Source organism: Centroberyx affinis, unplaced genomic scaffold, assembly GCF_046629955.1.
Source record: "Centroberyx affinis isolate AG114_WGS23_722 - 3 ecotype Tasmania unplaced genomic scaffold, CSIRO-AGI_Caff_v1 ptg004772l_1, whole genome shotgun sequence".
Taxonomy (NCBI): Eukaryota; Metazoa; Chordata; class Actinopteri; order Beryciformes; family Berycidae; genus Centroberyx; species Centroberyx affinis.
The window spans coordinates 224,188-285,135 of NW_027282316.1; the positions used below are offsets into that span (position 1 = coordinate 224,188).

Sequence of the window (60,948 nt, forward strand, 5' to 3'; positions counted from 1 at the left end):
TAGGGTCGGGTGTGGTAGGGCGTGCGGGGGGTGGGTGGGTGGGTGGATACATTTACCTTCAACTCCGAACCAGGGTTCAATTCCCAACTCATGTGAATAAGTTCTCTACTGTGCTTAAAATTTTCGCTTTTAGCAAATGTAACCATGACCAAAACATTACCCCAACCTTAACCAAGGTTTTAGTTGACTAAACCCAACCCTAACCCCAATCAAAGATGTTGTAGTTACCAAACCTTAACCCTAACCATAACCAAAGTTGTTTACTTGCCTAAACGGAACCGTTAGCTAACCTTTTCACATGACAAACGGGTAACTAGAAGGGCACTCAGAGAGCGCAGACCTCCGCCAAGGTTCGTGCTATTATTTCTTGTTCGTGAGTCGGATCCGGATCCGCTCCAAAATTTTATGGGTTCTTCCTTGGCCCATGCTACACCCTTCCACCAAGTTTCATGAAAATCAGGCCAGTAGTTTTTCCGTAATCCTGCTAACAGGCAAACAAACAAACAGCACCGAAAACATAACCTCCTTGGCGGAGGTAAAAATAGCGTATCGAGGTGGAGGAATGTAATGTTTACTAAATTGAGTGTGAATGTCATTATTTCCCACTCTATTACGTTACGATATGTTATGTTACATTACCTTACCATACCTTACAGTATGTTACCCCTCATACTGCTCCCATTCTTTCCTCCAGGAGAGTTCTCTGGCTTCTCTAGAGTCTTCTATCCGTTGGGCCGATGGTTTCCTGCTGCTCTACTCCATCACACAACGCCTCAGCTTCATGGAGGTCCCACAACTCAAGAAACTCATAGACCAAACCAAACAAAGCCTGGGTAACTAAGTAACTAACTAACATCTGTAGAAACACATAGACCAAACCATAAACCGATAACTACCGACCATGCGCCGGTCATTCTTTACAGTCCAATTTACAACTTTAGACACAAGAGTTGAACGTTTCTCCACACAATACACAAACATTGATACTTATTGTAGGTGTTTTAGGTCCAGACGACATTTCGGCTAATCTCTATAAACAGATATCCGCATATGAGACGTCGTCTCTCAACTCCATCCTCGCATCTCAAGTTGCTAATCGGACTGTAAACAATGACCGGCGCACGGAAGAGGAAGTCTTGGCCCGGATGTCCACTGGCTACACCGGAAACCCCGAAATATTGGCCATCGCCCCCAGAGTCTAATCATCGTCAGACCAATAGGTGATGGGTTCCGAGATTGATATGCAAGTGATCCACCAAATTTCAACTTTTGCAACTGGTTCCCCCGTTATTCCCACTGTCTTCTTCCACCACTTAAGGGCGGAACCCAACGGTTTGGAAGAGGTCTTACATGTACCTTTGCCAACGATCAAGGACACATTCAATTGGCAGATTTCTGCATAGAAAAAAACAGCATGTATGGGGATTATACTAGCTAGAACTAGGGTACACCAGATGGTTACCAGGCATTTCTCCGTCTTACACAGATCAAACAGTGGGTCAGGTCGGGCTTAGGGTAGTGAAGTGGGTCCGATTATTTTTACCCTGCCTTTGGCTTGACATTTTTACACAAAAAACCCCACCATAACTACAGATGTAAAGACTGTGTAAAGATGGCTTAAGATGAAACAGAATCCAGGTGACTAATTAACTTGCCAGTTAAGTAACTGACTGACTGACTGACTAAAAACTACTGATCTACATCCAACAGATAGTATTATCTCTCAAGAGGAACACTGTGTTCAGTATTTGTGCTGTTAGGTTCAGTCTGTCTCTGTTCTAACTCAGTCTGACTTCTGTCTACTGTCACTTTCACTCACACACACACACACACACACACACACACACACACACACACACACACACGCACGCACGCACGCACACACTCCATGTTTGTTAGGCCATCCTATGTATTGTAGGTAGTCTGTTAACAGCTCTGCCACAAAATTCACAGCTCTCCTAGATCATCCTGTCACTTTGTTATCACTTCATCGCTCTCTCACTCTCTCTCTCTCTCCCTCTGTCTCTCTGTGTGTGTGTGTGTGTGTGTGTGTGTGTGTGTGTGTGTGTGTGTGTGCCAGTTGTTCCCACAGTGCTGGTAGCCAACAAGGCAGACATGGAGATCGGTAGGGAGGTGACAACAGAGGAAGGACAGGAACTGGCCAAGGATCTAAGGTGTGTGTGTGTGTGTGTGTGTGTGTGTGTGTGTGTGTGTGTGTGCGTGCGTGCGTATGTGTGTGTGTGTTGTCAGTAGTACTGTCATGCCTGGTGAAGAAGTACTCCTTGCTCCCACTGTATCTAGTAGTATAACAAACACTATTCATTAATTTATACCAGTAATAACACAATAATGTAAACAGAATGATTGTTTATTTCTCATTTTAAAAACTGTATTTCTTTTTTTTATTCACTAATCTTCCCCTTGGCTGTTATTTATCTATTTATTTATTTAACATTTTTGTCATCTTGTTACTTTTACTTTTCATAATCAATATCATTTTATTTTACTACTGTATTATTTAAATTGTATTTGCAATTGGTGTCTATGTTGTCACTACTTACACATAATACTGAATAATTATCAATCAGTGGTGTGTGTGTGTGTGTGTGTGTGTATGCGTGTGTGTGTGTGTGTGTGTGTGTGTGTGTGTGTGTGTGTGTAGGTGTGGTTTCAGGGAGCTGTCAGTAGCGGAGGCTGTGCTAGCTGTGGAAACAGCAGTGTTTCAGCTTATTAGGTTTGGTTGGGCTATTTTATATCTGACTTCACACAGTTAGCGGTGGTCAGTTTATCTGTTCACACACACACACACACACACGCACCTTAAAATTTGTAGTGTAGCTCTCTGTTGCTTTTATGAGTATTTATGTCTTTTATTGAACTTTTTATATTACAGTATTGGATTATATTAGATTAGAATGCATTAGATTAGATTAGATCAGATTAGATTAGATTAGATTCATTAGATTACATTAGATTATATTATATTACATTAGATTACATTAGATTAGGTTAGATTCGATTCGATTCGATTACATTAGATTAGATTACATTACATTACATTACATTACATTAGATTAGGTTAGATTACATTAGATTACATTAGATTTGATTAGGTTAGGTTAGATTAGATTAGATTACATTAGATTAGGTTAGATTAGATTAGATTAGGTTAGATTAGATTACATTATATTACATTAGATTAGATTAAATTAGATTAGATTACATTACATTACATTACATTACATTACATTACATTACATTACATTAGATCAGATTACATTACATTAGATTAGATTAGATTAGACTAGACTGATCAGGTGTCCAGGTGAAACCTCTGATCTCGTATTGACTTCCCCTGTTGAATCCACTTTGGTAATGAAGGAGACAAGAGAAGGAATGACATAACTGAGTTTTTGGCAGTCGTCTCTGCGGCGTACGTTCTTCCTCCAGGTTGGTGTTGGACCAACAGCGCCCCCTGCTGCCTGACCGCCGCTCCTACATGCTGAGCGTTCGCCACGCTCTGACCAGGAAACTGACCCGATCCAAAACCATGCAGTGGTGACCAGAGCCACCACATGGGACATTGTATTCTTGTCCCATTTTACCATCTATTTCTTTCTCATTGAATTCACCATTACATGATGATCTGAGCAGTTTATGTGTTCCTCAGCACTAATTCTTTGGCCATCAAAACACAGTTGTAGACATAATTTATCAGTTCAGCAGATATGGAGGAAAATCAATTCGCTGCTTTATGGAGGAAAGAAGAACCATTTTTATGATGGCTCCGCGTCAAACTGTACATGTAGACCAATTTTGGTGCTTTTAGGCAAGTCTGAATGATTTGGTGGATTTCTCCATATTTCACTACAGCTACAGTTTTTCTGGTTATTAACAGGATTCATGGTAATAATATTTTCAGTTGCTATTTCTTTTGTTTTGTGTATCAGTCAATAAATCAGTTTCCAGACATTTCTAGACTTCAAACCTTTGGCTCCATTGAAACGTTTGTACTCTTCCTTCCTCTTTGAAAATTAAAATATAAATTTTCCTGAGTGCGGAAACCCATGGATGAAAGAGTCTAAACACTCATGTTTGAAGTGTTGTCATTTTTTATTTCTCCTTCATTTAGTCTCATTGAGATCAAGATGAGTGAGTATTGTATTGTATAATCATAGCTCTGATTGAATGTCCTTGCTTTCATATGTGTCCCACTTGTGAAGGTTGGAGTGCTTATTTGAAGACAATATTATGATAAAAGTGCTAATTCTAGGCCTAAATGTTGCCCTGTTAATTTTTGAGAGGAATAAATTATAGTATGTTATTAGAATTTGCTATGATCTGGTTTGTTATGTGTTTCACCCCCCAGTAGAGGGCAGTAGAGTCATGTTATCTGAGGCATGAACATCTGAGAAAGAACATTAAAACTGTATTGACTTGTTTCATATAAATGCTGTGTTACATTATCTGTGACAAGTTCATTTATGTCATTTGACTTCAAACATTTCCAGTCAGCCAGTAAACTAGTCAACGAACCAGTAAGTAAACCAGTCAGTCAGTAAGTAAATCAGCCAGCCAGTCAGCAAACCAGTTATTAAACCATCAAGTCAACCAGTCAGTTGTCAGTAAAACAGTCAGTCAGTAAACCAGTCAGTCAGTCAGTGAGTAAACCAGTCAGTGCAGTAGGAGTATGTACTGTAGATGATGTAACAGTGTGTAAGGAATCAGGTTGGCTTTGATTACAGTCTTGGCTTCACTCTACTCATTCTCTCTCTCTCTCTCTCTCTCTCTCTCTCCCTGTGTCTCTCTCTCTCTTGCTCGCTCTCCATCTCTCACTCTGTCATTTCTTTGTGAACTTCTGAACTTTCTGATCGGCTAAAAACATCTGGGAAGAGAGAGAGAGAGAGAGAGAGCGCGAAAGGACGAGACAGAAAGGAAAAGAAAGAAAAAGAAAGAAAGACAGAAAAGTCAGAAGGAAAGAAATAGAGACAGAGACGGAGGACATGGTTTCAGTTTGGCAGTTTAGGTTTTATTTGTCTTTGAGAGACAAAAAAAAAGAAGAAGAGAGATTACAGCATCATCAGATATAATGAGCTGTTAAAGTTCTGCTGCTCTGTTTCAGCCACATGCCTGATGACACACACACACACACACACACACACACACACACACACACACACACACACACTTACTACACTGTATATCTCCAGCCACTTGTAAAGGCACTATGGGAAAAGTGACTGTGTACTTACCCCCCAACCCCCTCAACCACACACATACACACACATGAACTACTCCACCCAACATACACCCCCCCCCCCCACTGCCCAAACCACAGACACCCCCTCCCTCTTTAATTTGCTCCCGCACACACACACCATACCCCCCCACCCCCACACCCCACACCCCCAGCAGTCGCACACAAACAGACCAGACCAACCAGTCCACCCTCAGCCTCCTCCCAGTCTAAACCAGCAGACCAGCAGCCGCATTGTTCCCGTTTAACCCTTTCAGCTCCTCCTGCATGCTAGACAGATGGAGACTCATATGCTTTATCCACACTGGGGGCCACATTTGATTTATGTTATACTCGGGGCTGGGAAACCCTACCTGGAAGACAGCGGTGCAGATGAAAATAGCTAGCTAAATTTCTGAGAAAAAATATAAATCTACACCAAAATCATCCTTGGATATGGTAGAGAGACGAGTAGAGCTGGACAAGATCCAAATCAAAGACTACAGTAACTGGTTTGTTGTTGATCTATAATCCACAGTCCCCGTCTTTACGTGACCCCTGTCAGTCGGGGAGGGTGTAGACCGGTGATTCCCCATCTTTTTTATATCAAGGACCCCTAATTTAGTACACTTTAGGGCCACATGTGATGAGATTTTGTCTCTCGGACCCAAATGTGAGAATGTTTTTATTGTTAGATAGGATTTTGTCCAGAATTCCATGACTATCTGTATTGTAGGTAGAGAGAAATCAGTGATACTATGATCAAAATAGTTATTCTTCTACATTCTCTAATTGTGTTCTTGTGAATGAAATAATGGTGAAGTTTAAGAATTTATCAGGGGACCGTTTGGAACCCCCTCTAGGACCCCTGGTGGTCCCCGGACCCCATGTTGAGAACCACTGGTGTAGATCCACGTGTATCCTCGGATACACGTGGATTCGCCAGCCACTTCTTTTCACTTGACAGTGAGGAGTTTTTCCAGGAGAGCATGATCTGAGAACAAATCTACCTGCTTCAAATCACCCGCATTTGCTAGCTAAAATTAGCGTTAGATGACTTTAGTTATGACCTATGTTATATATTTTTTTGAGTTGTGTACTTACATTATCCCAAATGTTTCCAACAATGTTCAAACCCAGAGAAATCCGTAATTTTATTCAAGGTAACGGTGCGTTTCATTTGGTCGCCTGTCATGGCGTCATATCCCCTTTACCCCCTAACTTCCTGTCATGGCGTCATATCCCCTTTACCCCCTAACTTCCTGTCATGGCGTCATATCCCCTTTACCCCCTAACTTCCTGTCATGGCGTCATATCCCCTTTACCCCCTAACTTCCTGTCATGGCGTCATATCCCCTTTACCCCCTAACTTCCTGTCATGATGTCATATCCCCTTTACCCCCTAACTTCCTGTCATGATGTCATATCCCCTTTACCCCCTAACTTCCGGGGAAACACGGGAAACACCAGATGATCCGTCAGAGAGTGAGGAAGGAAGTCGGCCAACTAGCTAGCTAGCCGCTCTGTCGTTTTTTTTCATTCTATTGTTTTTATCGCTCACTGTGACGGATCACGATTATTCATTCCCGTTTGCTGCGCGTTCTGTCGCCGAAGCTGTCCCCGTAAAAAAACTCCCATGATCCCACGCTACTTCACGACGTCATCAAACTACGTCTTTTGTTATTGTTTTGATTGAGAGAGCCCTAGCGACAGAAATTACATACTTGAATCCGCTCACCAGCGAGTTGACTGATTCTGGTCTGGCATCGTGACATGAAACAGCGGTTTCTCAGTTGAAAAATGATCGGTCCAATGAGCGCCGGGGGGGACTAACGATTAGCCAATCAGCGCCACGGGCGGGACTAACGCCGTTGTCAAGCTGTGCGCCGGAACCAAGGAGGAGTAATAACAACAGAGGCTGTTCTAAATAGATTAGTAGTAGTAGTACCAATTACTTTGAAATCCGAAATACTTTGTTTTTACTTCGCTCCGTGTTGTCAAAGATGCTCTATACTTTCTGAACCGTCTCTGGTGTTGTCATGGCTACGCATCAGCGTCGACTTACAATGACATTAGATTCAAGCGGATATGTTGGTCTCTAGTGATTGGTTAGGGAAAATCTAATCCCCCTCCCCCATGGAAGTCGGTTAGAGTGGAGGCAACGTCAGACTGAAGATGGAAATGGAGTGTAACGAGTTGACAATTCTGTCTGATATCAGGCAAATCCAGAACATGAGTTTCAGAGAATGTTAGTATAACCTCCGTGTTAACAAATCACGCCGCTGCCGCTGTTGCTCAACTTTTAGAGGAAATCATTTTATCAGTATTGGCCATTTTCCTACCTTTCCTACCGCGTCAAATCTGGCCAAGTGCGACATTGGCGAGCGGTGTGACTCCACTCCTTGCTTCAAAAAGTTCAAAATATTTGAACTTTAATGCACACCTAAAACTGCCAGAAAAACACACAGCACGTCACAAGAGAGAAGCACACCCCCAGGCGCACTGTACCATAGGAAAACAATGGTTTTGCAGGCATTGTGTTTCTAGCGACGCTTCTCTGTGTGATCGCCCCCCTTAGACGGTGTTAACACCTAACATGTTCATGAGTGGTTTATTTGAACTCTGGATTTACTCCTTTAGTTCGGTTCACTTGGCCAGGTGAGGACTCAGGTGGCACCACATAACCGCACAGAGACGCCTGAAAACGCGAGCCTCAGAACTGCGGTGCGGTTTGTTAGGATGTTGACATCTGATAGCCAGAAGTTCCTCATGCTTGGAAAGCCTAGCATAACAAAAAAGAAGTCTGGACTGATGCTCATATCCAGCTATTCGTCCATGTGTTCTTAACTGGTATGAACACCAGAGAAGGGAAATTACAACAAAGAGCACAGACGAGTCCATTATGCTTCGCTAAAGTTACAGGGACTGGAGTCAGATTTGTTTTGACTCTCCTGCTGCCAAAATATCTAACCTGGCAGGATGACAAGTTACCAAAACTCTGTCCAAAAAACGAGTTATTGTGAGTCCATGTGACTTTAGTTTACAAGCCCTGGTTCTCTTGTAAGGGGACAGTGTGAACCTAAATGAACCAAATAAAAAAACTTCAACAAAGTCAACTTTTACACTATGGTTCGGACCAAAGAAAATGAACTGTTGGTGTGACCGCACCCTAAGTCTTTGAGCCTCTGAGTCTTTTAGTCTTTTATTCTGACCATTAACACCAAGTCTGTGTGTGTTTTATGTTCCTATTCTAACAACAATAGTTGCCATTCTGCTGTTATCTACTGATCTCCCTCTCCTCGACAATCTCTTTCTCTCTTCCCACCACAACTTCTTCCCTTTCTCTTCCCGTCTTCTCTTTTTCTGGTGTCTCTGATCTCTTTTCGTCCTTGTTTCTACCTATCCCTCTGTTTTCTCCGTCTCCTGTCTCTTTTTTGATATCAGTTTACAGTGGACTCCTACGCCAGGGGACAGGCTAACACACGCACAGACACACACACACACACACACACACACACACACACACACACACACATACAAACACACACATGTGTTGGTGTTGGTGTTACTATACCTGTGATGACCTTCCATTGACTGCAATCACTCCCTAACCCAAACCCAAGCCTGGTATTTATGGCAGGGCTCTCATTCAGAAACCACTTGTATCAAAGAGTCATAACCTGGTGTAAGGAGCACAAAACCTTAAGCCCTGAGAAATGGAAAAAAGTGTCATTTTTCCATCTTTTTCCTCCATCCAGCCGGGTTTACATCAGGAGAAAGACAAATGAAGCCTTCAACCCGCATCTCTTCCCAACAGTTAATGGTGGTGGACCTGTAACAGTATAGCGCCATCTACTGGGAGCCATTACGTCTGATGATTGTTCTTCATATAACGGCCAACACTGTTCATATAACTTCATATAACTGCTAACACTGTTTCTCCATTATGTTCCCATATCCCAAAGATGATAATGCCCCAATATGAACAGCAGGATGAAATGTAATTCCTTCCATGGCATGAAATATTCATATATTCTTGGGTGTTTCCCTCATTTTGTCCACCCCCTGTATACCGCTAATCCTGTAATAAGACCTGGACCAGAATTTGAGCTATAACCCGGAATCATTTGTGTGTGTAATGTAAAAATTCTCATTTATAATAGAACATCCTGAGAATCCTAAAGCTTGAGTTTTTGTCCGTGTCTCTGACTGGTTGTTCGTCTGTTGATGCAGGTTATGACTAGGAGCTCAACGATTGGCTGCTGGCGTGATGATGCAGTTTATGACTCATATTCTATTCTGAGCCAAAGAACTGACTGGGGGGGTCGTGACCTTTCATCTCCTTGGTGACCGCTGTGATGTCATCAGCTCTCCATTCATCACTGTCATTATCCATCTCTCTCTCTCCATCTTTCTCTCAATCTCTCTGTCTTTCCCTCTGCTTGTCTCTTTCTCTCTGTCTCTCTCAGTCTCTTTCCGTCTACCTGTTTCTTCCTCTCTCTCTCTCTCTCTTTCCATATTAACCAGCTTGAGCTCATTCTCTGTAGCACCAACTCATGATGATGAATATGAATTTATACTTTGATTTTAATGATTTGGTTTATTTAGCTGCTATAGACGTCTATGGGATGTGTTGATTAGCAGTTTCAGTGGAATTAAACTAGTACTTCAACTAAATTCAGATTTGGATAGTGGTTTTAGTAGGTTACTTATTTGTTTTTTTGTACTACTGCAACTATCGACAATTTTTGGATATAAAAAAAATCAAAGTATTGCTGAGTGTAGCTTCTGGCAGGCAGCTGTCAGAGTATGGCCATTAGAAACACAGTCAACATTCCTTCCACTTTATTTCAAATAAAACAAGATTTGTTAACCCAATCAGTGGTATTTTTGCAGTTATGTGATTTTGTATTATATCACATTGTAGATGTAGACATGATCTTTTTTTTTTTTTTTTCTTTTTTTTTAACAAATTAGCCTGAACTACTTTTTAACCTTAGTTAACAGAACTAGATTTCTCTTGAGGGAAGCTTTGCTGTAGTTCAACTTCAACTGGTAGCTTGTAAAACTAGACTTTGAAAGTAGCTTCCATAACACATAACACTGTCAGTGGGAAAGAACAAGGTAGCCTGTAAACATTGTTCTGGGTCTATAAGATTGAATGAAACTGTAATGATGGTGACACTTGGATAGTCCAATGTTGATGCTCAACTATCAGGTGACAAAAAGTAGATGTTCAACAAGGTGTCACTTGCCTATTGGATGCATCTCCAAAGACTATGTAAACCCAAACCTAACCCTAAATCTAACATTAAACCCAACCCTAAGATTAACCCTAGCCCATCCATTGAATATCTATAGACTGCTTCACACACGATTATGAGTATCACTTGAAACTCAGTAGACTTTTTAGTGACACATTATAGTCACTTGATAGGAAGTTGAGGATCAACATTGGACTTTCCAAATAAAGTGTGACTGCAAATGGTATTATGAGGATGAGCAAAATGAAATATGTGCAGTATGGAATAAGTGAAAAGAATATAAATATACCAATATATATGAAAATGAAATTTAGAAGAATATTAAAATATGAAGAGACAGAAGTTAGTCCCTGTCCTCCACCTAGAGCATGCTGGGATAGGCTCCAGCCCAGAATGACCCTGAATAGGAATAAGTGGGTAAAGAAAAAGAATGAATCAGGTCTATAAAGCACATACATACATATGTACAGTAGGCATGTAGACTTATCAATATATTCAATTTACAGATGTACAGAACACACCAATTTCCATGTGTGAATTACTAGCTGCCTCCTACCAGATGGAGGAACCACATGTACAGAAAAAGAGATAATGCGCATGGCCGCATGTGCATGGATGTCTGTTCTCATTATCACTATCATTATAGAGAATATATTTATACATGGAGCTAGCTTACGTACAGTGCTCTGTGTTTCACCTTGGGGTGCTGAGGTGGAGGCTGAAGGTGCTCTGTGACATCAGCTCACCAGAGAGAGGATGATTGCTATGGTTTGTTTTACCGGTGTACAACACACCCAGCCTTTTAACCAGTTTGTTTTACCAGTCTACAACAGAGCCAGCCTTTTAAAAGGCATACTGAGCAAGATTTGCCCCTTAGAAATAGCACAAACTCATCCAAAACATATCCTACTCCATCATTACATATCATATCATGCGCCATTGGTAGTGTGTGACAGTGTTTGTGTCTGCAGAGAGCCTGCTGCCTTCTGCCTGTATTCTTATTTCTGAATGTTTAGGACATTTCTGGGAGTCAACCGTTTGGCAGTGGGTGTGTCCACCTGCAACCAAAACCACTGCTGAATTGTTTTATATCGAAAAGCCACGCTGGCTACGGTAGTAGTCCCGAACTCATAGAGTAACTGGAGTTCTGGTCAGAGATGTGTCATGGGCTGCATCTAGCTACCGTTAGCGTAGCTTCGTTGCAGTAGAAAAGCTGATACCTAGCTAGCTAGCTAGCTAAGCTAACCGGCACCTACCTGTCCAACAGAAAACAGGCCAACTCTGTGTCGCTCTTCATCCTCATGCTCTCCTTCAATACCAATTTATTCTCATTTTAGAATGAGCCCAATCTCGGAACCCATCATCTATCGGTCTGACGACGATTAGACTCTGGGGGCGACGGCCAATATTTGGGGGTTTCCGGTGTAGCCAGCGGACATCCGGGCCAAGACTTCCTCTTCCGTGCGCCGGTCATTGTTTACAGTCCGATTAGCAACTTGAGACACGAGAATGGAGTTGGAGTTGAGAGACGACATCACATATGCAGATATCTGTTTATAGAGATTAGCCGAAATCGGCTGGACCTAAAACACCTACAAAAAGTATCGATGTTTGTATATTGTGTGGAGAAATGTTAGACTCTCGCGTCTCAAGTTGCTAATCGGACTGTAAACAATGACCGGCGCACGGAAGAGGAAGTCTTGGCCCGGATGTCCGTTGGCTACACCGGAAACCCCCAAATATTGGCCGTCGCCCCCAGAGTCTAATCGTCATCAGACCGATAGACGATGGGTTCAGAGATTGGAATGAGCCTTGTCTGCTTGGCGTTTCGACTCACTGTACCTGTCTTTTGCATTGTTCTGGCAACCGCGTTCAGGGGGGCGTGCGCTTCTCGGGAGGAGTAGTCAACCATGAAAGTTGTGTTTACAAGCCACAGCTGGCAAAATCCTTACCCAGTATGCCTTTAAGCAGTTTGTTTTACCAGTCTACAACACAGCCAGCCTTTTAACCAGTTGTGCTAATCCTGCCTGCGTCCCCAGCTGCAAGATCTCATAAGTCGAATGACGTCAGCCTTGCCCAAGTATGGCTCACGGTTCCATAGCGATTTCTCCGTAGGGAAAATGAACGGGGTTTCACATAATCGTCTCTGTCACAGTCTACGTTTAATGCAGGATTTTCAAAGTCGGTCAATTTTTACCTATGTATATTTATGTCTCTAATGACGTTGATTTCTGTAACCGTTTTATAGTCCAAGAAGTATTTTTGCTAGCAACAAGCTAAACATTCCACACGTTTCGCTAGCTAGCAAAAAATACTTGATTGACTAGAATTGAAGAAACTAACAACAAACAACAATTAACAACAATGATATATATATACAACTACAATTTAATAGAAGTATTTACAGTATAAAACGTGGAAATCAAAGATATGCGATCGATTTAGCAAAGGTGGCGGTGTAGGTGCTCAGATGAGACCGACAGAGAGAGTAGAGAGAGAGGGAGAAGGTCTGCCAGGGGGAGACCTACGCTACCGCCTCCAGCGGGTGATGCAAATTATATGTGCTGAAGTGTTTAGCTTGTTGCTAGCAAAAATACTACTTGGACTAGAAAACGGTTACAGAAATAAACGGACCCAGTTCCATTAGAGACATAAATATACAAAAACAGACCGGCTTTGAAAATCCTGCATTAATCGTAGACTGTGAGAGAGACAATTATGTGAAACCCCATTCATGTTCCCTACGGAGAAATCACTATGGAACCATGAGCCAGACTTACGAGGTCTATCTGCACTTTTGGCTAAAGATATTATTGCACTTCCCAACAGAATTCCTTTTCTGAATGACGTTCTGTTGTAACAATCAGAAACCCATCTCTCTTTCTCCGTATCCTCCTCCTCCCATCTCCTCTTCCTTCCCTCCTCCCCTCTTCGTCTTTCACACCCTCATTTCCAGCCCTGCAATTACATAATAATGACATAACAGGCAGTCGGACAGACACAAATAAAAGCAGGGCAGGTGAACGGAAATACAGATAGACAGATAAGCACACGGACAGGCAGACTGATCTGAAGTGGATTGACTGAGCATAAAGCTTTGTCATTAGTTCACAAACTGCTGTTTTAGCTGACATTTTGCACAGGGAGAACAGGGATCATTTGCTGCAGTAGGCCTACTTTGTAAACTTCCAGCGTATATGGCTCTGGGTGAGATTAGAGAGCTCCACTGTTTATGGCCCAACTCCAGATGGCTCTGGTCTCACTTTACTGACCTGACATGTTTTCAATGAGTGTGTGTGTGTGTGTATGTGTGTGTGTGTGTGTGTGTGTGTTGTATATGTGTGCTGGCCACCAGGTGTCCTAGTTACCATAGCAACATGTTTTAACGATGTCCAGTAAAGAGGAAAAGGTGGAGGGGAGACAGACTTTCGGCCTATTGGCTCATTCTAATCATTTGCTGTTTATTGGCCTGGTTCTTTGTTTTTATATGCATTTTTCAATGTTTTTTTTAAATAAATAAAATAAAATGTTATTATAATATTATAATATTCCAGAAATACACATAGAATATTCCTCCTTCACACCCTGCATCCCAGTCCACTCAAAGCTTACAGCCTATTCTACAAAGAGATAACTACTAAAAAAAATAGCTACATACATATATTACATATATTATTATAAACATGTGGAGTTTAACATGTGGAGTTAAGTTAAACTTGATCAACAAATCTCTGTTAAATTAACTAATACTTTTTTATTTGTAATTCAGCTAAATAAATCTTTATCCAACAAATGATCAGGTTAATTAAACAAAATAAATCAATGCAATCAAGTAATTTGAACTAATTATGGCAAGTGGGTGAAACCAGATCAGTTGAGCTCAAGCCTTTAACAACATACACACATTTACTAAATTGTGAGCATATGTTAATTATTTTGTTTGAGGGTATATGAACCAAAACAAGGGAACAATAATAGAATTTGAATTCAGAAAACACATCTGCCAGAAAAATGATGGATTAGTATTGATTAGTATTAGGCAAGTTGTTATTGTTATTTACTGTCAGCTAATGTTGATCATATTTAATTCTTCATCTGAAGACAAAAACAATGAAATGCACTTGGGAATATTTTAATGTACCAACTAACAGTCATACAACCACAGTAGAGACGTGTTGACATCTCAGAACATCCAAAAGCCATTTTTGAATTATGAGACTGAACCCTTTGTTGAGCCAGTGTCGTTATTCATTCATGACAAATGTGTTTCTATCGCTATTTATTGCATAGTTTCTCTATCAAAAGAAAGAAAAGAAATCAGAGGAGGCGCAAAAAGTGTTTGAGGAAATTTCATTGAATTTTGCCATTTCTATTCAGCTTTTCGAATTCAATACGTTATGATTTTTTTTTTTAAAAAGCAAACAAAACAATAGTTGGATGGAAACCAAAGTAGAAAAACCAGAAAGTGCAGCCATATCCTTGTAAAAATCCCCCTGGTTAGAGGCCTTTTTGATTGAAATCTACCCAGATTATGTAACAGGTCAGAGTTACAGCACACACACACACACACACACACACACACTCACACACGTGTGATATCCATGTTACACAGTACTGGGACACAATGGACAGGGTTTCTCTCGCCCTCTGTCTTTCAATCTCTTCCTCTTCCTGTCTCTCCCTCCTTTATCTGTCTATCTGCTTGTCTCTCTCTCTCTCTCTCTCTCTCACTCTCCCTCTCTCTCCGCATGACAGAGGAGAAAGTAGGACGCCCTGACACCCTGGGGTGGGGAGGGCAGGGGAGATGGGTGGGTGAGCCTGAGCGATTGTGGAAGAGAAAGCGATACCTATTGCACTCCTTGCGCGCTTCCTATGTGTGTGTGTGTGTGTGTGTGTGTGTGAGTGTGTGTGTGTGTGTGTGTGAGTGTGTGTGTGTGTGTTGCAGCCCCAGGCAGTATCTCTGGGTGTCAAAGCAGTCACAACTCGGCTCGCCAAAGTCATTTCTCTCTTTCTATGCTTAGTCATTCCCAAACACACACACACACAAACACACACCTCAGTATTGATACACAACTTAGTTCCGCCATGACCCACCTTTAGGTGCTGGGAAGATTAAAATGGGTGCCCCATTATTCTGGAAAGTTTCAAAAGTTAAACGTTTTTTGATTTATTTATTATTTAACTGATAAATATGAATGGTCAGTTTGGTTGAACTGTAAGCGCTGAATCCGTTTTTGGCATTAAATCACTAATCATAATAATAACTAGTAGTTAACGTGAATGTGAAGTTAGTTGTAAATAGGGTTGGGCGATGTGGTTGAAATCAATATCATGATAATCATAAGGATTTTTCTCGATATCAATATATATCACAATAGTTGATAATAACATATTGTTCATGTATACAAAATCACGTTAAATAATCAAATTAATGTTCATCTCATTGAATCGAATGGTAATGTTAGGTGTGATGTCAAACAAAACAAAAATATTCAAATAATATTCCTACCATACCTCATTTTATGAGAGTTTTTAAGTAAAATTTGCTTGTCATCATCAATTCAGACAGCAGAAATGTGTGTCACGATATTAAAATATCTTCATATCATCACGATATGATTCCACTGAAAGACGATAAACGATAATATTGAATTATCACCCAGCCCTAGTTGTAAACTACTTTGTAAAAATGACTGCATCTGTATCTGCAATGTGATATAATACAAAAATCACTTGACTGCAAAAAATACCACTGATTCGGATGCTATCAAAATTAGTATTTTATTAGAAATAATGTGAAGTAATGTTGACTGTGCTTCTAATGGCCATGAACTTTATTAGTAATACAGTTGAATGGTAGTAACCATGAGTTCTGCCACACAATATCTATTAAAATTCCAAATTGAATTCCAAAAGAGTTTCCCTCTGGGCGATAAGGCAATATCTCTGATGTGTTTGTTTGCCTACTACATTTCAAATCTCTACCAATCCCATTAATTATGAAAGGACTACTCTGACTTTTTGGGAGTTTAGCTCATTGGTCATCTTACCCACTATGTGATGAGAAGACTGACACCAAAATCATCTCTGTGTCTTCGGTAGGTAGCTCTGTCAGGTGCACATGCTAACGCTTTAGCCCTATGCGGAGTAGCATATGACCAAAAAATCACAATCAATTACCAATATATTTCATCCTGTACTGTTTTCATTTAAGTTTCTCATAAATGAACCATCCTCCATCTGTCTTTTTTCAAGTTTAATATCGCTTTTACCTTAACTTGTAATTGATTTTCTCCCAGCAAATGGATGATAGTGCACCTATTTGTGAGATTCAAAATTCATATCCAATTCCGGACACTTCAGTCCGTGTCGTGTCAATATTAATCCAATTCCGGACACTTACTTATAATCATATACTCGATATTAACCCTTCCTGTACCTTCACAATGTTACAGATACATGTAAGAAGTGCAGGCTATGTACTCAAAGCTCTTATTTTTCCATTTATCAGCCAATACAGATTCTCTACATGAAGTAGGCTAACCGTCGTCCGCTTCTTATTCGTGACTAAGTTCGTAATTTAATGTTTTATATGCTTAAATGTGTATAGATAATTATGAAATTTGATACCTAGCTTCTGCAATATGTATGAATTTACGTCACTTACGTTTTGGATAGGAACTCTGTATAAAAACGGCGAGTAAACACCAGAAATTACGCGAGTGTCTGGAATTAGATACAGTTACGTTAATCATTGGCGACTAGCAAATTCGACAAAAAGGTGGTTGAACCCTCAGGAGTTGCTTTCATTACCAAGTTACATTAGTCTAACAGGGAAAGACTAGGAGGTTAAAACGCATTTATAACTTAGCTTCTGGCCCTGTATCAAACATAAAGTGGAAAATAAATAGTTTTTATCCCTCTGATGGTGGAGATAGGTTTGCATTCCTGATAACCTCCGACTGTTTTTTTTTTTCCAATCTTTATTGAAAAAAAACATTCAAATATACAAACAGTGCAGACATGTGCTCAGCATAGTATGCAAAGACACAAGAATATGAATTTAAAGAAACAAATAAAAGTAATAATTATTATTATTTACCCTAAAAAACAAACAAACAGAGTTGGGATAAATAAACTTCATTAATATAAAATTATGATAAAAAAAAACAAACGTTATTTTTCTTTAAAGAGTTCACCGTACAGTTTGGCAGTTTTATTACTTTTTTTAGTGTTTATAAGTTTGAGAGTCTTAATATATTCATTAAATTCACATAAAAATCTAGTGAACTTGGGGGTAACTTTTGTTATTTAGCATTTATGGATGTGAAATTTACCATGTAGAATCGATAACCTCCGACTGTTGTGTTTGGGCTGGTCGTCATTTGACGTCACGACTGAGAGGCGCGGTTACATTGAATATTCATAAGCTCCTGGGAGCGCGAGCGAGTGAGAGAGAGAGGGTGTTTAACAGCCTTTAAAAACGAATTAGTAACAATTTCCAAATCTCTAAAATGTATGAAAAGCATGAATGCCCACAAATTACACTTTGTATTTGCGCAGTATAACGTAATTTAACCCCTGGCCCTGTTTATCAAACATAAAGTTGAAAATAAATAGTTTTTTATCCCTCTGATGCTGGAGATAGGTTTGTATTCCTGATAATCTCCTATTGTGTTTGGGCGTGGTCGTCATTTGACGTCACGACCGAGAGGCGCGGTTACATTGAATATTCACGAGCTCATGGAAGCGCGAGCGAGTGAGAGAGAGAGAGAGAGAGAGGGGTGCGCGAGAGCGAGAGTCTGAGCCCTGAACAGCTGGATATCAACGGTCTCCGCAGCGGCAGGGGAATAATGTGCATTTTCAACTTTATCATAGCAGGAAAGCAGCAGCTGGACTCGGCCCGCATTGAATAAGAGCAACCGGGCTTAAAGACAAACCTGTCGGCGACTACGACCAAGGCTGAATACAAACCCAGCACGGCATTTGGAAACGAGCGGCTTCATTTTTAATGAGTTGTTATCTGAGTTTTGGACCTGTGTGCTTTCTACCAGTCAGTCCATCCGTCTAGGAAGCTGAAGACAGGCAGGCAGGCAGGCAGGCGGATAGACAGGCAGACAGACAATAATGATGGAGTCCATCCTAGACAGTTTAACAGCAGAGAAACTCTATCCGCCCGGAGGCACCAACCTGTTGGACCTGGAGGAACTCAGCGACGGAGATTTCCTCACTAATGTGGTGAGTGCTCGCATTTAGGCTGCTTCTATTTTTTTATTCGGCGTGTCTTTCTTTTGGAAGTCACTTTCCTCACTCATGTGGTGTGATATTGTTGCTGTTATTGTGTTTATTCGCGCTGTCTTGCTGTTGGAAGTCAGCTGTCGGTGTTTCTGTACTGACGGCTCTCGTGCGTTATAATCTAACGCACCTTTACTCCCTGTTCCGCCCGGAGCCGGACCTCAGGAGGGCGGTGTTAGTTATTCAGATCCTGACTGACATCCGGGGGGAGTTCATAGCCTACTCTCTCTCTCTCTCTGTGTGTGTGTGTGTGTTGATATATTCCAGTCCAGTGGGTAAACTACTATGTGAGACTGAGAACACTGGAAACAGACTAGGGGTAACTGAACTTAACCTGGTGTGTGTGTGTGTGTGTGTGTGTGTGTGTTCAGCTGGCAGGTGTTGAGTTCTCACCAGCACACCTGGCTCTTTGGAGTGTGTGTGTGTGTGTGTGTGTGTGTGTGTGTGTGTGTGAGGAGATTGAGTGATAGAGTGCGACTGGGCATGTCTTGAACGCTGTCTAACATAATCTGGCTTGTGCACAGCTGGTGTGTGTGTGTGTGTGTGTGTGTGTGTGTGTGTGTGTGTGTGTGTGTGTGTGTGTGTGTGTGTGTGTGTGTGTGTGTAGCCAGCCGGTAGCATTGACTATATGGTGACTAATGAGCAGTGACTATATTGGCTTTATTGGACCACTAGATTGGCTCTTAATTAACTCTTAACATGTATGTCTTAATTTCGTTATTGTTTTAATTAACTATTAAAGTGTCTCTTAACTCTTAAGACTTAAGGTGTATGTCTTACATCTTAATTAGCTCTTAAGCTATAGCCTACATCTTAACGAACATTTAACTCACTTCTCATTAACTCTTAAGGTTTATATCTGAATTAACTCTTAATGAACTCTTAAAGTTCATTAAGAACTGTTAATATTCATGTATTAATTAACTAAATTAAGACATAAGCCTTAAGAGTCAACTAACTCCTAGTTAAATTTTAAAGTGTATGTCTCAATTCTTAAGGTTTATGTCTTAATTGACTCTTCAGTTCTTCAGTCTAATTAACAATTAATTACATCTTTAGGTGAAGTTATTGATTATTTCTCAAGGTATATCTCTCAGCTAACCCTTAATTAACTGTTAAAGTGCATGTTTTAATTAAATAGCTAATAAATAATAATAAAGGAGTTGCTGTCTAATTACCTGTAACTAGCTATAATTACCAATTATTTCCTAAGGTGTAGGACACCCTTCAAGTAGAGGACTGGGGTTCAAATCCTCACCCTGCTGAAGTGTCACTGAATCCCTATCTCCATAATAATAATCATCATAATCATCATCATCATAATATTATCAGTGCTAGAAAAAAATATTCTGTCTTTCCTTCACTCTCTGTGTCTCTTTCCACTCTGTCTCACACTTTCTTACTCTTTTCAAGCAGTGCAGATTTTCAGCAGCAGCCATCAGTGCATGTGCGCGTACACACACACACACACACACACACACACACACTCACACACACACACTAAGCAGACCTCTATTCTAGTCAGTGAGTCAGTCCAGCAGTCTGCTTGTGGTTTCTACTCCCCCCCCCTCTATGTTCTAAATAAATTTAGTCCAGTCTGCTGTGAAGCCACTAGGCTGGGTTGTACCACTGGAGGACATGGGGGAGAGGAGCTGTACCACTGGAAGACATGGGGGAGAATAGCCAGTACCAGTGAACCACTAGAGGACATAGGGCAGGATGGCTGATGGGACGTACCACCGGAGGACATGAGGGCGTGATCGGATTTTCCAAAACTTAAGAGAATGATGCATCTCATTACACCGCATAATTTGTCCGCTCATGGACACACTGCCAGAATTTGGTAGTGACAGCCGAATTTATGAATGAGAGTGAATGCACATATGTCTGGTACACATTGGAGTAAAATGACTAGACTGTGTATGTACGGGTAACAGGAGTCACTCCACTCCTCTCGCGATGGCTGTAAATAATGTCTGTAACCATAGTAATGTTTACTTCAGTACTACCATTGCCTGTATTTACAGTTTACTTGACACCTGTAACACCAGTAACCAGAGGCATCAGTTTATCCATAAGTTGCGTCATGTTCTCTTTTTCCACCGCATGGACTTGATACTTTAAACCGCAACATTTGGGCCCGAGACCGCAGAACTGGTAGGAGCAACCGCAATGTTGTGAGAGTGGAACGTTTCTCCACACAATACACAAACATCGATACTTTTTGTAGGTGTTTTAGGTCCGGACGACATTTCGGCTAATCTCTATAAACAGATATCTGCATATGAGACGTCGTCTCTCGACTCCGACTCCATTCTCGCGTCTCAAGTTGCTAATCGGACTGTAAACAATGACCAGCGCACGGAAGAGGAAGTCTTGGCTCGGATGTCCGCTGGCTACACCGGAAACCCCGAAATATTGGCCGTCGCCCCCAGAGTCTAATTGTCATCAGACCGATAGACGATGGGTTCTGAGATTGCACAACACTTACCTCCATGATGATAATGTCACATAACGTAACGAGTGCTGGGCCTTAACAACCAGTTGTCCAGTCCAGTTCTGGTACACACTACTCGGACTAGCCGAAGCCGCTCTCAAATTCGATCGTCAAGACCTGCATTTTTCAGGTAGTGAGTTCGGTTGGAGAATGCGGTTGTCACTCTCCTTAAAGAGTAACTAAACCCCACCCAAATCTTTAGTGAAGCCTGACACCTAATGGTGAAAAGTAGGGTACTGCACTGGCCGTCTGCTGTTGGCTGGTGTTTGCGCCAGGTGATGTCACCTTCCATAGAGTGCAACAGGTGGTGACGTCACATGGCACAAAGACCAGCCAATAACAGATGAGCAGTGCAGTACCCTACTTTTCACCATTAGGCGTAAAGGCTTCACCAAAGATTTGGGTTTGGAGTTTAGTTACTCTTTAATAACTGAACTGTGTATGAAAAAAAAATCACAGACACCACTGATCTGATTTTGGCAAAACGTGGGGAAATGATGATGCATCTCATCCCTGTATCCCAGCATTCACAATTCCACATTACTTCAAGGGGGAAGATCACTTGTAGCACTGTGACGTCTTCTTCCTTGGATTTTCTGTCAATGCAGTTTGAGTTTCTGTAGGTGGCGCTAACTTCTTCTGTTTATTCCAAACAAATAGGAAATGTAAAACGCATCACTTGTGCAGCAGAAGATTTTTTTTTTTTGCAGGAAAGACCTACCAGACACCGGGTGTTCAGAACAGCAAATGTAAAAGATTTCATGAACTTGATATAGGTTATATCACCATTGTGTTATAGCAATCGGTAGAGAGTAGAGAACGGCCATTGATGACTGACACGGGCTGAAAAGACAAGTAGACAGACCGACTGACCGTACCGCCAACAACCTGGAAACATTTTATCACAAAATGACCATAACATATCTGTGGGAGGTTGATAGGGATGCTGATGAATACCGATGACTCAGAGATTGCTTGTCCAGGTGCTTTGATTTCTGGCTTTCAAAACTCACTTGGAACAGAAACTCCCTACCCACTGGACTTTCAAGACACACCGCCCCGAAGGCTAAAAAGCCTCGCTCTCAAGCCAAAAAAGCAAAAGGCCAAAGCGGTATTATTATTCCAGTATCGAGCATGGTGATATATTACCTCTTCTCTGGACGCTTCTGTTGGATCTCAGTTTACTCCTCTCTACTGTGACAATATGACTGTTTTGTGTCAGTTACAGGCCACCATAAGCTGTGCCAGAAACCTGTTGATGTTGCATTTTCCTTGGTCCAATAAAAGTCATAGATTACTTTATGAGTGCCGATAAAAGATACACTGGATCAAGATATTTGGAGGCTAGGTCTCCCAAAACACATTTAAATCCAGGTGCAAAATCTACCTAGACTGAATCTACCAGGAAATATGTCAGCTCACAGTGTCTATAGCAACATATCTAAGTTTCAACAGGTTGAGTAAAATGTATGAGTGGGAAGTATAGGGTGAAAATTTCAGATTATAGCATTATTATGGTGTGCAAAATGGAAGTAGTAGAACTTTAAGATGAAAATAGTGCAGAGTAATTATGATATGAAAAATAGACCAAAATGTGAAACATATGCTACAGATATAAACATAAGTAAATATAACATTACAAAAATATGAATGTGTATGCAGTATGTAATAGTTGGGACATTCTAAAAGTATCAGTATATTCAATATATTTAGATTAGTAGACACACACACACACACACAAAGTGAGGTCAGTGAAGGCCAGTGTAGTAACTTAATGCTGTGAAGTGGTGAGTCTGACGCAGTTTATGTAATAAGAATTTAATTTTCACAATGCTATTCTATTCTATTGTATTCTATTCTATTCTGTCATATTCTGTTATGTTCTCTTCTATTCTATTCTATTCTATTCTATTCTATCCTTTACATTTTTTGGGAAACCCAATTCTGCTGAAATTCATTCTCTGTTGATACTATCTTTCGAACAACTTTACACTGACCACACACACACACACACACACATATATACACATACACTCACACACACACATATACATCTATACACATTGTATACACACAAGAACACATATACTGATTGTATAAACACACTTTCTCTTCTCCTATTTCCTATATCTCTTCAACTATTTTCTTTCTCTTTTTTCTATCCTTCCTATTCTGTACTCTCTACTGTATTCTCTCTCTCCTCCATCCATATTGTATTGTATTCTATTTTGTTCTATTCTATTCTATTCTATTCTATTCTATTCTATTCTATTCTCTCCTCCATTCAGACCCTGCACTCCAGCTTTAGAAAGACACACCCACCTTATTTGCATACTCATCGCTGATTGGCTGCTGTGCGGCTAAATGGAATGTGAGCAGGCATGCAGCAGTGTGTGTGTATGTGTGTGTGAGAGAGAGAGAGAGAGAGAGAGAGATACTCTTCCTCTGTTTTACTCTGAACTGTAGCTCACTCTTCACCTCTATCTGCAACACACACACACACACACACACACACACACTACCTCAGCTCCCTCCTTTCTCCCTCCGTCTCTCAAATCCAGACCGTAGTTCACATAAAACCAAATACTATTTCAACCCACTACAGCCATGTACAACCAAATAAAGGGGAGACCGGGGTAAAAACTAATGTGTATTTATTTTAAACAATAATTGCTGTTTATACTTAAGGGTGTTGGCCATTCATGGAAATAAAAAAAAAAATTCAGAGCCATTTAAAAAGTTGGTCTTTTTGCATAACTTACCCCAGGGCTAGGGGCAGGTCAGCTTATTACCTGACATTGTACGACCTTATAAAGCCTTACATATCTATTTCCATAATCATGACTCATGACATCATTACCATGATTAAATGACTGCAAAAATCTTTTTTTTTTTTCCACTTTCTCCATGTGCATCACAGATTCAGGGAAATGCATCATTCTTCCTAAATCTGTCATCACATTCTTTTTGATTATGGTTGTCTAGATCAGTGATTCTCAACCTTTTTCATATCAAGCCATAATTTAATCCACATTAGAGCCACCATTTGATGAGATTTTGTCTCTCAGACCCAAATCTGAGAATATTTTTATTGCTAGATATGATTTTATCCAGAATTCCATGACTATCTGTATTGTAGGTAGAGAGATAACAGAAAAACTATGATCAAAACAGTCATTCTTCTACATTCTCTAATTGTGTTAACTTCTTGTAAATGAAATAATGGTGAAGGTTAACAATTCATCGATTTGCCGGGGACCCCCTGGAACCCCCTCAAGGACCCCTGGTGGTCCCCGGACCCACGTTGAGAACCACTGGTCTAGATACAAGAGATGGCTCATTTTACCTATAATCTCAATTTACCCTGTTCTCAAAAATTAAATTCTATAAATGTTCACAGCATCAAACTGTACATGTAGACCAATTTTGGTGCTGAATGACTTGGCTGATTGACTGGTCTATTTCACCTGGACTAGTAAGATAGCCAAATGAAAGGAGAGGAGAGAGATGTGTTCAGACTCAACACTATGTTAATTACAGTCCTAACAGAGACACTCACTGCATTTATAATTAGCACTCTTTGTGTCTGTCTTTCCCAGCTCTTTCTCTCTGTGGGTTTGATCTCACCCCCCATCCCACCCTAATGACATGCTAGCATCGCAATCAACTGCAAAATGTTAACCGTCAACTGGGTTTAACACTGTGTTCCTCTCTCTAATGCGATTCCCTTCCCAGGTTGGGAATCGGAGTCTTCAGGTAATGAGAAGGTCCAGACAGACCTTCTCTGTTCACACTGCAGCTTTGTAGACCTCAACCCTCTAAAAAAAAACGGTGTGAAAACCGGCACAAATACGCACTTCAATCCATGACTTGCAGTGATGCCACTGTTCGGTTGACGCCAACAATAAGACATAGCGCATTATGTATCATAAAACGACAAGTTTATCTGCAGACTTATTGTTGGCGGCAGAGAGGAAGGTTCACATCCTCCAAGGACTTCAATCTTTTTAAAATACCTTTCCTTTTTCAACCATGAAGTCTGGTGACTTCATGGTTGCTTGTTGTATAGTCTGTGGTTATAATGGAACGCTATAATGGAAGGTATTCTAGGATTCAAGTGATCAGTGTGTGAAAGCACAGGTGGACAAGCTGTATGGATGCTCATCAATACAGATCCCATCCATCTGGAACGTAATGGACTAGTTTGAATGCAATCCAGTTACATTACATAAGTACGCTGGCCGGGTCCATCTCATGTTGGAGGTAATACACAGTGAGCCTCATACACATAAATGTTGTATGGGTTGTCACCTTATGATGTCATCCAAAGCGGACATGTTTCCATTCCGTGTTCAACATGGCAGATGACACTCCAGTGTTATTCTGCTGTGCTTTGTAGTTCCTCCTCTCTGTGTGCTGGTCTGCTGGGTTTTCCTCCTCGTGTCACACTGCACACTTTGAAGTTCCTCCTCACTTCCAGCACTGAAAACTAGGGCTGCAACTAACGATTATTTTCATTGTCGATTAATCTGTCGATTATTTTCTCGATTATCGATTAGTTGTTTGGTCTATAAAATGTCAGAAAATGGTGAAAAATGCGGATCAGTGTTTCCCAAAGCCCAAGATGACGTCCTCAAATGTCTTGTTTTGTCCACAACCCAAAGATATTCAGTCTACTGTCATAGAGGAGAAAGAAACCAGAAAATATTCACATTTAAGAAGCTGGAATCAGAGAATTTTGACTTATTTTCTTAAAAAATTACTCAAACCGATTAATCGCCAACTAGATCAAAATAGTTGGCGATTAATTTAATAGTTGACAACTAATCGATTAATCGATTAATCGTTGCAGCTCTACTGAAAACACTTGTCCTCTTCTTCAGTTTATCCTGTGCTGTAGTACTATAGTAGTGCTGTAAAGATTCTCTATATCAGTGGTTTTAGTAGGTAATAGGGCCACCACTTGTAGAGCTACATATAAAACTACAGGGCCACTACTATACTAGAGCTAAATATAAAACAATAGGGTCAGTGCTGTTACTACTAGAGCTAAATATAAAACTATAGGATCAGTATTGTAACTACTAGAGCTAAATATAAAATAGGATCAGTGCTGTTACTACTGAGCTAAATATAAAATAGGATCAGTGCTGTTACTACTGAGCTAAATATAAAATAGGATCAGTGCTGTTACTGCTAGAGCTAAATATAAAATAGGATCAGTGCTGTTACTACTGGAGCTAAATATAAAACTATAGGATCAGTATTGTTACTACTGAGCTAAATATAAAAAGGATCAGTGCTGTTACTACTGGAGCTAAATATAAAACTATAGGATCAGTAGTTACTACTGAGCTAAATATAAAATAGGATCAGTGCTGTTACTACTGGAGCTAAATATAAAACTATAGGATCAGTGCTGTTACTACTAGAGCTAAATATAAAACTATAGGATCAGTATTGTTACTACTGAGCTAAATATAAAATAGGATCAGTGCTGTTACTACTGGAGCTAAATATAAAACTATAGGATCAGTGCTGTTACTACTAGAGCTAAATATAAAACTATAGGATCAGTATTGTTACTACTGAGCTAAATATAAAATAGGATCAGTGCTGTTACTACTGGAGCTAAATATAAAACTATAGGATCAGTGCTGTTACTACTAGAGCTAAATATAAAACTATAGGATCAGTATTGTAACTACTCCTTGTCACAGTCTTTGAGCTGGGCTGTGACAAGCTAAATATAAAATAGGATCAGTGCTGTTACTACTAGAGCTAAATATAAAACAATTGGGTCAGTACTGTAACGGCTAAAGCTAAATATAAAACTAAATCTGTGACCACTATTGTGACTACTAGAGCTAATTTTAGAGCAAAATTGTTTCAACTGCAGACCTCTCTCTCTCTCTCCCTCTGCACCGCTCCCGCCTTTACCCAAATTTCATCCACGTTTCCCCATCAAGGAAAACTCTCCGCTGTTTATTTTTTTTATTCTGGCCCAATTTAAATCTGACCTATATTCCCTAATGGAGCGGTGTTAAAGGCACAGTGGCGTGGGTATTTAAAGGGATATTGTTTGAACAGGGAGCGCAGCAGGAGAACAAGGCTGCTCTGTCTCAGTATAAACGTGCTATTCCTCTGTGTGTGTGTGTGTGTGAGGGATGTCTGACTGACTAGTTTACTGACTAACTGGTTGCTTGACTGGCTAAGGAATCAACTGACTCCTTGCAGTAAACAGCCACTACTGGCCCAGTCCCACGAAGATCTTAGAAGTTTTAATATGATGAATATAGATAAGAAATACACAGTAGGACCACCCTTTGCCTTCAGAACAGGCTCAGTCCTTCCTCCTGTCCTGCTGTCCTGCTGTCATACTGCATCCCATAATAATGATTGTCAGACCTCTTTTAGATTCAACACATATGGCTAATTGGCATTCATTTTTATTTGACTGGCCTGCATAGCTGCCTTTTTAATTATTTAGTTACTTCAAAGTTAGTCTGATTTTCCATGGGCTGTTTCCGCTATTTTGTCCATCCCCTGTATGTGTGTGTGTGTGTGTGTGTGTGTGTGTTAACTTGCTCCACGTGCTCTCAACAGACAGCTGCGTGTGTCCCAGGATTAGGCCACAGACACACCTCCCAAACACACACACACACACACACACACACACACACACTGAGCACTGGGATATGCATTGAGGAGATGAATGTTACTTAAAGGGGAATACCACTTGGTTTAAAACTACTACTACTAATACTGTGATATGCTTTGGCCCTATGTGGCTTACTTAGCAACTGACTGAATGATTTACTGACTGACTGACTGACTGACTGACTGGCTGACTGACTAATTCTTGGTATCTAAACACTAAATGGTCCCCATATTGAATGTGTACAATCATATAAATACCCTAGACTATGGCTGTATAATAGATTATTATTCAGTATCCATGTGGAACACCTTACCCAAAAACTGAGGATCAAGATTTGTTTTTTGAACCAAAACATGCTTCTCTTTTAATAATAATACTACCAAAAAAAAACATCCACAATCCACAGTCATGTCTGCACTCGATTATGGGGACATTTTGTATTTGCATGCCCCTTCTGTTTGAAGCTGTTCACCACATTGCCTTGTGTTTTATTACAGGAGATAAATGTCACTCTTACTATTGTGATTTATATGAAAAACTCAGGACTCTGGTCTTCTTTAATAATGAGAGGGAAAATGCTCCCTGTACCTCACATCTCCACTATGAACCTTATAAATACTATGAACCCTATCAATTATTTTAAAGCATAATATCTGATTTTTTTATGTTGTTGGTAATTGCTTTTTACAATGTCTGTCCCTGTATTTTGCTGATATCTCAGTCTAAATAAGTAAATAAAAGATAAAATGAATGTACCTTTTCTAGATGGAAACTACTTAAAGAAGCTTTATTGACCCAGACATGTCTTTATTACAAACTAGTGGCGGAGTCGGTGATGAATTTGGACTTAATCCTTGGACTTCAACCTTCTAAAAGGTTTTTGGAAAAGAGCATAAGCTAAATTCTGTCTGTCTGAGCACAGCTGACTTGACGGTGTCTGGTAATTGGTTCCAATCTATCTGTGTGTGTGCTTTTGTACTATATGTGCATGTTTGTTCAAGAGAGGGGTGACTCACTGTGTATGTGTATGTGTGTGTGTGTGTGTGTGTGTGTGTGTGTGTAAACCAGTGAAAGCAGAGCACCATGCTATCCCAGGCTTCCAGAACATTGTATATCAGCTCAGTGACTCATTCATCCAGACTGAGGATAAATCTATCACCCATGGCTGCTGTTTTCCCATTCACTGGCTCTCCATGCCGTCAAGACAGTCTTGGTTCTCTGGTTTCTAACTTTGAGAGAGAGTAGCCTTCCGTTCACGTCCAGAAGAATTAACATACAGCAGTAATCACTGTCCAGCAGAAACCTTAGATCTCTGAAGAGTTAACTGTACAAGAGTTCAGAAAAACTTTCCACTCTGACACTCATGAACGTTGTAATGTAGTATCAGAGGTTTGTCTTGGCCCCAGAGTTAGGAAACAGTTTCTTCACATGGGAGATAATGCAAACTGTCAAGTACAGTAAATAAAGTGAATTTGCTGATATGAGTTTTCTTCAGGATAAAGACTGCGGCCAGTTAAATGAGTAATGTGCCATTTACGAATCAAAGACTAGCTAGTTAAGTGAGCTTCCTTGAGCTAGCGAGCAAGTGTCAAACAAATGTATTTCCAGTGACTAGAGCAGTGGTTCTCAACGTGGGGTCCGGGGACCACCAGGGGTCCTTGAGGAGGTTCCAGGGGGTCCCCAGCAAATTGATGAATTGTTAAACTTCACCATTATCTCATTTACAAGAAGTTAACACAGTTACAGAATGTAGAAGAATGACTGTTTTGATCATAGTTTCACTGTTATCTCTTTGCCTACAATACAGATAGTCATGGAATTCTGGACAAAATCATATCTAACAATAAAAATATTCTCAGATTTGGGTTTGACAGACAAATGGGGGTCCATGGCCCTAATGTGGACTAACTTAGGGGTCCTTGATATGAAAATGGTTGAGAATCACGGGACTAGAGAGATAGTAGGCTACTTAGCTAGCAGGTGAGCTAACCATAGCTAATACAATTTAGAGCAGCACAATCAGAAGCTAGTGAGCTAACAGGTTAAAAGTTGGGTAAAATTTTGGTAAAATTGAGGATAACAAATGGAATGGAGGATAAACAAAGATGTGGTAAATGTAACAAACAGCTTTTAACACACATTTTTGTAGCCACTGCATATATTTCTGAGAAAAGTATAGTTTTGCCTAATTGATATGTTTCTCTGCCAGAAATCATATATGAATAAAATGAATTACATGTATAGAAGAGCTGACATAAGGATTGAGTTGATATTTATGGGTAGCTGCTATGAAGCTCCAGTTATCTCCATAAAAATTCCACAGCAGCAGCAATAAGTCACTTCATTCCACGTTTCAGTGGGGAAATGATTTTTTTGGTTTGTTTTTTAGATTATTTTCGGGGCATTTTCTCCCTTTTTTTTATTGGTGAGTTGAAAGTGGAGCGAGACAGGAATGATTGTGGATAGTGAGAAAGGAAGACGACATGCGTCAAAGGTCCTGGGCCGGATTTGAACCCAGGACGCTGCGGTTACATGGTACACGCCTTAGACCACTGAGTCACCAGGACTCCCGAAAATGAATGTTTTTTTAAGACGTGGAATTTGCCAAAGAAAACCAAGGTTTTGCTCAATAAATTTGCACACTGTCACCTGCTGTTACAAATGAAAAATAACATGTAACATGAACTCATATGGATGTGATGTATGGCGGTCAGTAAGCTGCTGTTGAGGTATTATATATGTTTGTAAAGTATTACCAAAACTGAATTTATCCCCCCCCTCCATCTCTCTCTCTCTCTCTCTCTCTCCCTCTCTCTCTGTATCTTCCTCTCTCTCCATCTTTCCCCAGCCTTTCTCAGCGGACCAGATGGATGACTTTAGCAGTGAATTATTCAGCAGTTTCTTTGAGGACCATCTATTAGAGCGCCCCCTATTGGCAGAAAGATCTTCACTTTTACACATGGAACTGGACAGCAACCCAGGTCACTTCTTCTTTTCTAACTTTTTTTTTTTTAATTTCTACTGCAAAGTTGCCTTAATCACCACCAGACTTCACCCACAGCATATATCAACTGCTTACATCATCTTTGTATCAAAGAATTTTGATATCAAAATGTTGAGATGTACAACTTTTCCATAATGACAAATCAAGCTTATATTCTCACTGTCAAATCATTTGCCACATAGGCTTGGACCCAAGTAATATTGATTATGAGTATGATTATTATTATTGGTAGCAGTAGTAGGAGTACGAGGAGGAGTAACATTACTATCATTATTATTAGACAGCAGCTCAGAAAAGTGCAAAATAATGAATGATAAAAATAAATCACAAAATATAAATATGTCATATAACAATGGAGTAAATATATATTGCATCAATTTTCTTGCCACTTATTCGAGGCTGGGTTGTGATGCCAACTTGGCAAGCAGAGGTGCCCAGATGTTCTTTTCCCCAGCAACTTCCTCCACACATGCTGGGAGCTCCTCTATCTCTCCCCATGCATCCTGGGAGATGTAGTCCCTCCAGTTCCCTGTCCCTGCTGAGAACAGTTTGGGGGATGTCCTGCCTTCACCAGAACCCTCTTGATGCCACACCGGAAGCCGTTCTCCATCGCTTCTCCGAACTTCTCCCACACCCGAGTTTTCTCTTCTCCAACTACTACTTCTGGTCTGCCGGTACCTCTCTGCTGAGTCAGGAGACCTCCATGCCAACCGGGCCTGGAAGGCGTCCTTCTTCAGCTCGACAGCCTCACTCACCACCAGTCTACCAGCGGGTTCTTGGATTGCTGCCATGACAGGCGCCGACCACCTTTTGGCCACAGCTCCTAGCAGCCGCTCCCACAACAGAGGCTTTCCCTCCTGTGGTGATTTGTCCATTTTCACAAAACTCGCCTCTCATGTACATGTGTTCCACCACCAAAACTTTGAATGGACACTGTTATGGCATCTTGTTATGGCATCTAGCTTTACCAAGTCTGTCTGGCAGAATCCACTGCCATCTGATCCAACTCACCACCAGATCGTGGTGGTGAGTTTCTCTCTTCACCAGAGTGTCCAGAACATACGGCCTCAGGTCCGATGATAGTGTCCAGAACATACGGCCCCAGGTCCGATGATAGTGTCCAGAACATATGGCCTCAGGTCCGATGATAGTGTCCAGAACATACGGCCTCAGGTCCGATGATAGTGTCCAGATCATATGGCCTCAGGTCCGATGATAGTGTCCAGAGCATATGGCCTCAGGTCCGATGATAGTGTCCAGATCATATGGCCTCAGGTCCAATGATAGTGTCCAGAACATATGGCCTCAGGTCCAATGATACAACTACAAAGTTTATACTCAACCTTTGGCCCAAGGTGTTCTGGTATCAAGCACACTTATGGCCCTTCTTGTATTCAAACATGATGTTTGTTACGGACAATCTAGCACAGAAGTCGATCCACTGTTCCTCCCAATCATAGGTTTCTCAGTTGTTGCCAATGGAGCTTTGAGGTCTCCAAGCAGGACAATGGAGTCAGTTGGAGTCAGATACTCCGACCTGCTGTTAGGTCCAAACAACAGTCAGAGTTTTCCTCTGCGCAACTCATAGTTGCATTGTACAGGGCCCGTCTGGTGACATCTCATGTTAATAAAATAATAAGCGGCTAATTAAAATAATGAATGTGTGGGAACGGGATCCTAATCAGTGGCCACTCATTGTCTTGGACTTGTCTTAATGATCTCGTTCCCAAGTGTTACAAAGTTGTGGCCAAGACGTAATGATCTCGTTCCCACACATTACTAAGTCATGGCCATGACGTAATGATCTTGTTTCCACACTTTACTAAGTCATGGCCATGACGTAATGATCTTGTTTCCACACTTTACTAAGTCATGGCCATGACGTAATGATCTTGTTCCCACGCATTACTGAGTCATGGCCACTCATTAGGATCCCTTTCCCACACATTAATAAGTTGTGACTATGGCTTCATAACATTGAAGCGACACTCTTGTTTCCTGGGTCAAACTCCTGAGTCGGAGAGACCCCTCCCCTCATGAAAGAATGTGATTCCAGAGGCAACACTGTGTGGAGGTGTGCCCGACTAGTTGGTCCTTCCCAACCTCCCACACCGGCTCTGGCTCCTTCCTCCCCAGAGATTTGAAATTCCATGTTTTGTAAGCCAGTTTTTGTTGCCAAAATCCACAACAGTCTACTCCACTCCTGCCCTTTACCCAGCAGGCACTGCACTAGACCCAGACCTCTTCACCTTGTGGGTGAGTCCACAAGGCAGCAGCTCCATGTTGCTGGTTTGGGCTGTGCCTGGACGATCTACGGGGTCGGGGGTCCTGGAACCCAGTACCCCTGCCCTGGGCGAGGTTCTCTCAGTTCTTTTTAAAAAAAAAAATTATATTATAATGTAAAAAAAAAAAAAAACATTATTATATTACATTATTATATTATAATAGCCATAATACAAACGTTATTTGTATTTTAAAAGTATAATACAACATTAAAATGTTAATAACAAAAGTATATTAAAAAAAATTACAGTATGTACATATATACTGTGTATATATATGTATGTATTATACCAGTGGTTCTCAACCTGGGGTCCTGGGACCACCAGGGGTCCTTGAGGAGGTTCCAGGGGGTCCCCAGCAAATTGATGAATTGTTAAATTTCACTATTATTTCATTTACAAGAAGTTAACACAATTAGAGAATGTAGAAGAATTATTATTTGGATCATACTTTCACTGTTATCTCTCCTCCTACAATACAGATAGTCATGGAATTCAGGACAAAATCATATCTAACAATACAAATATTCACAGATTTGGGTCCAAGAGACAAAATCTCATCAAATGGCGGTCTGTGGCCCTAATGTAGACTAAATTAGGGGTCCTTGATATGAAAAAGGTTGAGATCACTGTATTATACTTTATATTTGATCAATATTGTTAGATAATACATAAAGTAATAAATTGTTATTTTAAAATTATTTTTCATTGATATTTGTGTCTCACAGATATTCAAGCAGAGCACAGCTACTCTTTGAGTGAAGACTCCGCCCCCCAGAGCCCTGCCCTGTCAATCAAAATGGACCAAGACTCTGGTAGGACAATCTGTCGATTAAAATAGCCGCCAGCACTTTGTCTCTCTTCGTATCCATCCATCTTTTCTTATAGCTTATCTTAGTCTATCTCTCCTTCCTTCTCCTTCCGGTCAGGAAAAAAGAAAACTATACAGCTGTCAACCAAAATCCTGCTGCTGATGTAAAGTCTGGTCTATCGTCATACTGGCCAGTCCCTCATCTTATTGGCTGAATCTGCTGGCTGTCATGTAATATGCACTTTGATTGGCTCAGTCTGCTGTCTGACACATAATATGCTCTCTGATTGGCTCAATCCACTGATTGCTATAACATGCTCTTTGACTGGCTCAATCTGCTGTCTGACACATAATATGCTCTCTGATTGGCTCAATCCACAGACTGCTTTATAACATGCTCTTTGACTGGCTCAATCTGCTGTCTGCCACATAATATGCCCTCTGATTGGCTCAATCCACAGACTGCTTTATAACATGCTCTTTGACTGGCTCAATCTGCTGTCTGCCACATAATATGCCCTCTGATTGGCTCAATCCACTGACTGCTTTATAACATGTTCTTTGATTGGCTCAATCTGCTGTCTGACACATAATATGCCCTCTGATTGGCTCAATCCACTGTCTGCCATATAATATGTGCTCTGCTTGGCTTAATCCACTGTGTTATATAATAATATTCACTCTGATTGGCTCAATCCGCTGTCTGCCATATAATATGCCCTCTGATTGGCTTAATCCACTGTGTTATATAATAATATTAACTCTGATTGGCTTAATCCGCTGTCTGTTATATATAGTATGCACTCCAACTGGCTCAATCTGCTGTCTGTTTTATAATATGCACTAGTCAGTTGATCCCTGGGATCCTGCTTTGTCTGTCTTTCTGTCTACTCATCTTTCTCTCTCTCTCTCTCTCTCTCTCTCTGTCTGTCTCTCTACCTGTCTTTCTCACCGTGTATCTGTCTCTCCACGTATCTGTCTCTCTACCTGTCTTTCTCACTCCCTATCCGTTCTCTACTCTCCATTTGTCCCTGGGATCCTGCTGTCTGAGCAGCAGGAAGAGTTTTCCTCCAGCTAAGCCCTGCCCACCTAACACACACACACACACACACACACACACACACACACACACACGCTATGACAAGCATATGGTTTTGAGTCTGCAGCTAAAGCCGAAGCCAGCGGAAACTCTCTCTCTCTCTTCTGTCAGTCTGTATCTCTCTCTCTTTCTCTCTCTCTCCTGTCTGTTTATATCTCTCTAACTCTAACTTTTTCTCTGTCTTCTCTCTCTCTCAATTCAATTCAATCTGCTTTATTGGTATGAATATTAGACAAATAGCATTGCCAATCGTCTAAACACAATAGAAAATAATAAAAGTACATAACTAAAGCACACTTTTATGACTCTCTGTGTGTGTGTGTGTGTATGTGGGTTTTAATGAATGATCTCTGTTGCTGTGTATTCAGTATTTCTATGTGTATGGGACTAGAGTGTTTCTATAGAGAATATTTATATCTTTAGAGGAAATACAATAAAGTCAAACATTTAAACAATAAATCCAAGTAGGCAAAATTGACTATAGGCGGATTATATATAGGCTGATCAGGCTGGATTTAAATCAGTATAATATTAAAATATTAATTATCAATTAAAATTTAACATGCATGCTCTGGCTTGGCTATAAATGTACAATTGACAATATAATAACTAATATGACATAACCTAACCATTAACATAATATATAGCACAATAATACCAATAACACCAATAACATAATATTAGATAAAGTTTTTATGTCAAGATAAGCAATTAACATTATAGCTTTCCTCATCATTGTCTATATCTTGTTTGTCTCTCTACTTGCATAACTGTCATCTCAGGCACACATATGGAACATTTATATCATACTCTCTCTCTCTCTCTCTCTCTCTCTCTCTCACACACACACACACACACACACATACATGCACACACTCATAGACACATATCTTCATATGTTTCAAGTATTCAAGTATATTCAAGTATTTGACTCTAATCCAACATATTTGATATTGGACCATCTCCATTGTGTATTTTCTACGGACTCTTCCTGCATCTGCTCTATTAAGACCAACTATAAACTTTGTGATACTAACTTTCCACTAGCTCCACTATTATAGTTTTTCCACTGCATAAGTGTACCGTTATGTATCCATACTGACACAGTATGTTCGATTTTTCCATTATGTTTGGTTTGGTACACGCAGTGTTATGGGAGCTACTTTGAAGGTGTAGTTTTACAACCTACCAGTAACTTCACATTGGAAGAAGTTGAATTGCAGCAAAGCTTCCCTAAAGAGAAATATAGTTTTGTTACTCAGAAATAGTAGTTCAAACTAGTTTGTAAAAAAAAAAAAAAAAAAGCAGCAAGCCTGCTATAGTAAGGTTGAACCACAACATGAAGCAGAAGTAAAATTAAGGAAATTAAATAATGCAATAAAATTGCAATTCATTTTCCTTCTTTTGTTTAAAAGCCAAAAACTTAGTAGTTGTATTTATAGTTAGTAGTTACAGTAGTTAATTACACCTCACAATTACAACAAAAGTAATAAACTACTAAAAACACTTTCCAAATTTGAATTTAGTTGAACTACCGCCAAGCAACTAAAATACAGTTAAATTACTAGTTTAATTAAGTAGTTGGGGATCAAATACATGGGCTTCAGGTTTGCAGAAAAGTTGTTACTTGGTTCTGAGAGAGAGATTTTACTATTGTCTTTTCAGTTTAGAGGTGTTAAGCTTGCCATGGTCTCCTTTTAGGCATAATGCAGGGTTGAGAGGAACACTCTGACCAAGGATCCTGGAGAAAGTTGATTTATGTCCAGAATTATAATACCAGGGGGCAATTATGTCTAGAATTGTAATACCAGGGGGCAATTCCAGAAGGCGTGTATGTGATCGTCAGATGATTGTGTAGCACAATGCAGACAAGTATCAATGTCAGAAAGTCCAATGGCACTACACTTTGGATATAATGAATTCTGTGCAATATTTTGAACTGTATGTGTTGTGTTTTGGGATCAGAAGAGCATTTGAGCATGTTGAAGCATATGGAAGTCCAGAATTCTGGGAGAGGTGTTCACAGAGATAGAAAGTCTTTCTGGAAGAGGTTTTCACAGATATGAATAGATGCATTTCTTGTTTATTGTCACATCAGGGTTGTGCCAGATGGGAGTTGACGAACAGAATGTGATTTTTTTTGGCTTGTGAATCAGTTTCTTGTTCTTTGTTTTTTTTCAAAGGTCTCTTTTGGGTTGAGATCTGGACTGAACTTAAGCCTCTGTAATGTTCCTGGAACCATCTTTATCCTGCTGGAAGTTTCCATTGTAGCTTCATATTCAGCTTCATCTTGTTATTAGCTAACAGCTTATAACAAGATTATAGCCGGCATGGTCTTCTGCTGCTGTAGCCCATGCACTTCAAGGTTGGACCAGTTCTGAGATGCCCTTCTGCACACCACTGTTGAAGTGAGCAGCTATTTGTCATTCTCCTCTGAACTCTCTTATCAACAAAGTTTTTTGGCTGACTGGTCTTTGGTTATGGCATCATTCTTGGCAAACTCTCGACACTAGTGACAAGATCCCAGGAGGGTGGCCATTTCTGAGATGCTAGAACTAGCAGTCTTGCACCAACCATCATACCACATTCTATGGTAGTAATGGATCTGTGTTAAGGTGGGCAAGCTCTGATAAATTGAGTGCAATTACACCAAAATATTTGCGTTTACATTGTGAGACCTGAAATGTTTCCGAAGGAGTTGATGGATTCCAGAGAATTGGGTAGAGAGTGGATAGAGACAGAGAGAGTAATAGAGTAATGTGTCGTCTGCATATAGGTGTATGTTGAATTGAACCTATGGTGATACTAGTAATAGAATCTGCTTGGCAGATAGCCAAGGCTATTGGTTCAATAAAGATTTTTTTTAACCTTTATGTATCCAGATTTGAATGAGCAGTGCCCAGTAGAACCACAGTCTTCTACTGTTGGTCACGACTCAAGCAATTGGGGGTTCAGTATGGGCAGAAATATGTGTCACTAGAAACTGAAATTTATATTTGAATTTGAATTGCTCAACTTGAATAATTGCATTGAAAAACTGAATCTGAATAGCATAATTTGAAATTGAATTTATTAGTTTGAAACTGAATTCCAATAAACTTGAAACTGAATTTATTAGTTTGAAACTGAATTCCAATAAACTTGAAACTGAATGTAATATTATGAAATTGAATTAATTTGCTCAGAAACACACATCCTGGTCGTTGAGGAAGAGCAATCGAGTGCAGATTCACAGAACTCCTTTTCATGTTTTTGAGCAATTCAAATTCAAATATAAATAATTCAATTTCAGTTTCTAGTGACACATATTTCTGCTCATAGTTCAGTGCCTTACTCAAGGGCACATCGATGGTAGTTGTTTAGGGAAGGAATAGTCTTAATCATTAATTTTCCCACACAGATTTTCCCAAACTGGTGACATTCTAGCTTTAACATCTATACTACTGCCACATTGCAAAGAATAGGGGAAAAAGAGGACATCCGTGTCTAGTTCCACAGCAGAGTACAAAAGGACTAGATTGTTTGCTGTTGGTAATTACAGAGGCTTGGGGAGAGTCACAGAGCATTAGAATCCAGCAGGGGAAGCCAAGCCAGGTCCAAGCCCACATTGCAGTGTGTGAAACAGGAAAGGCCAAGTTACTTTGTCAAAGGCCTTCTCTGCATCCGATGAGACCACCACAGTAGGAGCAGCTCCTTGTTTGGCATGATGGATCAGGTTAATTAGCCTTTTAGGGATGTCAGAAGCTTGTTGACCTTTCAAAAACCCACTCTGTTCTGAATTAATGAATTTTTTGGATCATAGATCGTTGTGCTGGACAGGACCTTAGACGTTAATTTGAGGATTTTTAGTACGGTAACTTGAACACTAGGGGGGTCTTTTTCTTTTTTTAAGTATGAGGAACATCGAGGCTAACTTCATACGATTCGGAAGTTTGTTTGTGGAAGCAACACAATTAATCAAAGTGAATCGAGCAGGTGACAACGGGTGCCAAAAATGCTTAGAGAATTCAGTTGGAAAGCCATTTGTTTTGCTATTTGCCATGCTAAACACAGATTAATGAATTTCTTCCAGAGACAGGGATAGTCAAGTTTATTTGGATCTTCGGAGCTGTTGGAGCATGCTGATGGAGATTAGATTAACAGTGTCTAAAATTGTTTTTTTCAACTTGTTTGGTGGTGAAGGTTCCATATTTCTTACTATAGCCGTGATAAAAGTCTTCTCTATATTTTTTTAAAGTGTTGGGACAGAAAACGGCCACATTTCTCACCCAGTTTGAACAAGTGGGTTCTTTGAATAAATACTTAATTTCCTCTTTTAATTTTGAGTTGAGTTTGTGTCTTATTCTCAAAATATTAGTATAGGAGAGATTACATGAGCTTTATCCGTTTCCTTCAGTTCATGTTCTAATTTACTATAGTCCTTCTTTTTTGTCTTCTTTCTGTAAGTAGCATATGAAGTAACTTTGTCATAGCAAGGCTGTTTCTGTCTAAAAACATTTCCCATTCTCGCTGAATGAGGGCACAAAAGTCTGTGTCTTTTGGCAGTGAGATGTTAAAGCACCAGGTGTTTGGTGAAGCTTATAGCTGCATGGTCTGAAATGGTAATTGGATGGTTAGTGCTGTTCGAAATTAGAGGTATTGCTGATCTGTGGACTAGGAAATAGTCTATGTGAGAGTATGTGTTGCGGACAGTAGAAAATAAAGTGTGTTCTCTTTTCAGAGGGTTACTGAGGTGCCATATTTCACAAAAGCCCACATCTTCAATGCACCCACTAAGTATGCTGCTGGCTGTAGAAGGTTTGAAGTTGCGTGCTGGGTGTAGCTGGGTATGATGTTGTGTATGGTTGATAATCTGGTTGAAGTCCCCCCTATTATAAGTGTAACTCCAGGGTAAGAAATGATTTCAGCAAAAAAAAAAAGAGTTTGTCTTCTTAATGAAATAGTGAAGTAATGTCATCTTAAATATGGGATATAGTGATTGTGTTCCAAGTATTAGTCAGGTGTTACCAGGTAATATATTGATGCTGCTAACAAGTTCTAGCTTTGAATACCAAATGCCTTCCAGAATTGTTTGAATACACCGTATGTTTAACCTTATGAAAGTTGTCATAGTGCAAGTAGGATAACACTGTAACATTGTGTGCATTGTAGCACAGTTCAAGAGCCATCCTACATATGCCTCTCTTCTTTCTCACTGTCTCACCACCTCTCTCTCTCTCTCTCTCTCTGTATCTGTGTTCTTGGCAGTGCCGTTATTCAATCAAAGAGAGGCAAAGTGTTTTACTGCCGCTCCTGCTGCTCTGCGCCGACTACTGTTTTAATACTGCTGCCGCCCCACTGAGATCAAACACAATCACAACCACTCCTCTCTTAACCCTCTGGAATGATTACCAGAAGGCCTTGGCCATTAGCCAGTCACTATATGACAGGGGTTCTTACCTGTGTGCACACCATTTTACTTACACAGGCTAACTATTATGATAAGGTTATACTTTCTTACATTAAAAGCATCATAAAGAAATGACAACTGTGATGATGCTAACTGTGATGAGTTGGTTGTACTTTATTATTTTAGACTAGGGCTGAACAATTAATTAAAATTTTATCGAAATCGCAATATGGCCTACTGCAATTTTCAGATCGCAGGAGGCGCAATATTTGTTAAAGGCGAAATGTGTGTCAGAATACCATTTTAAATGAAATATTGTGGTGCTGCAGAGATGTCCTGGCCTACACATCATATTCTACAAACTTAAGAAAACATCTTTGTTTGGTACAGATCCCCGCAAAAATCACACCATAATCATTTTAATACGTTTTTCAATGAAAATGAGAATAATGATGTAAAAATTATCATTCCCTCTAATATCGCAAATCATATTGCAACTGCGATATCAGTCAAAATAATCGCAATTAGATATTTTTTCAAAATCGTTCAGCCCTTTTTTAGACTATAGCATCATTTACAGTTGTCAGCAGACAGTGATATGAAACTTTGAAAGTCTGGTTTTACAAGCTACCAGTTACTTAACATTGGAAGAAGTTGAACAACAGCAAAGTATAAAAACTTTAATTTCTAGTTAATATATATAGTTTTGTTAATTTAAGTTACTTAGAAATAGCTCAAACTACTTTGTGGAAAAAAAAGGGAATATCTACATCTGTAATGTCATACGAAATCACATGACTACAAAAACATTTATGAAAATGATTAGGCTGCTGGCTGCAGACTTGTGTACACAGTCTGAACTTTCACCAGTCAGGATTAAAGAAAAATGGGAGGAGAGAGGTTGAATTGAGACAACTTCACCTCAAAATGACAAACTACTAAAATCACCATCCTTATTTGAATTTAGTTGAACTACCACCAAGATACTGCTACACTTTAATTATGTGTTGGCGTGTAAATCCATCTTTCTGTACATGAAAGCCGTAGACGTATGGGCCGAGCTCTCTGTTCATCGGCTGATCGCCAAGCCAACAGCTTCTGGCATTCATTATAGAGTGACGGTAGAAGGCTTCCAATCAAGCCCTGGCTTAACGAGGGCAGGCGTCTTAACGAGGGCCAGGCTAGCAGCAGGACCGGCCTAATGAGGAGAGGGCTTCTGAAGGACTAGCTTATAGAGGGGATGGAGGCAGATGCAGATCCAACCCAAAACTGAATTCTCCATATTACTCCTAAGCTCTTTTAAGTTCAAGTCAGTATTTGGGAACAACTCTCCTGATGCTAGATTTCAAGAGAGCCAAGATGCTAGCCAATGACATCATCAACAAGTGTCGTGTTGGAGCTGGCAGTGAATGGGAGGCATGTTAAGTTTGATTCCCTGAACATTTTCAGAATTGGAGATCTGAATTAGGGAGCGTATCTATGTTCCCAGGGTCCTATGTTCCCAGGGTCCTATGTTCCTAGGGTTCTATGTTCCCAGGGTTCTATGTTCCCAAGGTCCTATGTTCCTAGGGTTCTATGTTCCCAGGGTTCTATGTTCCCAGGGTCCTATGTTCCCAAGGTCCTATGTTCCCAGGGTCCTATGTTCCCAGGGTTCTATGTTCCCAGGGTCCTATGTTCCCAGGGTCCTATGTTCCCAAGGTCCTATGTTCCAAGGGTCCTATGTTCCCAAGGTCCTATGTTCCCAGGGCCCTATGTTCCCAGGGTCCTATGTTCCCAAGGTCCTATGTTCCCAAGGTCCTATGTTCCCAAGGTCCTATGTTCCCAGGGTCCTATGTTCCCAAGGTCCTATGTTCCCCAGTTCAATATTCTGTTAACACACATTAACCCTCCTATTGTGTTCGGGTCAAATTTGACCCATTTCAAGTTAAAATATTTCATAAATATTATCCAGTTTTTTTTATTGGAACAAGGCTTCAAAACAGCTATATAAACACAACAAAACCAATGGTTATCATTTTATTTGATTTTGAAGGTCTCTAACCCTAACCCTAACCCTAGAACTGGGGGACACAGGACCCTTTGTCATGTTCCCATTATGTGCCATATAAATCTGGGGAACTTAGGACCCTGGGAACATAGGACGGCCTCTTTTAGAAGTAAAAACCCATACTAACATTCTTTGTCAGTCTCCAGGTCATCTTCAATGGTTTTTTGTCTCATTGACACCACAGATTGCAGTGTTAGTTCTCTCATCTCTAGTTTTGGGTGAGACTTTATGTTCCCAACTATTGACTTTCTTGTCCAAAACCACAGGAAGGACGCAGGTGGATTTTGTTTTAGGGTGGATTCTCCCTTTACCGATCCCTGGTTTAATGAGAGACAGGATAACAAGACAAGCTAACGGCTCTCTCTGACAGGCCCACACCTCCATCCTCCTCTTCCTCACCCCCACCCGCCACAAACACACACACACGCACACACACACATACACACAAAGCTTGTAAACTTCAGAGCATTTTACCAGCAGAACGTTGCTAGGAAACCAGGAGGTGATAAAAGTGACGTTCGCTCTGAACACACACATACACACACACACACACACACACAGGAGACATCCTTGTGTTGTTATACTGCTACCGCACACTTTCCCTGAACCATGGGAGTCGTGTGCACGTGTGTATGTATGTGCGTGACTGTGTGTTTGTGTGTGTGTGTGTGTGTGTGTGTGTGTGTTGTGTCAGACATCAAAGCGTCTGGCCTGGTGCTTATGTTTTATTCCAAAATGAAAATGGCTGACTCAGTGAAACATCACACCCTCCTCCTTCTCTACCTGTGGTTACCTTTTAGTTGCTGCCTTTAAGGTCTCCTTATAAAGTCCTACCTATACCATACCATACTACCAGTATAGAAGGTGTAAATATGACTTGTCACCAAGTTTTTGAGTTTAAAGTTTAAAAGTTTAAAGTTTAAAATGAGAATTCTGAGATTATTCTCAACTGAAATGAATTTTTTTTTTTTGGCCCTAATCCTCTTCCGTAGATTTGGTTTCAACATTGGTATAGGGACAATTTCTTAACCTTGTTCGCTGTACTACCATTAGCACTGCTGAGCTTAGAAAATTGACATTTCTAAATATTATAGCCTGCAACACACATTTTACAGCATATTTACTAGTGGCTGGCTGTCTCTGCAGCCCAGCAGGTACAGTGGCACTTATGTGCTTAAAAACTACTTTTCACAGTTCACAGTAGACTAAGCAATGTGGTATCTTGAGATGATGTTGAACATATATCAGCAGTGTGTTTGGTGAATTGGCCCTTTAAAATTGCACCCTTATAATCACTAATGGTACGTTTCCACAGGACCCGTCATTTCCACGCTTCCCATTCATCTTCTATGTAAGCAGCCGTGCAATGCATTCTGGGAGCGCCGCGTTGCGTTTGGAGAGACGGGGCGTCACGTCGGCCGCTCCACATTTGCATAAAGTTGAGGTCTAGGCTACTTTATGCAAATCAGGGTACACTCGCGTACAAACTTTTAAACTAACGTTGTCGATCAAAAACGAAGACAGATTCAGCAACCGCATGGCTTATTTTTCGCCTCAAATGTTTTCAGAAACACATTTCGGTGAACTATTTTCGTAATATTAGAGAAAGTTTGCAAACGAGCCGCCATGTTTTTCCAGCCATGCCTCTCCTCTAACTAAATGTCCTAACGTAAAAACAAATATATAAAAGTAATGTCACATAAATGCATGTCTATAGAGATACATTTTAAGAAATGATTTAAAAGATGATACTGATTCTGCTAACCTAAGCTCCTCAGGAGATGGTCCTCAGTTGGAGGAAGCAGGACTGCACAATTTTCTTTACTTGTTCATCAAAGGATCAGAGTATAAAATTACTCCTAAATTTATAGCAGCTGGTTTAACATTGCATAACACAACATGAATCAACTTTATGTTTTTTGGGACCAAATAAAATTATCTCTGGTTTTTCTTAATTTAGCTGTAAGAAATGTTGTGACATCCAATATTTTATGTCAGTAAGGCAGTTTTTGAGAGTGGCCATGCTATTTAAAGAGTAACTAAATCCCACCCATATTTGGTGAAGCCTGACATCTACCTGGCACCAAAGACTAGCCAATAGCAGATGGCCAGTGCAGTATTTTTCACCATTAGATGTCAGGCTTCACCACAGATTTGGGTTTGGGGTTCAGTTACTCTTTAAATCAGTGATTCTCAACCTTTTTCATATCAAGGACCCCTAATTTAGTCCACATTAGGGCAACAGACCCCCATTCAATGAGATTTTGTCTCTCGGACCCAAAATTGAGAATATTGTTATTGTCAGATATGATTTTGTCCAGAATCCCATGACTCTCTGTATTGTAGGTAGAGAGATAACAGTGAAACTATGATCAAAACAGTCATTCTTCTACATTCTCTAACTGTGTTAACTTCTTGTAAATGAAATAATGCTGAAGAACAATTCATCAATTTGCTGGGGACCCCCTGGAACCCCCTCAAGGACCCCTGGTGGTCCGAGGACCCAACATTGAGAACCACTGCTTTAAGTTACTGAGTTTCAGCGGAATATATAGTTCTGTATCGTCTGCGTAACTATGTTAAAAAATATATTACATGAAAAAACTTTAGTCGTAAATGATGATGGGCAGTCTTTGTTCGTTCAGTGTGACAAGTGAACGTCACAATCGGCACATGGAGATGTTTGACCTGGCTAGCATAAAAAAAATCTTTGTAAATTTAACTTTATGGTACTCTGTCTTTCCCGCAGAGTTTGAGTGGGGTTTCAGCCAGGACCTGTCGGCCATCTTGGTGAAAGAGGAGGAGCCCGATGTGGGTCAAAGGTTAGATCCGCCCCCTCTGGATGGCCCACCTCTCGTGTTAAACCCCGCCCCCCCACACAGAGGATCACCATGGAAACACACGGTAAGCGTCGTAAGCTAGTCACGTCCCTTTAGACACAACAACAAAACATTACAGATGATGTTATTGATCTTGTTTAGATTTTTATTTGCAAGAAGAAACTTTAAGATCCATGTGGGGAAAATTAGTCATTGCAACAGCACATACTAATAGGATACAGCAAAGATAGAATATAAACATAAACATAGAATATGATATGAATATTGCAAATTTGGGTTATATAAACATATACAACTGACAATTTCAACATGTTAAGTAGAATGTATGAATGGGAAGCACAGGAATGTATGGATTACAGCATTATTATAGTTTGCAAACTAACAGCAGTAGGACTATTGAAGCAAAGAAAAAGTGAGTTCAGATTACCGACAGTATGAAAATATTATGCCTATAATTGTTTTAATCCATATAAGCCCATGGCTTCTGACCTCTCCTGCACAATAACTACATCTCAACTGCATCTACCAATTTTTATTATGTTATATGCAAAAAAACGGGGGGAAAAAAAGAAATGTATACTACTGTATATCTAACATAAAAATATCAGTATGTATACAGTATATAGTGAATGTTATGTTTTTTTATATTGTTGTTTATGTTGCTGTTGTTTCTGTAGGAGCATAATCATGACGATATGAAGCCAGTAGCTATTAAAGATGAACCCAGAGAGATTGGACAGTACCTCAGCCTGCCCAGCGGTACACACACACACACACACACACACACACACACACACACACACACGCACGCACGCACACACACGCACACACACACACACACACACACACACACGCACACACAAAATAAGCTGAAATGTGCACCAGCTGGTCTTTGTCTAAACTGATACCATATCTGCTCACAACCTAGAAAACAGCAAATTAACAGCCATTCAGCTGCATGCAGGTTTTACTATCAAATGGCCTATTTGATGCCATTGAAAGCGCTGGGATGACTTGGCTGTTTTTTGCCTCAATAATATGACTTATTTTTACTCATTTCTACTCAGGTTTGAAAGAAACAGCAATGTTTTTTAGGTCCACTGTCCACAAATGCCACTTAATACATAGGAAACAGTTCATATTTCACTTTAACAGCTCAAACTCAAACTCCACGATAGAAGCGCTAACACTAAACTCTCCTCCTCTTCAGAAGACGCTCTGCAGCTTCCGCCCACCCCTCCCAGCAGTAACCACGGCGACAGCGACGGCTCCCTCCCTCCCTCCTCCCCCCACCTCCTCCTGCCCCCCTCCTCCCCCCAGCCGCAGCAGAGGCCGGGAGGTCGCGCCTCCTCCGCCTCCTCCTCCTCCGCCATCTCCTCCTCGCCTCTCCTCACTGCGCCGCATGTAAGTAAACGGAGCTCCTCTCCTCATTACTTGTGTCCTCCTATCCTCTCCTGCTGTCTTCTTCATTCCTTCCCTCTCCATACTGATTTAATCTAAACCAAGTTCTACACAAGGGGTTAACTGAACCTAGACTAACCAACTAATACCAATTGCAGGGCTCATATTAAAATACCAGTTGATAATGGTTCTAGATGATGAGGAAGCATTTGTTTCATTGTCCAGAAGCTGCAGGGTTCAGGACCCCTCCTGCTGACAGAAGAAGAGAAGAGGACCCTGGTTGCTGAGGGTTACCCAGTACCCAATAAACTTCCTCTCACCAAGAGTGAAGAGAAGGCACTGAAGAGAGTCCGACGAAAGATTAAAAACAAGGTGGGTAGATAGGTGGGTACATTGGCAGATAGATACGTAAGTAGGTAAGTGGGTTGGTAGGTAGATACTATATATAGCTAGATAAGTAGATAGACAGTTAGGTGCATAGGTAGGTAATTGGGTATGTAGGCAGGTAGGTAGACTACATTAGAGCTGCAACGATTAATCGATTAGTTGTCAACTATTAAATTAATCGCCAACTATTTTGATAATCAATTAATCGGTTTGAGTAATTTTTTAAGAAAAATAAGTCAGAATTCTCGGATTCCAGCTTCTTAAATGTGAATATTTTCTGGTTTCTTTCCTCCTCTATGACAGTAAACTGAATATCTTTGGGTTGTGGACAAAAACAAGACATTTGAGGACGTCATCTTGGGCTTTGGGAAACACTGATCCACATTTTTCACCATTTTCTGACATTTTATAGAGCAAACAACTAATCGATTAATGGAGAAAATAATCGACAGATTAATCGACAATGAAAAGAGAAAATCGTTAGTTGCAGCCCTAGACTACATAGATAGGTAGAAAGGTAGGTAGACACTTTTTTTTCAATTATAAGAGGGCCCCAAAATGTTTCAGATGAAAGAAAAGATACAGTGATAACTATGGTTTTCTAGCTGAAGTTTAAATAATGCAGATAACTAAGGAGTTAGGCAGATAGGTCAATTTACAAGACAGATATAGGCAATTTTAATTTGTGTAATTTTGTGTCCCTAACTAAGCCAATGGCCACAGACAGGAGTCGCAATAAATTGAAAGTGTAAGATCTTTGTAATTAGCCCAGTTTATACTCAGAGAAATGTGTTGCAAATGAATTGCAAAATTTGAAGCAGCACTTCATGTTCAGCAGTTACAGGTGGTCAAGACTTCTGCCAAACATTTTGAATGGAAAAAAAAATATCTCCAAAGCCATGGTTTGACATTTGGAAACTTTTTTTGTTTAACTGGATTACAGATTTTGGCTTAAATATGATTGGTCTATCTATCTTTCTCTCAATGTCTGTCTGTCTTTTCCATCCAGATCTCAGCTCAGGAGAGTCGGAGGAAAAAGAAAGAGTATGTGGAATGTCTGGAGAAAAAGTAAGACTGAGAAAGAAATCGTTGTCTCCCTTTTCTACTCCTCCTTTCTGTTGGTTTACCTGACTATCTGGGTCCATCTTGATTTCCAAACCCTGTTCTCTATTTGTAGTTCCTCCTATTCTTTGAACTTTCCCCTGGACTGACATGGATTTGTTTCCAAATGTAGGTTACTGTGACACAGTAAACTGTCTTGTCTTTAGCCCTAGTCTCTACTCCAAAACACTCTGAGCTGTAGCTTGAGAAGAGTCAGCTCAGTTAACCTGAACAAACTGTTAGCTAGCTAACTAGCCAGCAGGCTCATCAATTGATGTTAATGTTAACATATGCAACTACTAGCCACGCTAGCTTCTAGCCTACTAGATGCAAACCAGATGAGTTAACAAGACAGTGATGGTTAGGTGATACTATGGTTAGCTGACATTACCTTATCACAAAATCAATCAGATGTATCAGTGCTGAAATGATCAGTTTCCAGTCAAAAACAGTACAGAAATTAACCATGTCTTTTCAGTAGTGTTGAAATGGCCAAGTTCGAGTTTAATGGGTGGCAACACTTGCTGCTTGTGTGGTATTTTTCATAAATAAGTGACATTGTAAAGGGAGATTTGACCGTTTAAATATGCCACTGAAAATAAGCCTAACCCTTTCTATGACTACCATATTTAGTGCTTTGTAAGGATATTCACAAGGAATTATAATGCACTCATTATGCCTGATGACCATGCTTTTAAGAACTCAATGCTAGCTGATGTATTATATCAGCACTCATAAAATAGTATACTCCTTCTCTTCTCCTCCCTCACTCTGTCTCCTTCCTCCTTCTCGTGGCCCATATTCATAAAATTCAGCAGAAACAGCAAATCTGATCTGATTCATAAAGTTACCATGGCGTTGGCTACTGCTGCAGAGACACTTTATCAGCATTATTGTCCAACCCTAACCCTGAAAATCAATATGTAAATGAAGCGTTGTATATTAACCCCCCCCCCCCCCCCCCCCCATCCACACCCATGTGCCAGCACAATGGAGCGCAAACTAGATATGTCAGAAAGGTAAAGAAAGCAGAAGTTCTTGCCATCAGAACTCTGTATATTAAGAGAAGAGGCTGTGTCACACAATGCAAAATGTATTAACCACTAACACCTCTTTCCAAGGGCAGCACTGAAACACATTGACAAAATATAGCTTTAAGAGATATTTTTATTAATGAAAATTATTTTAACGTAGATAATCACAAGTTGGAACTCTTATCTTTTTGCACAGCTTCTATGAATTGCTTTAGGGGACATGCAAATGCTCGGAAAGCAGACGGTGGTGCCAACATATTGCAAGCAGTAAAACTAGGTGCTAAACCCTGTTTATGAATAGGGAAAACGCCTACCGCCATGGTTCCCACTACTGCGTCATTAACACTGAGTTGTATGAATATGGGCCAGTGTCTCTTCTCTCTCCTCTCCTTCATCGTTCTGTCCATTCCTCTCTATGGCAGGACTCCAACAACCTGCTGAACACATGGGTCAAACTCAAATCATCCCCTGGTAGGGTGAAAGAGAGAGAAATGTGGTTCTGCTTTCATGATGTCACCTACGTTCAGACAGATCACAAAAAATAATGTTGAGTTGGTGTGAATGTATGAAAAGGCGAACAGAGCAAGATGAGGAAGAGCAAGCCCTCTACATTCAAACAGAACACAAAAAAATAATGTTGAGTTGGTGTGTATTTATGAAAAGGCAAACAGAGCAAGATGAGGAAGAGCAAGCCCTCTACATTCAAACAGAACACAAAAAAATAATGTTGAGTCGGTGTGGATGCAATGCAAAGGCAAACAGAGCACGATGAGCAAGCAGAACTGTATCCAGGTGCCTGGAAATTTCTCCCCCCACCATGTCCATTGGGTATTTTTGACCAGTTACACTGGCCAATGACATCTGACAAAAAAGTTTATAAAAGCTAGATTCCCCAAAGAAGACACTGGTGGTGCTGCTGCCAAGCCTGACGCTAGAGGATTAAAAAGCAGCAGGACAGAATAAAAAATATAACGCTGAAGCACAGTTTCATCTAGTCTACACTGTCTCATCACTATAGGAAGACTATAGGAAGATTTCAACCAAAACCACTAATCATAATGACTGGACTATAGAAAGATGTCAACCAAAACCACTAATCATAAAGGGACTATAGAAAGATGTCAACCAAAACCACTAATCATAATGGGACTAAAGAAAGATGTCAACCAAAACCACTAATCATAATGGGACTATGGAAAGATGTCAACCAAAACCACTAATCATAATGACTGGACTATAGAAAGATGTCAACCAAAACCACTAATCATAATGGCTGGACTATAGAAAGATGTCAACCAAAACCACTAATCATAATGGCTGGACTATAGAAAGATGTCAACCAAAACCACTAATCATAATGACTGGACTATAGAAAGATGTCAACCAAAACCACTAATCATAAAGGGACTATAGGAAGATTTCAACCAAAACCACTAATCATAATGACTGGACTATAGAAAGATGTCTACCAAAACCACCAATCATAATGGCTGGAATATAGAAAGATGTCAACCAAAACCACTAATCATAAAGGGACTATAGGAAGATTTCAACCAAAACCACTAATCATAATGACTGGACTATAGATAGATGTCAACCAAAACCACTAATCATAAAGGGACTATAGGAAGATTTCAACCAAAACCACTAATCATAATGACTGGACTATAGAAAGATGTCAACCAAAACCAATAATCATAATGGGACTATAGAAAGCTGTCAACCAAAACCACTAATCATAAAGGGACTATAGGAAGATTTCAACCAAAACCACTAATCATAATGACTGGACTATAGAAAGATGTCAACCAAAACCAATAATCATAATGGGACTAAAGAAAGATGTCAACCAAAACCACTAATCATAATGGGACTATAGAAACCTGCTTGCAGCCTGCTTGCATGCTCAGAATTTCACTGCTGATTCTTCAAGTCAAGCCATCAAACTTGCTACCACTCTAATTTCCACTCTGAATGTAGGGTCAGATTAGTTTCCTCATGCCAGTAAAGCACTATGAACTGAATTAATATATCGTGAACAGCGATAACAGGAGGTCTGCAAAAAATAGAAATCCCTCTCTTTCACTACATCCTCTTTGTTTCCTGTGTCTTTTCCGGAGATGAGGACAGGATTATTAGACAGTCCTCGAGAGAGAAAACAGCAGGATGACGAGCTGCTGAATGAAATGTGTACGAATGAACCAGATTAAAGCTAAACATAGGAGGAGATTAGGAGGATTAGGAGACAAGTAAGAGAGTAAGAGATCAGCAGGAGGCCTAGTTGATAAAAGAGATCAAAAGGATTAGCAAATGATGACAGAGAGAGGGAGAAAGAGAACCGGGGATGGGAGGTCGAATCGAGAGCTGTCTGTCTCCTTTTTCCTATCTCTAGCTATGTTTCCATCCAAGTATTTTTATGAAACTATGATGTATCAAATTCGAAAAAGATGAATGGAAATGACAAAATTCAATAACATTTCCTCATTTTTTACTATTTTTTTTTAATATGTCAACCTTAGCTGTCACTAAAGAGGAATAACAAGTTGCCCAATACTAATCAATATTAATCAGTACTTTCAAAACTGAATGTGTTTTTTTTTACATTCAGGAAGCCTATTTCAACCCAGATAATGGAAACGCTCCTAATTCACGTTTCAAGTTTAAATTTGTTTGACAGTTGGATGGAACCAGAGCTAATGATGATATTTATCATCAAAGTAACAATATGTGTAAATGTATTTGCCAAACTAAGAGGTTGACCGAGGTGTGTGTGTGTGTGTGTTACAGGGTGGAGAGCTATACGTCAGAAAACAGCGACCTGTGGAGGAAAGTAGAAAACTTGGAGACTGCCAACAGGTGAGTCTTTGAATTTTAATCTGACAATTTCACAGGTTTCAATATACGGGCTAATGTATTCGCTTTGGGTTGCGTTTGCACTCGTCGGCCACCACAGATATGGGAATCTGAAGAAAACGAGGATTTATCTGGTCCAGAGTGTGTACTCACCAAGCTCAAGTTTGCCTTCTCTGTTATTATAACAATATCAAAACCAGTCTGCTATTATCCTGGGGTGGGGTTGGGGGAGGGGGGCTGGTGTCTGTGTGTCTGTACGTCTGTCTGTCTGTGGGAGCAAGCCTCAGCCTGTCATTAAAGCTGAAGGTTAACAGTAGCTTTCATCATGGAAGCGAGCCCCCTCCCTTCCCACCGCACGCGCACACACACACACACACACACACACACACAGCATTGATGACTGTAGCTGCTCTATGACACACCATGTTAAACCACCCACAGAGGAACAATGAGTTGGCAAAAACCAGGAAACATGAGTCAGCACGCAGCAAACTGATTCTCATACAAACTCCAGGGTATCCGCAGATCTTTAAAAAGTCTGACAAAGTCTTAAAATAAATCATCTAAATTTAAGCCCTTTGAAAGCACTGAAATGTCTTAAATCCAATTAGAGGTTCTATTTTTTCACCATGTAATGACAGGTTTCTTAGTGCTGCATGTCCCCTCTTCATATCAATCAGATCAATACATAACAGGGTTAGTAATTCAATATGCATCGTATCTGCTTTCATTATCTATGTTCAGAAACAGGCTCCACATAGCATTAAAAATAGCTGAAAACGTCTTAAATTTGGCTTTTGGAAACATTTTAAATTTACTTTTTTCTTGCAAGTTAGAGGTCCAGTAGTAAACAGGCAGTATTTTTTTTTGTTTCCTTCAATTAATGCAGGGATTCCTAGGGTTGAGATCCCTATTATAATCATAAGACAAGATAACGTTTCACTTTAAAGATAGACTAGGCAACTTCGCACATTGGCGGCTCCAAATGGCAGCAAGTGATAAGATGTTTATCCATGACCTGACAGCTTTAGACAGGCAGTCGCAGCCATTCAGCAAAGAACAGCCAAGGAAGCGCTAATGCAACAGCCAGGGTAGCATCAGAACTGTACAAGAGAGGCATGATTTGAGATCATTTTCATTTACGTCTTTTTACGGATGTGTCTCATGACAAAGTGAACAATCAGTGTCATAAAAGACATGCTTTGGATGCTTTTGGGTTGATTTTTGGAGTGTCTATTGGCTCTGTAGCAGTGATTCTCAACCTTTTTCATATCAAAGACCCTAATTTAGTCCACATTAGAGCCACAGACCCCCATTTGATGAGATTTTGTCCCTCAGACCCAAATCTGAGAATATTTTTATTGTTAAACGTGATTTTCTCCAGAATTCCCTGACTATCTTTATTGTAGGTAGAGAGATAACAGAGAAACTATGATCAGAACAGTCATTCTTCTACATTCTCTGTGATAACTTCTTGTAAATGAAATACCGCTGAAGTTTAACAATTCATCAATTTGCTGGGGACCCCCTGGAATCCCCTCAAGGACCCCTGGTGGTCCCCGGACCCCACGTTGAGAACCACTGCTCTATAGGACTGTATTAAGAGCCACACCCAGGCATGCAAGACTTATGTTATTTATGTGTTATTTTGGTCGGAATCAATCAATATAATGGAAAAAGATGGGGAACCCATGATCCAGGTTGAAAATGGCTGGATTTATGCTTTAAAATTGACTAGATTAATGCTACACTCCCTGAAGTGGTGTAATATTTTTTTTTTTGTTATTGATTTCCTGTATTTCAAAGAATAACACGCGCCCCTTACTCAAAACTCAAAGTCTTATGACGGCATTGCATTCTGTTCTATTGAGGCTATCATCGGTAGAGAAATTGGTCTCTCTCCTCTTCTACGATGGATTTCTCCCTGTATGATTGTTGAACGTCTCTTGGTGCATAACGGTGGCTCTAGAAAGAAGCCCTCGCTTTTTGATTCTGAGGGACTGACACCAAAACCTGACGTTTACCGCTGATGTTTTAGATCACTTAAACATTCAAACTTCATTATAGTTGGACATATCTCAACATGACGACGCATTGTCGAGATGTGGCCATTTATCCCTGGGAAAAACAAAAATACACCACTAAAAACCAAAATGGACCCAGGAATGCAAGTTACATGACCAACAATCTCGGAACCCATCGTCTATCGTTCTGACGACGATTCGATTTTGGGGGCAACGGCCAATATTTCGGGGTTTCCGGTGTAGCCAGCGGACATCCGGGCCAAGACTTCTACGTCTACGACCGGATTGTTTCACAAGTTTTTTAGGTCCAGACGACATTTCGGCTAATCTCTATAAACAGATATCTGCATATGAGAAGTCGTCTCTCAACTCCGACTCCATTCTCGCGTCTCAAGTTGCTAATCGGACTGTAAACAATGACCGGCACACAGAAGAGGAAGTCTTGGAGCCAGATGTCTGCTGGCTACACCGGAAACCCTGAAATATTGGTCGTTGCCAATAGAGTCTAATCGTCGTCAGACCAATAGACGATGGGTTCCGAGATTGCATGACCAATAGCTGTTTTTGAAGTGTTTTAGGGTGGCTTCTTCCTTTATGTTAATATAGCTGATGTAGCCAGGAACTATCTGAGGTGGGATCATCATTTGTTTCCCCTGTATTAGAAGTAAACCACTATTGCTCAGTTAAAGATGGAGGGGGAATATTCTGTTAACTGGTCCATTCAGGGCAACAGAGAGACTCAATCACACGGTATCAGAGCTTCATGTAAGCAGCTTAACCTGAACAAGACTTTAAGAGTGGACGATAGCCAGGTTCCTCTGGTATGGAAACACAACTATTGTAAGAACTGGTACCACTTACTGCAAGCAGCCACTTTCGACCAGAGCAAAAACTTCATCCCATCATTTTGACTGGTGTGTGCGGTGCGGTGAGGAAGAATACCGAGAACGAAAAATCCAAAATGTCACGGTATCTTTTTAACCTTAACCCTAATTCCAACCTCGAGCCCGACCGAAAACAAACCCTTGATCCTAATGAGCTCCATAAAACGGTCCTTCCCAAGTGACCGCTTCTCTCCGTTTTCCTATTCTTGTGGGAATGATTTTTACACACACACACACACACACACACACACACACACACACACACACAGTCTCCCAGCATGTCTGTAGCCAGTATATTTTAAGCGTTAATAACTCGCGCAGTAAATCACTGTGGGATTCACATCAAAGACCTGTGTGTGAGTATGTATGTTGGTGGTTATGCCGGGTTAGTATCATCCCATATAAAGTTATTACAGCTGTCAACTCACAGTCTGGCTGTTGAGTGTGTGTGAGTGTGTGTGTGTGTGTGTGTGTAAGCTAAATGCTGCATGCTAGGGCGTGAGACCGACATCAACATGAAGATTTGAAACATTGGATGTACTTACTGGTTTACTGACTGACTGACTGGTTTAGAGACTGGCTAAGAGGCTGACTTAGTGGTTTACTCCCTGTTTGACTGGTCGACTGCCTAACTTACTGAGAAACTGGTTGACTGGTTTACTAATTGACTGACTGGCTTATCACCCACTTGAATAAATGACAAACTGACTGGCTGACTGCTGTACTGACTCTGATTGGTTGATTCTGCCTGGCTGGATTACTGCTTAACTGACTAAATAACTGACAGTCCGATTTGCTGATTGGATTACCAACTGATTGACTGGTTTACTGACTGATTACTGACTGACCAAGTGACTGACTGGTTGACAGCCTGTTCTGCAGTAACTGGTTCTCTGTCTCCACCTAGTGGTCACAGTCCCTCCTTACAGCTCCTGACAGTTAATACCAGTAGAACCCTGCTCTCCAGATCCTACTGGTATACTCTATTCTACTGGTTTCACTGGTATACTCTGTCCCAACTCCACTCTACTCTATAGTTAATACTATCAGATCCCTGCTCTTCACATTCTACTGTATCTCCTGGACTACGGGAATCTGCTAGACGTTAATCTAAAACTAAAACTAGTTTGGGTTGCCAGGTCTCATCCAGACCGACAGGAAACCAGTAAAATCAGGGGACTCAGTTCAGAGTTACAGTGCAATCCAATGCTGAGAACGAGAAGAGAAGACAGGAAATTCTCTTTAGAGACATGTTACATTTTAGTTTGGAAGACCTTAGTGAAAGCAACTATGTGTGTGTGAGTGACTGAGTGAGTGAGTGAGTGTGAGTGTTCTTGTGGTTTCAGATGGCTATATATGTTCAGAGCATACTGTAGTTAGTGGTGGGTGGGGAGGCAAGGCATGCACACTCTCTCTCTCTCTCTCTCTCTCTCTCTCTCTCTCACACACACACACACACACACACACACACTAGGGAGCCCTGTATTGTGTAATTACATATATCATGTCCTGATTCGCTGTTTTTTTTAGAAGTGAACTAAACTGACCTGAGCCAAGTCAGGCAGACTATTAAAACTGATTGCAGTGGCATGAGGTGTTAATGTTACTCTTATTTTGCTCATCAGGCACTTATCACATTATCATTGCCACATTATGATTATATTTTCAGTAATCTGACATGCCTTGTCCCCAAGATCAGCCAATAGCAGATGGCAATTTCAGTAGTTTGCATTACCCAAGGGATTAATGATTATTTCTTTTCTTTTTTTTTGTCTTTGGTTCTTCTCTCTTGCATCCTCTCTCTTCCTCTCTATCTATTCCACTACCTCCTCTCCATTTCTCTCTCTTTCATTCTGTCTCTCTCTCTCTACCCGTTTCTCTCTCTGTAGGTCTCTCTTACAGCAGCTGCAGAAGCTTCAGTCGTTGGTCTCGGGGAAGGTTGTTCCTCGGTCTTGTAAAATGGCCTCAACTCAAACTGGGACATGCCTCATGGTAACTAACACACACACACGCACACACACACACATGCACACGCAAATATGTATGCATACACATGCATATGGATATACGGTGGAACTCACTGCCTCTGGATATTAGAATGGCAAGCTCTCTCGGTATTTTTAAAAGGAAATTAAAGACCTATCTTTTTAATCTGGCTTTTAATTTGGAGTAATGTTATAGCCGTAAATCATTGGTTTTACTTTATTTTTATCCCTGGTGATTATTTTATTGTATTTTTATTTTATTTTACTCTTATTTATTGATTTTTTAACATTGTATTGTTTTATTGTTGTAATTTTGCTATGTGAAGCACTTTGGGCTGCATGCTTGTATGAAAGGTGCTATATAAATAAAGTTGAGTTGAGTTGAGTTGAGAGACAAGTGCATACATTGATGAACATTATTAGCATTATTAACTGTATTATTAATGTAACTGTATCCAGTTCCGGAGAGTATATGACCAAAACCTCCAATCACCATTAGAATCAATAACAAATATAATTAATTTGTATTGTTTAAATTTAAGTTTTAAAGTTGTTTTTTTTAGGTACTTTTTAGGTCTTACTTTCCTTTGATCAGCCAATATTGTGACTCACAGATATATTAGATTTATTCACTATGGATGCCCAAAATGCATTCTAAGGGTTTGCACTTCTTGTTCATGTCTAAGTTCAAAACTGATTGTCTTTATATGCCTAAATATCTGTAGATATTTCTGAAATTTGATATTTAGCTTCTCCAATAGTAGTAGTAGCAGTAGCAGTAGTGTTATTATTCTTATTTGAAGTGTTTCATTCCTCTCTCTGTCCAGATGATGGCGCTGTGTTTTGTCCTGGTGTTGGGCTCCTTCTCTCCCTGCCTCTCTCCCCTCTCCTTCCTCACTCACTCCTCCTCTTCCTCCTCCTCCTCTTCCTCTTCCTCTTCCTCCTCCTCCTCCTCCTCCTCCTCCTCCTCCTCCTCCTCCTCCTCTCCTCTTCTCCCATCGGGGGACCTCTACACCACCAGTCAGGGTAGGTCTATGAATATGTTCTATCTACGTAACATATCACTGAACATTATGATTGACGGGTCATGTTATTGAAGGAAAAATCCCCCCTCAGATACTCTTATACTGTTATATATCATGATTTTGTGATGTTCGATGCATCCAGGTCTTTTGTGTTTAAGTGTTGTCATTTACGTTTTTTTGGTGTACCCGCTTTCCCTCAACCTGCCTCGTCTACTTGTAGTTAGCGAGTTCCTACGTTTCCCAGAATGCCTTTCGACAGCAATTGTGCTAGCTATAGTGAAGCAAGGGATTTTTGAGTTGAGAAAAAGACAGTCCTCAGTTTGCGTTCTTGTGCGTTCTTATGTCCTCAATGACACATTTGGCATAATATCTAACCGCCAAATTACGATTCCAAAAGCTAGCTAACTACCATGCTAGCTGGCCATTCTAATTACTGAAATGCTGTCATACTTGTCACATGTTAGACACGTGTAACGTTGGTGTAATGTTGGCTTTCTACAGAGTTACGATGGAGACCCAGGCGTTAGACACATGGAGCTAGGTGTAATGTTGGCTTTCTACAGAGTTACGATGGAGACCCAGGCGTTAGACACATGTAGCTAGGTTTAATGTTGGCTTTCTACAGACTTCTATTGGAGACCCAGGCGTTATCGTGCAACGTTGGTGTTATGTTGGCTTTCTACAGACTTACGATGGAGACCCAGGTGTTAGACACATTTAGCTAGGTGTAATGTTGGCTTTCTACAGACTTACATTGGAGACCCAGGCGTTGTACGTTAGTGTAATGTTGACTTTCTACAGACTTACGATGGAGACCCAGGCGTTAGACACGTGTAACGTTGGTGTAATGTTGGCTTTCTACAGAGATGGAGACCCAGGCATTAGACACATGTAGCTAGGTGTAATGTTGGCTTTCTACAGACTTATGATGGAGACCCAGGCGTTAGACACATGTAGCTAGGTGTAATGTTGGCTTTCTACAGACTTATGATGGAGACCCAGGCGTTAGACACATGTAGCTAGGTGTAATGTTGGCTTTCCACAGACTTACGATGGAGACCCAGGCATTAGACACATGTAACGTAGGTGTTATGGTGTTAAAAACACCATAGCCTAACTCCCTAACAAAAGTGGGAATACAATTTTAAAAAATCCTGACAAATATATGAATCTCTTACTATAATTACCTTGGAGATCAAACAACAAAAACAGGTTAATGAGCACACTTTAATAAGGACAATAGTGTAGTGTGGTTGAATGGCAGACAAGGTAAAAATCAGATAGCAGTGTGGTACAGTCCAGTTGTATGTTGGCACTGGCAGGCTGGTGATGGCTCCTCCCTCTATTTCTGTCTTTCCGAATCTCTCTCTCTCTCTTTCTCTCTCTTCGACATCATCTCATCACTCTGTTGCTCAGTCTCTTCATCTGTTTCTTACTCATTCTCTCTCTCCACAACACTGTCCTATGTTATGTCTGATGCCTTAGCTTCCTCTTCATGTTAAACTTTCTCTGACATACGCAGAATGCAAAATCCATCAAAACAATCATGAGCTCAATTAATTTATAGATTTGATTGCACTTGAAAACAAAACTAGTACTTTCCAAACATGTTTAATGAGATGTCAAATAGAGTTACTTGATTAGAAGGCATTGCAGGTAGCTTACTGCTTTGAACCTTATAGTGTGTCTTTCTGTTTGTGTGTGTGTGTGTGTGTTGCAGTCCGTTCCCGCAGCCTGCTCTTCTACAACGAAGGCGCCCCATTGGAGGAGAGCTTTGTGACATCAGAGGGGGAGGGGCTACAGTCAGAAAGCCACTCCCACATCCAGACGAGCCGCTATGTAGGCGACGCCCATAGCAACCAAACCAAGATCCACCAGAGGTAAGCACAAACACGCATTTTGTAGCAGCTTTTCAGGGTATATATTTTAGGGTATTTTCATCATTTTTTTGTCTAATACACGTTTATTGTCCTCTCAATGTAGTTGTGAACTGACTTCCTTCCTCCTCTCCCTAGAGAAACACAACCAGAAGGAGTCTCAGAGGTTTTCTGACAGACACCTCTACCCCTCTTCCCGTGACCTCTCACCTCCGACCCCTAAAACAGCCCCAAACCCTCCAGACTCCTCAGCCCAGCAGGCGTGTGATCCACCTACCTTCCTACCACCATATCCAACTGGACCAAAATATGTGCCTACATTATCCTGCCAACTAATGCAGCTTCCAGCACCAACAGCCGCCACCACAGGAGACTCAAGTCCTTCATCCAACCATAATCATCTCTACTCTCCTCCGAGAAAAGACAAGAGAGACTGCACTCTTCCCATCTTCCCGTAGCATGTGGACACATCCTGTATCCTGCCTGTACCTGGTAGTTCAATTACCTGCCTAAACAGACCTACCCACACCAACAATCACCTGGCTATACTTGATTTTAAAGGGGCCATCCTATTGCAAATTTTCATGTATTGATGAAGATATTTGATCATTTAAAACAGTGATTCTCAACCTTGTTCATACCAAGGACCGCAAATTCAGTACACATTAGGGCCACGGACCCCCATTTGATTTTGTCTCTCGGATCCAAATCTGAGAATATTTTTACTGTTAAATATGATTTTGTCCAGAATTCCAAGACTATCCTCTATTGTAGGTAGAGAGATAACAGAGAAACTATGATCAAAACAGTCATTCTTCTACATTCTATAACTGTGTTAACTTCTTGTAAATTAAATAATGGTGAAGAAGTTTAACAATTCATCCATTTGCTGGGGACCCCCTGGAACCTCCTCAAGGACCCCTGGTGGTCCCTGGACCCCACGTTGAGAACC

At 40.5% G+C, this 60,948-nt stretch overlaps 2 protein-coding genes across 2 annotated transcripts in view; both read left to right on the forward strand.

Moving 5' to 3' along the window:
* LOC139666031 (ras-related and estrogen-regulated growth inhibitor) overlaps window positions 1-3,562 on the forward strand; it is a 5,877-nt gene extending 2,315 nt beyond the window's left edge. Inside the window, exons 4-7 of the mRNA XM_071545104.1 lie at window positions 695-833; window positions 2,081-2,174; window positions 2,663-2,734; window positions 3,451-3,562. Coding sequence (XP_071401205.1) covers window positions 695-833; window positions 2,081-2,174; window positions 2,663-2,734; window positions 3,451-3,562 — 417 coding nt within the window. The remainder of the gene's footprint in view (window positions 1-694; window positions 834-2,080; window positions 2,175-2,662; window positions 2,735-3,450) is intronic.
* A 14,755-nt stretch (window positions 3,563-18,317) lies between these two features.
* creb3l1 (cAMP responsive element binding protein 3-like 1) lies at window positions 18,318-60,293 on the forward strand. The gene is made up of 13 exons (XM_071545113.1): window positions 18,318-18,738; window positions 30,802-30,934; window positions 33,968-34,054; window positions 45,335-45,489; window positions 46,103-46,184; window positions 46,636-46,829; window positions 47,052-47,198; window positions 48,223-48,281; window positions 52,136-52,204; window positions 56,999-57,101; window positions 57,922-58,120; window positions 59,840-59,999; window positions 60,135-60,293. Exons 1-13 carry the CDS (start codon window positions 18,628-18,630, stop codon window positions 60,169-60,171), a joined length of 1,536 nt encoding a protein of 511 aa, XP_071401214.1. The 5' UTR covers window positions 18,318-18,627; the 3' UTR covers window positions 60,172-60,293.
* Window positions 60,294-60,948: the final 655 nt, after the last annotated feature.

Bases quoted from the DNA above. Each gene is read 5' to 3' on its own strand.
- creb3l1 (XM_071545113.1), top strand. From the start codon at position 18,628: ATGATGGAGTCCATCCTAGACAGTTTAACAGCAGAGAAACTCTATCCG. The intron at 52,205-56,998 runs GTGAGTCTTTGA...CTCTCTCTGTAG, and splicing joins AACTTGGAGACTGCCAACAG to GTCTCTCTTACAGCAGCTGC. The intron at 58,121-59,839 runs GTAGGTCTATGA...TGTGTGTTGCAG, and splicing joins CCTCTACACCACCAGTCAGG to TCCGTTCCCGCAGCCTGCTC.